The sequence below is a fragment of the Saimiri boliviensis genome, chromosome X (genome assembly GCF_048565385.1).
Source record: "Saimiri boliviensis isolate mSaiBol1 chromosome X, mSaiBol1.pri, whole genome shotgun sequence".
In the NCBI taxonomy this organism is placed as follows: domain Eukaryota; kingdom Metazoa; phylum Chordata; class Mammalia; order Primates; family Cebidae; genus Saimiri; species Saimiri boliviensis.
The window spans coordinates 27,410,565-27,482,653 of NC_133470.1; the positions used below are offsets into that span (position 1 = coordinate 27,410,565).

The 72,089-nt window shown below is 38.8% G+C and overlaps 1 protein-coding gene across 1 annotated transcript; it reads right to left on the minus strand.

Annotated features, from left to right (window-relative positions):
- Positions 1–30,410: 30,410 nt before the first annotated feature.
- TASL (TLR adaptor interacting with endolysosomal SLC15A4) lies at positions 30,411–59,376 on the minus strand. The gene is made up of 3 exons (XM_003924070.3): positions 59,106–59,376; positions 58,207–58,318; positions 30,411–40,528 (listed from the first exon to the last, which is right to left on the minus strand). The coding sequence occupies exon 3, from the start codon at positions 40,525–40,527 to the stop codon at positions 39,631–39,633; it is 897 nt and encodes a 298-aa protein (XP_003924119.1). The 5' UTR covers position 40,528; positions 58,207–58,318; positions 59,106–59,376; the 3' UTR covers positions 30,411–39,630.
- Between the last annotated feature and the right edge of the window lie 12,713 nt (positions 59,377–72,089).

Here is a 72,089-nt window from a genome sequence, read left to right on the forward strand (position 1 = left end):
GTTCTAGCAGTTCCCTGGCTGTGCCTTAGCCCAGGTAATTTGATATATAAAATTAATCATCATGTGTCCCTTGAAGGTTTTGCCCTCTACTCCAAAGTTTCATTAAAAATACAATGTCCATGGTTCGGGCACAGTGCTCACACTTGTAATCCCAGCACTTTGGGAGGCTGAGGCAGGCAGATACCTGAGGTCAGGAGTTCGAGACGAGCCTGACCAACAAAAACTAGCTGGGTGTGGTGGCACATGCCTGTAATCCCAGCTACTGAGGAGGCTGAGGCGGGGGAATCGTTTGAACCTGGGAGGCAGAGGTTGCAGTGAACCAAGACTGCACCATTGCACTCCAGCCTGGGCAAAAAGAGCAAAACTTCGTCTCAAAAAAAAAAAAAAAAAATTACAATGTCCAATAATCATATGGAAAAGTGCCTTATATCTTTAATCATCAGGGTATCACAAATTAAAACTTCAATCACATATTGCTACACACCCACTAGAATGACTAAAATAAAGAAGAATGGCAACCCCAAGTGTTAGCAAGCACATTGCTGGTGGGAATGTAAAATTCTACACACTTTGAAAAAATGGCAGTTTTTGAAATAGTTATCTATGCATATCTACCCATTAACTCAGCAATTACACCCCAAAACAAATGAGAACAAGAGGCCCACATAAAGACTTCTACATACATGTCACAGCACCTTTATTGATAATAGCCCAATACTGGAAACATCGCAGGTGTTTATCAACAGGAAAATAGATGAACAAACTGTGGTATATTCATGTCATGGAATAGCAGTCAGCAATAAAAAAGGAATGAACATGCAACAACACAAATGCACATCAGAAATATTATCCTAGGTGTAAGGAGCTGAATGCAAAAATAAGTACACACAATATAATCCATTTGTGTGAAATTCTATGTGGACAAAATTAATCTATGGTAATACAAATCGGATTAGTGGTTGCTTCTTAGTTGGGATACAGAGACTGACTAAGAGTCAATCACACAATATTTCCATCATTCCAGTAATGAGAGGTCTTTCTGGGATGAAGGAAATTTTGTGGGTCTTAATACATATTTGTCAAAACTAATTGAACAGTATATTTAGGATCTCAATATGTCACTGTATGTAAATTTTACCTCAATACAAAATTTTTGCAACAGTGTATTTACTTGACATTTTAAAAGACCCAAAATGACTGCCAAAGCTCCAGCCATCACATCTGCATTCCAAGTAGTAAAGAGAAGAACTAATGGAAAGATGAAAGGACAAAGACGTATACCTGCTGTCTGATCCTTCTTATGGAGATCCCAAGTCCCACCAATAAGGTACACTTAAGTTTTACTGAACAAGCCTAGATAGAAAATAAGTGGGAAAATAAGCACATGCACTATTTGGTCAGGTATCCTTCCAGGGAGAATAAAATTCATGTATGTAGTAACAAGAAGAACGGATATTGGCTATCCATTGGTAGGTTAAACCACACCATAAAAAAGTTGGCATGCACACAATTTCTTACACAATTTCAGGAGACTCATGTACCCTCACTAGATCCCATTTTAGCTGAATTATATATTTAAAACCACTGCTCTAATAAGCTTAAGCAATTGATTATTCCTAAACACGGTTAATTAAAAGTGTGTGAATGGGAAACTCACAAGGCAATGGATACTAGAGCAATCTACAAGGCTGGGTAGAATATACCATACTCATCCACCTGGCAGGCCTTCCAATGGCTACGATCCATTAAGTAGAATTGTATGCTACTCATCCACTGGGTAGAATATGCCATATTCATCCACCTGACAGGTCTTCCAAAGGCTGCAATTCATTAGACTGTTCTTAATTGGACAGCATTTAATTCTGCTGCCATCTTAAATTTGCAGTATGTGAATGGAAAAAGATAGGCCACTTTGCTTAAGTGTACATTCTACTTACACACTTGAGTTGATCACATTATTTTGCAGGTGTCTCTACTTCAATTAATTGCATATTGGTGAAATGCATCATTTAAACTCAGTACAAAAGTTAAGTATTCAAACGATAGTCTCTTCAATATAATTATTCCTCATAAGTTGGAGTTGTCCTTTTTTTAAAATAATAGCTTCAAGTATATTCAAGATTAAATAACAGAAAATGTCAACAAGATATGACAACATAAAATGAAAATGAGATTAAAACTTGTCTTTAATTTTTCTCTGTAGATTTACTAGTTTTTCTTATGAAATCAGGTTACAAACTCCCAATGTCATATACAGTTTTTTTTAGGCTGATTTGAAGAACAAAAAGTACCTTAAGGGCCGGGCGCGGTGGCTCCTGCCTGTAATCCCAGCATTTTGGGAGGCCAAGGCCGGCGGATCACAAGGTCAAGAGATCGAGACCATCCTGGCCAACATGGTGAAACCCTGTCTCTACTAAAAAATTCCAAAATTAGCTGGGTGTGGTGGTCGTACGCCTGTAGTCCCAGCTATTCGGGAGACTGAGGCAGGAGAATTGCTTGAACCCAATAGGTGGAGATTGCAGTTAGCTGAGATTGTGCCACTGCACTACAGCCTGGCTCCTGGCGACAGAGCAAGACTCTGTCTCAAAAAAAAAAAAAAAAAAAAAAAAGTACCTTAAGAAAAGCCCCATAAAAACACGATATTTTTGCTGACCGGTAAGCTAGATGTTGATCGTTAAAAAAAACACTGACTTTCTTTTATTGTTAAAGCAAATAGAAAATGAAAGTTATTCGATTGAACAAAGAAAATGCACAACTTATTCTACATACTGTATTTGAAGACTAACTTGACTTTTTTTTTCTTATAAATTGACCTCTTACCTGAATAGATATTGAAAATTGAATATCAGTGTCCTTTCAGTAAGCTCAAAATATGAAGAATCCCATCTTACTATTGGGTCACTCACTGACAGAGCATCACATTGCTAAATTAACATTTCATATGGTATCATAATCAGCAGTACTATTTATTAAGCATTTACTCAGTGATGAGGACTTTACATATAACATTGCTGTGATAGACTGGATAATGGCTTTCCCATGTCCTGAACTTGTGAATGTTACTTTATGGCAGATTTGATTAAATAAAGGTTCTTGAGGTGGGGAGATTATCCTGGATTATCTGGGCAGGCCCAATGCCATCAAAAGTGTCTTTATAAGAGAAAAGGTGGGCCAGGTGTGGTGGCTCACGCCTGTAATCCCAGCACTTTGGGAGGCCAAGGCGGGTGGATCACGAGGTCAAGAGATCGAGACCATCCTGGTCAACATGGTGAAACCCCATCTCTACTAAAAATACAAAACATTAGCTGGGCATGGTGGTGTGTGCCTGTAATCCCAGCTACTCAGGAGGCTGAGGCAGGAGAATCATTTGAAGCCAGGAGGCGGAGGTTGCGGTGAGCCGAGATCGCACCATTGCACTCCAGCCTGGGTAACAAGAGCGAAACTCTGTCTCAAAAAAAAAAAAAAAAAAAAAAAGAGAGAGAGAGAGAAGAGGTGATGCGAAGATGGAACTGGAGAAAGTTGAAGATGTCATGCTGCTAGCTTTCAAGATGGGAGAAGAGTCCATGAGCCAGAGAAGGCAATAAATTCTCATAGGTTTTAGAAGCTGAAAGAGGAAAAGAATGGACTGTCCCTTAGATAAGACTGCAGAAGGAACCAGCCCTGCCAGCATCTTGATTTTAGCCCATTGAAACTGATTTTGGACTTCTGGCTTCCATGACTGTAAGAGAATGTATTTGTGTCGTTTTAAGCAACGAAATTTGTGGGAATTTGTTACAGCAGCAATGGGACACCAACAGAGTTTCTAATTTCACAACTACTCTGGAAGGATGGTATCATTACTACACACCTACACCCACACACACGCACACACACATGTTTATCAGATGAAGAAAATAAGACAGGAAGAGAGGTAGAAAATAAACAACTAGGCAATGTACACAGCTACAGAATGATAGAGACCATCTATCATTGGCATCTACGTGTGACCTGAAGCCCACAGATCATTGTCCTCTATCACACTGGCTAACATGAACTGTCAAGGCACATTTTACTGTGTATTGTCCTAAAAGTATCTTCTTCTGTTAATAAATCAAAAGAAGCAAATCAAAGTGTCCCATGTTACATGAATTTGTTCCAAAGGTAAAGTATTTGTTCAAAACAATGGGCTGATTGAACCATATACTTGCAGGTTTCTAGTGTTTTCATAAGAAGGCTTTCAAATTCCAAATGAAACTCTTTTATCCCTATAGGTATGGGAAATACAGTTATAATGCAGCTATCAGTGACGGATTCTGGGCTGGGCACGATGGCTCACGTCTGTAATCCCAGCACTTTGGGAGGCCAAGGTGGGAGGATCACTTGAAGTCAGAAGTTCGAGACCAGCCTGGTCAACACGTTGAAACCCCATCTCTACTAAAAACACAAAAATTAGCCAGGGGTGGTGGCGGATGGCTGTGGTCCCAGCTACTCAGAAGGTTGAGGCCGAAGAATCACTTCAGCCCAGGAGGCTGAGGTTACAGTGAGCTGAGATCACACCACTGCGCTCCAGCCTGTGCAATTGTATGAGACTCTGTCTCAAAAAAAAAAAAAAAAAAAAAAAAAAAAACCCACAAAAACCAAAAAAAAAAAAAAAAAAGGAAAGAAAGAAAGAAAATTGGATTCTGCATGAAAACTCCATGGAGGAGAATTATAAACCCAACAGTGGCTACTCCTAATGAGAGCATTGCACAATTGGTAAGGAGTTTGGCCTCTGCCTGAGGGTTTAATATTTCTATGTAGGTGCTTTATAGTGGACATGTGATATGCTCCTCATTCACGCTTCACAGGAGTTTTTCCCTTGTCAGCCAAATTAAAATTCAAAAGGAATTTTCCAGAAACATATCATTTGGGGTTGTATTTTGTAATGTTTGAGAAGTGCTGAATTAAAAGATGCATTAGTAAATTTTAAAAGCATAGAATGAAGCAAATAGTGAAAAAGTAAAATATTTTATTTAATTATGATACATTTATCCAATGTGTATGAGTCCCTTTCAAAGTCCATGAAAGGTCCTGGATTCTGTGGGAGATTACTAGATATTTTGTGATTTGATCTTTATTCAAATGAAGTCTTATAACTTCTTCTACCAGAAAGACTTTGACAATTTTAATGGATGCATTTCAATAAGTTATTGAAACATCAGCAAAGGAGGTAATTTTAAACATTTGCAGAAAAGCATTTAGATATTAGTCTGGTAAAATAGTGACATCTTGTGGCAAGAATAGGTAACAAAATCCCTACCGTTAGGAAAAAAAAAAATCAAGATGAGGATACTAAGTAAAATGGAAGGGGAAAAAAACATTAAATTTTTGTTCTTGTAGATAATTTCTCTCTTATAGCCTTTGGTTGTGAAGGAAAAATTCTGGGTTTTTTACTTACATGTTTCATACTAACAAGGACAAAAGAGTTTAATTTGGAAAAGAAAAGTTCTCTTATGGAAATAGATCAGGGTGCTGCAAATATTTTATTCCATCAACTCACTGTTTAGAACAAAAATATTCTACCTTTGAAATTCATGTAACAAGGGAAACTTTGATTCATTTCTATTAAAAAAAAAATGGACGAAACATGTTTTTCCCTTTAGTGCCTATAGCAGATGCTCTTGGAGATTTTCCCCATGTTTCCTCTGCTGACCCCTTGTGGCTTGGGTGGACAAAAACACATTGCATGTATTATCTCTGCCTGGGGTCTATCTCTGGCTGCAGAAATGAGTCCTGCTTGTGCCGGGCAGTTAGGAAATACCTGGAAGTTAACAACCCCATGAACCACTCAGAAGCAAAGGCGGAAAGGGATAAATAAATATCTCAGTTTCTTCCTTATTTAGTGGGACAAGTCTGAGTTGTTGTCTACATGCTGTCTCAGGAGGACCTCAGTGGAATTAAACTCCAGCTGCCTATAACAGTAATTTGCACCTTTTATTGTCTTTCCTCTATTCTTAACTCCCTCTCTATGCTTCCTGGAGTCACTACCAAATAAATTATATGCACTCAAGTCACTGTCTCAGGGTCAGCTTTTGGAGAATTCCAAACCAAAAAACAGCAACAAAAAACAAACAAACGAACCCAGTGATGTACCCATGCACACATGTAAATGTGTTTCAAAGAAAAAAAAATGAGTTCTAAGCATTTTTACTAGTTTAATTAGCAACACATCAAAATGAAAAGAACAAAGACAAGTCTAGCATATTTTGGTTTTACTGCAACAGTAAAGCCTTTTACAGCTGCTGGCAGCCCTGCTGCTATTCCTCTGGGGTCCTTCTCTTTATGGAAATGGAAGTTCAACATAGGAGAATTGCCTCAGTAAGAAAAGAGGACATTTATGCTCCAGGGATTTTGTATCCATTCTAAAATCCCTGAAAGAAAACTTGAACTGGGTGCTGACAGCTGGTTGAACCAATTAATTTACTAATTGGCTCAGAAATAATATATTAAGATTGCATACTCGAAGACCCAAGAATTAGAAATATACCTTAGAACACCTATTCATTCATTAGGAGTTGTCTTTTTTTTTTCTTTAGCAGCCAATTTAAGCCAATTTAGTCAACTATTTTTCTTCACATTCAAGGGTATGTGAGGGGCAGAGAGACCAGTGAGTATCTCAATATTTTACACAAAACAAATCCCAACCCAGGAGGAAATATAAAAAAAAGATGGGGATGCAGCTAGTAAGCACTTTGGCCATCAATCACATGTAAATTTCAACCTCTGGCCACAACTTTGCATCAAAAGTCAATTTATTCCGACCTGATGGCAATGGAGGGACCCAAAAAAAGCTGTTTTATATTGGCATGTGGAAAATTACAAAATAAATCTCAAATGTATTCACCTGAACTCTTGGTCACAAACAAGTCAAACATGGTAACTACAGAATGTGACTAATAGCACTTTATATACCAAGTGATGTTGGTAAAGTCATGTTTTTATTTTCCTTTAAAGGAAAAAGATTTCCAAGACAATTATTCATCTTCTCAAGTAGTAAATTTATGAATTTTAGTGATCATTAAACTAAAAAAAAAAAAGAATTTATGTGCCCCGAGTTCCAGAACAATACTGCCTCTTTTAAAACTACCATATATTCTAAAACCGAATCCCTATCTGGAAATCCATGAGTGCATCATGTTTTATTAGATTTTGGAATCCCAAAATATTTTTCTCTCTGAAAGTATAATATTAATAGTGAGACATTGTGCCTAATATTTTACATGTATGATTTCATTTAATGCCTGTGACACTGTGGTACAGTTATTTTGATTACATACATTTTACAGACAAGAATTCTGAATATTTAGGGAAGTTGCCCGAATTCAAGTCTGTCTAACTGCAAACTCAAGCTCAACCAGGTAGCACTACATAATATACACAAAATCTCAATGGCATCACTCGAAACATTTATTTCTTAGATGTCTGCACATCGGCTGAACTGCTTCAGTTCAGTTGATCTTGGTTGGGCTCCGTTGAGTGGCTTCAAGCTACAGGTTGAATCCAGCTCTGCTCCACATGTCCCTCAACCCCTTGGGATCAGCAGACTTGCTGGACCATGGTATTCTCACGGTGATGACAGAAATGCAGAGGGTAAATGAAACACACAAGGTCTCATAAGGCTTAAGCTCAGATCTGACACAGTGATACTTCCATCCACATCCCATTGGCCATAACAAGTCAGGTAACCAAGGCCAAAGTTTAGGGATAAGGAATTATATTTCTCTTTTAATGAAAGAACTTGCAAAGGTAAATAGCAAAGAGTGTGGATATAGGAAAGGATAAAATGTTGGAAACAAAAATTCAACATAACCCACTCCCTATGTCAGTGGGCTCCCATAGTGACATAATCTTTCATAAATCATTTGAGATGTATGTGCCCACAGTGAGGAAAAGGATGGCCTAATATTCTAATACACTCTGGAATGCTGAAAGAATATTAAATCTGACCAAATATGCAAGGCAGAGGTGACAGATCTCTAAGTTCTGAAAATCCATCTCACCTCTAATCATCCCTGGTTTCATGCCTCTGTCTTACCTATCTCTCCTGTCCCCCCTAATAAAATATCCCTGTAAGCCCGCTTCTCCTAAACCCAACCCTCTGCACTTCAAGGCTTCTCTATCTCATAGCTAACCTCATCTTTGATAGTGACAGCTGAATCAGTGCATGCGTTTTTTGCTTAAAGACATCTACATTTTAACTAGGGATTCCGGGACATAGAGCATGTGAGCTTAAATAGCAGTTGTTTAAAAAAAAAATTGGAAAGAAAACTTTTATCTTCCAACAAACCTAATTATAAATCCAATGTATTAAAAGATAAATGACCATATTATTATTCTACTATTGGTCAAATAATATTAATGTAATTATTGATAATAGTCTATTATTAGTTGACGGGGGGTGGCTAAAAGAGACAAAACCTATTTGTTCTCTTGGCCTCTTTTATTGTCCTTGGTGACCTGTGAAGTTCTTCCACAGCATTCTGTGGTACTGAGAAACACAATTTGCAAACCCAAAACTTAAAGTCTCATGTTAGGAAAGTATGGTAGAACCTCTCTTCTTTCAAATCACAGTGAGCCACTTACAACCTCTGCTACAAATTCGTAAGATATGAAAGGAATTTAGTGTTTCTCATAAAATTCTTCAGATCTTCACCAGAAACTTCCAGTGTATTTGTTTAATTCAATTCAGCAAATATTTAGCGGCTATTTCATGCCAGGCTCTGTGCTAGGGTGTTCTCTCTGCCCTCAACATGCTCAAAATGGAAGTGAAGAAGACAGAAATATAAATGACCAGCTAGATTACAGTGTAATAACAGCTACATTACAGGTACAAAAAGAGTGGTATGGGAATCAGCATAGGAAGGAATGATCTAGTCTCTGGCCATCAGAGAGAGAGAAAATGGCAGGTCAGGAGGGCCACCCTATATGGGAGCCTCTGTAGCTCAGATAGGCCTTGAAAAGCCATCAGGGACTTAGAGATTGAGAGAGTCATTATTAGATTGGCTGCCTTGAGAAAGCATTTAGGCAGGAAAGAAATGGAAGTCAAACTGGTTGAGAGGCTCCTGAAATCAGTCAATCAACATCTATTAAAATCGACTAAATAAAATGTGGAGTGAGGAGACAGAGATTTCTTCCAGGTGACCTGAGGAGAGAGATAAAATGAAAGCTCTCCAGTACTCAAACGAGAGATATATAAAAGACAATCACTTGTTTACATGTGTGAGAAAACTAAAATTCTCTAATTCCTATAATGCAATGTAGAAGTTGTGGTGCTGACCCCTGTTCCCTTCTAAATAAGGACGAAACCAAGAACTCCCATTTCAGGATAAAGCAAGCAGCCACTAGCAGTAAGACATGAGACCTGTCATAGGGAAACTCACATCTTCAAATGAAACAGAACTGCAGTATCCCCCTTGATAGAAATCGTTATATGAAATAGCTACCCTCCTGGCATGGTTATGAGAAAGTTCCATTTGCATTAGACTTAAATGTCTTGACATCATGATAAATTTCTGAGGATTACTTTGTCACACATATACTATGCAAAACACAGTGAAAATTAGTGGAAAATAACATTTTAAAGCTCCATGATCAATGCTGAACAGCATGTACTGGGTAGAGATGTTAATGGGATTGCAGATGTCACCCCATCAATTGAGAACCCACTATTGAATGCCAGCACCTGAAACTCTACCTAGCATAGAGTAGGTACTGAAAGAATATTTGATGGATGAATGAATAAAAAAGAATTACAGATATCAAGAAAACATAATTGAGTTTTCGTGATATTTGTCTCTGAAATGGTAAGAAAATACTAATGAACTCCTGCATAGGGTTGGAATAAAAAAGCATAATAAGTATTTTGTCAGATTTTCTTGTTATTTTTTTCATTTTCATTGTCTGCAGTTCAAAGTTCCATCAGAAGTGGGAACATATTTCAATTCTTAGACAAGCATATGAATTATTTTCCCTTCTTGTACCTTAGTGTGGGAAAAAGATTTTTTATGAATAAACAAAATATAAAATTTGATTCATAAACTCAGAATAAAATAAGTGAGAAAACTGTCTGGGGAATTATAACAAATTGTGGTATGTGTGAGTGGTCATTAATTCCCTTACTGTTAAGTAGTGGGGCACAATCTCCTTCCCAAAAAGAGAGCTGAATTTCAAAATTCTCCCAAAAGAAAATTAAAATGTGACCCAGTATGTCAAAACTTGGTGAACATTTTTATGATCCATCAATTGTATCATTGCAAGTCATTAGAGAGAAGATTCTGATGAACATCAATTTCTACATCAAGAAAAATAAATGAGTCTCCATTTCTTTCCTTCCCTTTGTTCTCACCTTCAAGTTGTTAAGGTCTTCAAGAAGAATAAAAGATGACACTTCCGTAGCTCACAAATCAGACTTAACTGTTCCCATGTCAGTTTGAGTTTAGAAAAGATTACTTTCATCTAACAGCCCTCTCAGATACAGTACTACGGTGGGGTACTGTGTCACCTCCAGAAATGATTTATACTACATCTATCTAAATTTTAAAATATTATAGAAATCTGCCCTCTATCTATCTCTATGATTTTAAAACAGCTCCAAACAGTGCCTTAATAACACAAAGAACAAAGAAAGGCATTTTCCTATTCCTTAACTACTTAGAATCCTAAATTAAGTTCATTTTTAAAAAGAGGTTCAGAACAGATGCAACTCTTCTTGTTCTCAGTCGACATAAAAGAAACAATCCAAACTTAAGGTTTAATCACTTTCATCCAAAAGTGTAAATAAAATGTAAAGCAACCTTGTGAGGATTGCAAACATGAGTAATATCTTTTCTCAGTGAGCTCCCAATCTAGCTGGGACAACAAGCGATTACACAAATATTTAAAATGTACGGAATAATGAGATGATTGTTTTAGAAATGTGTCAAAAGTGTCAACAACGCTAAGAGAAAGAAAGGATAACTTCAAAGCTATCCAGAACTGAAAATGTAAGGACATTCTTGTCCAAAGACCTGGGATAATCATAGTACCAGGGGTTGTCAAGATGTGAAGTGTCCCCTCGGAGTCAAGAGAGCAGTGGGGAAAAAGTCTGAAAAACTGAGTCTGGAATAAATAAGGAGTGAACTTGCGTGCCAGGCCAAGAATTTGGAATTTATAAGATGATCAATGAGAATGCTTCAAAGTGAGAAAATACGATTTCAGCTACAGTTTAATTTGGAAGCGATGTGAGGCTGGGATAAGGAGAGAGAGAGAGACCCATTCAAGCAGATATTAACAAGATATCTATTATAACAATGGCCCAGTAATGAGATCTGAAACCAAGGCTGCCGCAGAGGGAGTGAAAGGAAAGCTTCAAATTCAAGAGATGTAAAGAGACATAATCTCCAGGGTTTTAAAAGTGCTGGGATATAAAGACTAAATAGGTAGAGAAAAACCTGAATTAGCAGTGAAGTCTGTGAGACTATGAAAATGGTGTGGCATTAATACAAATTAGAAAACCAAAAACAGTGGGGGATACATATGGAAAAGGAAGACATTATTTGTTCAGGTCTAAAATATGTTGAATTTGAGCAATCAAGTAGGAATTCCCTCTTTGGCTCAATGACCATGACCTTCCATGGATCCATTCAATTTTGTGATTTCAACTATGTGTGAGAAGAAGGTAGAGTTTATCATAGGCTGGGTATTGCCAAGGTCCACCTGCAAGGAGGTCAAGGAGAATGAGTATTTCAAATTACTAGCAGAAGTGGTATTTAGATGGCTGCTCTTGGAGTCCAGGTTGGACAGGTTAAAAGAACAGCCCTGTGATTTATTTCCCTGTGTCAAATGTCCTTACTTTTCCTGATTTCTGTATTTTTAAAAATTTGTTACCTAGAATCACTCCATCTTTTTCTTCAAGCCTATCAGGTCTACACTGCTTTTCCACCTTGCCACCAGCCCTTGTAGATCAGTGTGCTCATAGATTGGTAAAACTGAATCATTTCCAAAATATTGTGTCTCAAGTGGATTTCAGAAAATGTCACTTGTGTCAGATTAAGGAAGGAAGTAAAAAATTGGCACATTAGCAAAGCAAGATTTTCCCTCAACCATATCACCATCACAGAAAGAGAAGAAACGGTGGGGGAACAGGAGGAGGAAGAGTGGAAGGAGAAAAAAAAAAAACAAGAAGAAGAAGGGAAGGAAGGAAGAAAGGAAGAGAGGAAGGGTTTTAGATTGATTTTTACTGAGGTGCACTAGAATCACGTAAATAAGATTGTTTTCAATAATCCAAGTCAACATGGAGGCAAGAAATTCAGATATACCAGTCCTCAACATCCATTAATCTGACAAAGCAAATCTTCACTCACTAATTATGTTTCACCCATGTGGACCCTACTTAGGACTACTAGAAGTAGCAAATGGAGAGGATCTTGAATTCAATAATTTTAGTATTAATTTGAACTTCTGTGAACTAAAACAACTTATTTACCTTTGAGCCTTAATTCTCTTGTATATAAAATAGTTATAATAACAGTCACCTTATAATGTTACTTTAAGTTAAAATACATGTATCTGTGCTTATGTGTTCCCCACCATGGAATTCAACATAGTCTCAATAACTTCTAGTTCACTTCCTTACATTTAATTACTGTTACAATTAAATAAAATAATGTGTTTGGAGGCACCTGGAAAACAGTAGATTAGCTCAACAAACTTACGAAGTAATAAAATGATGCTTGAAAAATAGCTTTAGCTATGTACATATCCTCATGATTCATTTTAAGTCGACATTGAGACTCGACTTGTTTTACTGAATAATACCTTGAAGACTTATTGAAGTTCTAAATATTCTACATGCTAAAATAAAATGTACTGCATTCCCTAGAGTATTTTCAAGCATGATAAAACACCATCTAACTGCAATGCATATTTTTTAGATGCAAGCCATATTTGACTTTGAAACTATGCTGACACAGAGAGAAAATACAGTGTTGATTAGCTTTCTAAGCCCCACTAGACTTTCAAGATAATCACAGTCTTCTCCACATTTTAGTCTTACAAACGTGGCCTTTATTTGTGTCAATGTGACCTCCAAAACTTAAATTAAAACAGTTTCAAACCCATGGACCTCTGAACTCTGGTGGCAGTTAATTGTAAAAGGTCTTCATGTTCACATAAACACAGAGTGTTACTTTCATATTAACTAAATAATGTGTCTCATGAATATTTGTGCTGTTTCAAATAATTTCTAGCTATTGGGATCCATACAATAAAATATCATTGCAGAGCATTTGTGTTAGAAAAAACCTTGCTTTCAAATGACAGAAGCCCAATTCAAACTAAAAATGAAATTTGGGGACTCCTATGTCTAAAACGAATATGGATAAATCTGAGCATGCATGAATAGATCTAGTGGTACAAACCATGAATATAGGACTCCATCTCTTTAAATATCTCAGCTTTATTTCCTGCCTTTGAGCTTTATTCTCATGCATACTTTAACACTGTGTAGGTGGTTGCCAGCAGGTACAAGCTTATATAGGCAAATCCCAACAGATAAAAAGGACTGCCTCACTCTCAGCAGTCTCAGCAAATGTTCTGAGACTATCTCTAATTGGGTATCCCATGTCCATCAGAGATGTAATTACTGTGATCTGGGATATGGAATACTTTGATAGGCCAAGCCTAAGATACATACTCACTGCTACAGCCAAGAATAGAGTCTAAATCACCCAATGTGAATGGACCAAGAGTAAAAAAGGGAGGGATGGTTTATAATAGGAAAATTGGGGTACTGATACTGCAATAAGGGGAAGGGATGCTGACCAGCAAAAATATACTGGCCATTATAGCATTGTAGAATATATAGTGGTCACTTACAATAACACATGTTCTCAGGTCTTAAAATGTTTTGCTGTTTGAAAAGGAATTCTCACATTTGAAAAGCTTGAGAATCACTAAATCAATTCTTTTTTCTATAGAAGTATATAGATTGATATAGATCAGATACTTGGATGAGTAACTGAAGTTTCTCTCTCTCAGTTTAGTTGATCAGTGTGGTGAGTATGATGCCTGAGATGTCTGCTTTGGAATTTCTTTTGCCTATGAGTCACTAGCTCAGTGAGTTTTCTTGGTCCATTAGGTAACTTCACAAAGCATTGTCTTCTCTAGGGAGCAGAAAATAGCATGAAAGGAAAATGTCACAAAGCACATTTTCAGCAAGAATTTTTGAATTGAAGTGTTTATTCCTGAATCATCTGAAGTATTCAGGTTAGGTGCTTACAGAATGAATTTCCTTAGTGCTAATTTGGAATTAGTTATGCAATCTACATATAAAGGCCTTTATACTTACTTCCATGAGATAGGTTAACACGAAGTAATTTTATGAGGTTAATTATTATAGTGCACTCTAAATGAGCACAATTGTTAGAAACATTATGTACTCATGAGTGGCAAGTGCCCTCTTCCACTCCTATACTTTTCCAGCTACTTGGAAGTTCATTCTTCTATGGAAGGAAAATCTGTAGTGTCATAAGAAATCACTTCACAATTACTTTATGCATACTTTCTTTATGAAAGTACTTACATGAGAAATCCTATTTTCATCACTCATTCTTTCAGCAATATGGAACCTTTTGGTTTAAATCTCATATAATGCTACATAAATGACAGACTCCTATCTATTCACAAAATCATACTATCCTTCAATTTCACCATAATGCTTAGACTTCCAAATCTTCTTACTTCACAAATTGAAACTAAGTAGCTTAATCTTAATAAACTACTTGGTTTATTAAGCAGTTTTTATACTTCCTAGGTTCTTCCATATTTCCTTTTCAAAAACAGTTTTTTAAAGTATAATTGGCATTTTTCCTTTTCCTTTCAGTTGATATATTAAAATTGCACATATGTATGGGATACAAAGTGAACCTTCAATACATGTATACAATGTGCAATGACCAAATCAGGGTAATTAGCATCTCCATTGCCTCAAATATTTACCATCTCTTTTGTGCTGGGAACACTCAAAATCCTCTCTTCTAGATCTTTGAAAATGTACAATAAATTATTGTTAACTACATTCACCCCACAGTGCTATATAGTGCTGGAACTTATTCCTCCTATCTAGCCCTAATTTTACATCCATTAACAAACCTCTCCATATCCTCCCTCCCACCCTTCCCAGCCTCTAATAACCGTAATTTACTATCTACTTCTATGAGCTTAACTTTTCTTACCTCCCACATATGAATGAGAATATGCATTATTTGACTTTCTGTGCCTGGCTTATTTCACTTAACATAATGTCCTCCAAGCTCATCCATGTTACCACAAATGACAGTATTTCATTCGTTTATGGCTGAACAGTATTCTATTGTATATATATGACACATTTCCTTTATCTATTCATCTGTTGATGGACATTTAGGTTGATTCCATATCTTGGCTATTGTAAATAATATTGTAATAAACATGAGGCTGTAGCTATCTGTTCAACATACTGATTTCCTTTTCTTTGGATAAATATCCAGTAGTGGGATTACTGGATCATATAGTAATTTTATTTCTAGTTTTTTGAGAAACATCCACACTGTTTTCCTTAATGTCTTTACTAATTTTAATTTACAGCCATTTCCTCTGTGTCCTCAGCAGAATTTGTTATTTTCTGTCTTTTTGATAAAAGCTATTCTAATGAAACTAAAATGATAACTCATTGTGGTTTTAATTTAAATTGTCCTGGTAGTTAGTGATGTTGAGTATTTTTTCATACTTGTTCACCATTTGTTTGCCTGTTTCTGAAAAATTTCCATTCATATCCTTTGTCCATTTTAAAATGATATTATTGCTTTTTACTGTTGACTTGCTTGAATTCCCTGTATATTCTTGATATTAGTCTCTTGAATAATTGACATTTTATGAATTGTGCATGCTTTGAATATATAATGTGATAAGGTTGTTTTTTTTTTAAGTTTGGCTTCATTTATTAAGCACGATCCTCTTGAGATTCATCCGTGTTGTTGTGTCAAAGCTTCTATTGTGACAGTAGAACACTTGGCACCAATTTGGTAAGTTTTAAACACATTAGTCAGGTGTGGCATCCCACACCTGCAACCCCAGATTGAATCGGGCAGATTGCTTGAGCCCAAAAGTTTCAGACCAGCCTGGGCAACAGGGCAAAACCCCATCTCTACAAAATACATAAAAATTAGCCAGGCATTGTGATGTGTGCCTGTGGCCCCAGCCACTCAGGAGGCTGATGCAGGGAAATCACCTGAGTCCAGAAGGTCAAGCCTTCAGTGGGCTGTGATTACACCACTGCACTTCAGCCTGGGTGAGAGACCAAGACTCTGTCTCAAAACAACAACAAAAACATGACTACAGGGGGAGAGATCCAAGATGGCTGAATAGGAAGGCTCTGGAGTGCAGTTCCCAGCGAGAACACAGAGGGTGAGTGATCAGCGCATTTCCAAAAATGTTTTTACTGTCCACAGACCAGGAGATTCCTTGGCAGAAAAGTGCCACAAGTATGGCTGTTTCAGCCAGCACAGTGGGTCTCCACACAAAAACTCACGCAAATCTGGGTGGCCATTTCAAATGGAACCTGGAATGCCCAGGAGACAGAGCCACTCATTTAACTGAAAAAATGGGGGCTGCAACAGGAAGCCAGGTTATCTGGCTCAGTGGGTCCCACCCCCACAAAGGCCAGCAATCTGACACACTCTGGACTGAGAGTTTCACAGCAAGCACAGCTGGACCCGGGACAGTCCAGCTGTGTGGGGGGAAGGGCATCTGCCATTACCAAGGTAGTCTGCTACTACCGAGGCAGTCTGCCATTACAAAGACAATCTGCCATTACTGAGGCAGTTACTGAGGTAACCACCATTACCGAGGCAGTTCTAACTATACCTCTATAAACAAAACTATGAGGAAGTTCACACAGCAGCTGGGCAGAGCCCACGATAGCTCAGCAATGCCTCTGTAACTAGGCAACCTCCTCACTGGTCAGGGCATCCCTGAAAAAAGGCAGCAGCACATCAGGAACTTATAAATAAAGTCTCAGCTTCCTAGGACAGAGTACCTGGGGAAAAAAGGTTATGAGTTCCACTGCAGCAGACTTAAACATACCTGCCCAGCAGCTCTGAACAGAATAATGGAGCTCACAGCTCAGCACTTGAGCTTCTATAAGGGACAGACTGTCTCCCCAAGCAGCTCCCCGACCCCCATATATCCAAAGAGACACCTCATAAAGGAGAGCTCAGGCTGACATCTGGTGGGTATCCTTGTGGGACAAAGATAACAGAAGAAGAAACTGGCAGCAACCCTTACTGTTCTGCAGCTGCCTCAGGTGATCCCCAGGCAAGCAGGGTCTGGAGTGGACCTCCAGCAGTCTTACAGCAGAGGTGCCTGACTGTTAGAAGGAAAACTGAAAAACAGAAAGAAATAACTTCATCATCAACAAAAACGACATCCACTCAGAGACCCCATCCGAAAGTCACCAACTACAAAGACCACAGGTAGATAAATCCACAAAAATGGGAAGAAACCAGTGCAAAAAGGATGAAAACACCCAAAACCAGAACACCTCTCCTCCTCCAAGGAATCACAACTCCTCACCAGCTAGGGATCAAAGACAGATGGAGAATGAGTCTGATGAATTGACAGAAACAGGCTTCAGAAGGTGGGTAATAACAAACTTCTCAGAGCTAAAGAACATGTGTTAACCCAATGTGAAGAAACTAAGAACCTAGAAAAAAGGTTAGATGAGATGCTAACTAGAAAAAACAGCTTAAAGAAGAAATAAATGACTTGATGGAGCTGAAAAACACAGCATGAGAACTTCGTGAATTATTCTGCAGGTATTTTATTTTCTGTGGCAGCACTAACAGTGGTCTCGGGACCCACTCATGATGTTGAGAGACAGGACTCAGGGCATTCACTTTGCTTGCATGGATCATAGCAGGAATGGCACACCTCTGGAGCTGACAGCAGTGGTTTCCTGATCATGGTGGTTTCCTGACGATGGCAATAACAACACAATTCTGGAGACAGGAGCCCCGGATCATGTAAGAGGCAGCAGCTACCCCAGTGTTAAGGTTCTATGATGAGTCTGTGGAGGGGAATATGCTCCCCATATGATGGGGAGCCCCATATTTAATCACTCCTCACTCTAACAACCTAGTTCTTTACATCAAGGCTCTTCCTTCAATAATTCCACCCAGAGGACCATTTTGAAAAGGCACCAGGCCTGGAGTTTGGGAGTGCAATGGGGAAGTGACTGCTGGAAATTAGTCAATCTCCAACCATTTTCCTCAGATCTTCAGCACTGTTTATTCACTACCCTGATTTTACTTCTGCAAACACTCATACCAGGGATTGAACCTCTGAGGAGTTTCTCAGCTTTCTCCATGCATTTATGGTATCTCTCAGAGATCAATTTTGGCTAAGGGAGCTAGTTGTCTTAGTTCAACATCTTTGTTGATACTTAACCTGGAACCCAAAGAATTACTTTGTAGAGTAAGTTTTGCAATCACTATGTTTATTCATGTTGTCTTTGCTGTTGAAGGTGTTTGAAATATTTACATTGCTGATAACTTGTCCGATGTCTTAAAAAAAAAAACAGTTACATTAAATTTGTTATTGAAGCTTAAATTGTTTAAGGAAATTTAATTAAGACAGCATTTAATCTCTATGCATTTAAGAAAAAAATGACTTTGCCAGATTTGTTCACTAGTCATATAAATACAGGTATTGATTGACTTATGACCTATGCAACTTATGACCATTCGACTTTACGACCACAATCGCTAGCCACGACTGCTCCACGTCTGGCAGTGCAAACGTTGCCCAGCTGGGCATATGACAGTGCGGACCAGCTTCCGGCAGCACTACCATCTCTGCGTGCACCATTTCAACTCTTGTCCCAGACTCGGTACAGCAATTTGTGTTTTGTGTCTTGGATATTTTTCATCAAACCCCTCCCAAGATGTCTACCAAGAGGAAATTGTCTTTGTCTACGCCTCACCATGCCAAGAAGGAAAGAAAGGCCAACGATCTTGACATGAAAATGAAGGTAATTAAGCAGTACGAAGGAGGAAAGAAAGTGAATGTGATCGCACGTGATACGAAGTTATCACACTCAACTGTGTCCACGATTTTGAAAGATAAAGAAAGAATTTGTGAAGCTGTGAAAGGTTCTGCACCCAAGCGATCAACAGTTATTAACAAAGCAATGAAGCGGGCCCATCCACGAAATGGAGAAATTGCTACATATTTAGATGGAAGATCAAATTCAAAAACGGACATCATTAAGCCTACTCAACTTATGACCAAATCGTGTTACGACCGGTCTGTCTGAACAAATCGTGGTCATAAGTCGAGCACTAGCTGTAAAGCAAAATCCAAGTGATCTTTTCACTCTACACACAAAATCTCTCTGAGATTAAAGACTCCATCAACAAATGGAAATACATTTAGTCAAATAAATATTGTAAAATTTTCAAGTATCCCAGTAATCAAAAATGCACATCGAGGGAACAATAAAAGACCATCATTCATTTCCCAGATCTGCAAATGATACTTTATCAGAATTCCTATTTTGGGTAATTGTGCAATGAATAAATGCTAGGAAAAAATCCTACATTGTGGACAGAAAATACAGTAGTAAAACACTTTAGGAAATACATGAAATAAGTATCCAGAATGAAAAATGTTTGTGATGCAATTTAATTTCTGGGAATTCATCTTTAAAAAGTAGTTATAAATATTTACAACAGAGAATGCTACTTTAAAATATGTTAGTATGATTTAATATATGACTGTTTTAGGTGGTCTGATGCATCCATATATGTAGTGTGAGGGATGTGGAGGTTGAGATGTTACAGCAAAAAAAGCGAAGATTAAAAGTAGCCTGTTTTCTTTTTATTTCTCAACTTTTATTTTAGGTCAGGGGATACACACATGGCTTTGCTTTATGGGTAAATTGTGTGTCTCAGGAGTTTGGGATACAAATGATCCCATAATCCAGGTAGCTAACATAGCACCCAATGGGTATTTTTTCAACATTTGCCCCCACCTCATACCTTCCTTCCTCTAATAGTATCCACTGTCTATTATTCCCATCATTTTTAAAAAAATCATCCTTAGGCCAGGTGCTGTGTCTCACGCCTGTAATCCCAGCACTTTGGGAGGCAGAGGCAGGTGGATCACGAGGTCAAGAGATCAAGACCATCCTGCTCAACATGGTGAAACCCCGTATCTACTAAAAATACAAAAAAATAGCTGGGCATGGTGGCGCGTGCCTGTAATCCCAGCTACCCAGGAGGCTGAGGCAGGAGAATTGCCTGAACCCAGGAGATGGAGGTTGCAGTGAGCCAAGATAGCGCCATTGCACTCCAGCCTGAGTAACAAGAGTGAAACTCCGTCTCAAAAAAAAAAAAAAAAATCATTGTTAATTTTTGTGAGTACATAGTATGTGTATATATTTACAGGTTACATGAGATATTTTGATAAAGGCATGCAATGAATAATAATCACAACAGAGTAAATGAGATATCCATCACCTCAAGCATTTATTCTTTGTAGTACAGACAATCCAATTATACTTTTTGTTATTTTAAAATGTACAATTAAGTGATTATTGGCTACAGTCAGCATGCTGTGCTATCAAATAGTAAACCTTATTCATTTTTTCTAACTCTATTGTTCCCACCTTTATGTCCTTGTGTTCTCAATGTTTAGCTTCACTTATAAAACTGAGAACATGCAGTATTTGGTTTTCTGTTTCTGTGTCAATTCTCTTAGGATAATGGCCTGCAGCTGCATCCATGTTGCTGCAAAAAACCATGACTCTGTATTTTCTTTTCTTTTTTTTTTTTAAGACGGAGTTTCACTTTTGTTACCCAGGCTGGAGTGCAATGGTGCGATCTCAGCTCACCGCAACCTCCGCCTCCTGGGTTCAAGCAATTCTCCTGCCTCAGCCTCCTGAGTATCTGGGATTACAGGCACACACCACCATGCCCAGCTAATTTTTTGTATTTTTATTAGAGACGGGTTTCACCATGTTGACCAGGATGGTCTCGATCTCTTGACCTCATGATCCACCCGCCCCGGCCTCCCAAAGTGCTGGGGTTACAGGCGTGAGCCACCGTGCCCGGCCCCAACTCTGCATTTTCTATGACTGCATAGTACTCCATGGTATATATGTACCACCACATTTTGTTTATCCAGTTCACCATTGACGGGCATTTAGGCTCATTCCATGTCATTGCTATTGTAAATACTACAAGCAGCCCATTTTGAAGTTTTAACTATTAACAGAATTTGTAAGTTGAGAAAATTTTTCAATTTGTCTGATTACCAGCACAACTAAAACAAAAGTTATGTAATGCAAATGCAAAAGACAAAAGCACATTGATATAGATTTTGAGGGGATAAGATTATTAAAATTCTTATAATTCCCTTTAGCATGTTGTTTTTAAATTATTTAATTGACAAATAAAATTTTATATATTAGACATTTATGAGGTACTGTGATAACCTGCTTTTTGCCAGCTAAAACTAACTCTCTCTTTCTCAGACTAAAAGCTGTTCGGGCTTTATGTTAGCTTCTTGAGCCGGACAGACTCCATCTTAGCTTCTTCATTTTAGTTATTTTCCCACCATTAAGTATGTGACTATAGTATGTAGCTGGGGCAGGCTGACACTGGGCACCTCCAGGAATGCCTTTGTTGATAAGAGGTACCAGCAGGGCCTGGGAATGCAGGTGCTGTCGAGTGCCCAGAGCCCCTGTTATCTATAAGTTGTCTGTCTTTCATGACAGCTTTACCCCTCGCACCCCTCACTGTTTTATTTCTCATGTACTAGTTTATCTTTTAACTTTTTGCTTACTCTGCTTTTGTGAAAAATTTGCTTCAGCTAAGTTCCTCTTCCCTTTTAAATCTAAGGTATAAAAGACCACCTAACTTTTTCTTAGGGGTAGAGAGAATTTTGAGCATTAGCCACCTCTCAGTCACTGGCATAATAAAGGACTTATAATTCAATCTTAGAGTGTGGTGCATTCCTTGACTCGCTCAGATACAACAGTACAATGTGATGTTTAGATATGTATTTACAATATGAAATGATTAAATCATTTGCTAATTAACAAATACATAACTTCACATACTTATTTTTTGTTGTGAAAACATTTTAAATCTTCTCTTTTAGTAATTTTTAAATATATCTATTTTTAAAAATCTTTAGTAATTTTTAAATTGTTTATTATAGTCACCATTCCCTGCAATAGATTACTAAAGCTTATTCCTCCTATTTAAAATTGTCACGCTTTGAGCAACATCTCCCCTTTCCCCCTTTACCCCTCTTACTCGGCCTCTGGTAACACCACCACTCAATTCTTTACTTTAATGAGTTCAACTTTCTTAGATCCTTTAGCATATTGTCTAGGTCCAGGTTCAGTTGTACAGACTGCACTTTAGCTAGTTCAAGCAGGAAAGAATTTGTGTTAGTCCACACTCATGCTACTATGAAGAAATACCTGAGACCGAGTAATTTTTTTGTTGTTTGAGACAAAGTTTTGTTCCGTCACGCAGGCTGGAGTGCAATGGCATGGTCTCGGCTCATTGCAACCTCCACCTCCCAGGTTCAAGCAATTCTCCTGCCTCAGCCTCCTAAGTAGCTGGTATTACAGGCACCTGCCACCACACTTGGCTAATTTTTGTATTTTTAGTAGAGACAGGGTTCACCGTGTTGGCCAGGCTGGCCCCAAACTCCTGACCTCATGATCCACCTGCCTCAGCCTCCCAAAGTCCTGGGATTACAGGTGTGAGACACCGCACCCAGTGAGACTGAGTAATTTATAAATAAAAGAGATTTAATTGACTCACAGTTTCACATGATTGGGGTGGCCTCAGGAAACTTCCATTCATGACAAAGGGGAAGCAAGTACCTTCTTCACAAGGCAAGCAGAAATGCCCAGAAGCAAAGTGGGAAGAGCCCTTATAAAAACAACAGATCTCGTGAGAACTCATTCAGTATCACGAGAACAGCATGGGGAAACTACCCCCATGATTCAATTATCTCCACCTGATCCCACCCTTGACATGTGAAGATTATTACAATTCAAGGTGAGATTTGGGTGGAAACACAGAACCAAACCATATTAGAACTCATTATAGAATTGTGGGAGGAGCTGAAGAAAAAACTCTAGTTTGAGTTTTCAGAAACAACTTCTACACACTCACTATGGAACCTGGCTATCAGGGCAGCTGCTGCCTCTTATATGATCAGGGGGCTCGTGGTTCCAGAACTGCGCTGTTATTGCCATCATCAAGAAACCACCACAATCTGGAAACTGCTGCTATGAGTTCCAGAGGTGTATCATTCCTGCTATGATTCATACAAGCAAAATGAATGCCCTGAGTCCTGTCTCTCAACATCATGAGTAGGTCCTGAGACCTCTGTTAATGCTGCTACAGAGGAGGGATTAAATGTGGGGATCCCCAGCATAAGGGGCATATTCCCTCCACAGTGACTTCTTGAAACTCATTTGAGGGAATGCAGATTGAGATCTGACCTCTGACCCTTTCACCATAGCCATTGATGAAAAAAAGTAGCTGGTATTCCAACAAATATGTCAGCAGGCCAATAAATCAAGATGTCTGAAAAACAGGATTCTTTCAAGAGAAAACTATTTGAAAAGATTTCATCTAAAGCAGAAATATTACAACACAGAAACACTCCTTTTAAAAAATAAGAATAATAAACATAATACAATATATCTTTTTATGAAAGACACACCTAAATTATCAAGGACATGCAAAGGTTGAAAGTGAAAGGTTAAAGAAGTCATATAAGGCAAATACTTAACAAGAGAAGCCTAGGATTTGCATTAGTATCAGACAAAATAGTTTTTGATTTTTTTTCAAACAAAGCATTATTAGAGTGAGAGCAGGTCAGTACAAATGACATTCATTTTGCCAAAAAAGTATAGCAATTTTTAACTATGGATGAACCTAACAAAATAGCTTCAAAACATGTAGAGTTAAAATTGATAGAACAGCAAAAGCAAAAAGGAGAAATTAATGCCCTCATGGTAGGAGATTCTGATACACCTCTCCCAATTATCAATAGATTAAGGAGATAAAATTCCGAAAGGATATAGAAAGTCTGAATAATACAATTAAAAATCTTGATCTAGCCGGGCGCGGTGGCTCAAGCCTGTAATCCCAGCACTTTGGGAGGCTGAGGCGGGTGGATCACGAGGTCGAGAGATCGAGACCATCCTGGTCAACATGGTGAAACCCCGTCTCTACTAAAAATACAAAAAATTAGCTGGGCATGGTGGCACGTGCCTGTAATCCCAGCTACTCAGGAGGCTGAGGCAGGAGAATTGCCTGAACCCAGGAGGCGGAGGTTGCAGTGAGCCGAGATCGCGCCATTGCACTCCAGCCTGGATAACAAGAGTGAAACTCCGTCTAAAAAAAAAAAAAATCTTGATCTAATAGACCTACATAGAACTTTGCATCCAGAAATTTGAGAACTTGCATTCTTTTAAGAAATATATTTTGTAAATGATACAGCAAAAAAACTGGACAACGTACTGAGCCACAAAATGAAGCTTAATAAATTTTAAAGCATAGGTATTATGTGGACTATTTTCTCTGACAACTCCATTAAATTAGAAAGATAACAAAAATAATTAACCAATATATTTACTATTGAGAGACAATTTTCTGTGGGTTTTGTATTTCTGCAAGTCTTATGAGCAGAGATGCTGACTGGCTTTTTCTCAGGCTATCTTTTCAAGGATGTTTGTACAGCACACAACTTTGGAAGATAAAGATAGTATCTCCCTCTAGAGCAAAGGGCAAGCATGCTTATTGTACAGTATAAAAGATCTGAGTTTCTTAAGCTCTGAATTATTTCCTGTAACGCAACTCACTGTAATGCACATGTCACCTGGCTCTCTTCATCACCCTGGTGAAATTGAGGTTTGGGGACCCAGCACATGAAAATGCTGATACACTGACCACTGCTTATGCTGTGTTTTATAAGGTCCTTTCTTGCTGTCTTAGGAATCTCAAATCTATCATCATCTGTGAACTAGATGTTAACAAGGATGTTAACTTCTTAGCTTGTAAGTAGGGTAAAATTTCAGATCCTTCATGATGGGTTGATATCCATGTTTTCAGAAATTTTAAAAACACATTGATAAGTAACTTGTAATGAACATTGCAATATGTTTAAAAGAAAATTATAATAAAAATACTGTATATCAAAACTTAAGACATATAGGAAAAGCAGTACTTTGAAGGAAATGTTATAGCCTTAAATGCTTATTTTGGGGGGAAAAGTTATGAATTAATTATAACTGAAAGAGAGTATTAGACTGAACCTAAAGAAAGCAGAAGAACAATAAAAAACAGAACGTAAACCAATGAAATAGGAGTGACATATGCTAAAGTGCAACAAAGACAAAAATAGGGATTTTGGGAAAAAATTGCAAAATAAGTATACTTTCAGCAAGATTCATAAAGAAAAAATGACAGAGAATGAGAGAGGAGGCACCAAAGTAAAAATGATAAATGAAAAAGAAGAACCTAACTTAAAGCAGAAAATATAAAAATAAGCACACAATAATTTTAATGAATTATGCAAAATGGACAAATTTCTAGAAAAATATAACTTAGCAGAATTGATTTGAGAAATACATTATAAGCTTGAATGATCCTGTTAATATGATAAAATTAAAACAATAATTTCAAATCTGTTTTAAAATAAATACCAATTGCAAAACAGATCATCTTAATCTCATTCAAATGCTTTCAGAGAATATAAAAAGGAAAAAAGGATTTCTTCCCTAACTCATCTATTAGTCCTGCATATATCTGAGATCAAAAATGCATAAAACAGTACAAAAAAGGAGCATAACAAACCTATTTTGCTCACTAATATAGGCTTAAAAATTCCAAGCATTTGCAAAAATCCTCAACAAAATACTAGCAAGCCAAATTCAGCTGCACATCAAAAAGCTAATCCACCACGATCAAGTAGGCTTCATCCCTGAGGCATAAGGTTGATTCAAAAAACACAAATCAATAAATGTGATTCATCACATAAACAGAACTAAAAAATCACATGATTATCTCAATAGATGCAGAAAAGGCTTTTGATGAAAATTCAACATCTCTTTATATTAAAAACCCTAACAAACCAGGCATTGAAGGAACATACTTCAAAATAATAAGAGCCATCTATGACAAATGCACAGCCAACATCATACTGAATTGGGAAACGCTGGAAGCATTCCCCTTGGGCCCCGGAATAAGGCAAGGATGACCTTTTTAAACACTGCTATTCAACACAGTTTGGAAGTCCTAGCCAGAGCAATCAGGTGAGAGAAAGAAATAAAAGGCATTCAAATAGGAAGAGAGAAAATCAAACTATACTTGTTTGTGGATGACATAATTCTGTACCTAGAAAACCCCATAGTCTCTGCCCAAAAGCTCCTTGATCTAATAAACAATTTCAGTGAAGCTTCAGGATACAAAATCAATGTACAAAAATCAGTAGCATTCAAATCTGAGAGCCAAATCAGAAGTATAATCCTATTCACAATAGCCATGAAAAGAATAAAATACCTAGGAATACAGATAACCAGAGAGATGAAAGATATCAACAATGAGAATCACAAAACACCGCTCAAAGAAATCATGGCTAGGAGCAGTGGCTCAAACCTGTAATCCCAGAACTTTGGAAGGCCCAGGCAGGTGGATCGCCTGAGGTCAGGAGTTGAAGACCAGCCTGACTAACATGGTGAAAGCCTGACTCCACTAAAAATACAAAAATTAGCTGGGCATGGTGGTGGGTGCCTGTAATCCCAGCTACTAGAGAGGCTGAGGCAGTAGAATCACTTGAACTCAGGAGCTTAGGAGGTTGCAGTGAGCCAAGGTCACACCATTGCACTCCAGCCTGGGTGACAAGAGTGAAATTCCATCTCAAAAAAAAAAAAAAGAAAAAAGAAAAAAAAGAAAACAGAGATGACACAAGCAAATGGAAAAACATTCTATGCTCATGGATAGGAAGAATCAGTATCATTAAAATGGCCGCACTGCCGAAGGTAATTTACAGATTCAATGCTATTCCTATCAAACTGCCAATGACATTCTTCACAGAATTAGAAAAATCTATTTTAAAATTTATATGGAACCAAAATAGAGCCTTAATAGCCAAGGCAATCCTAAGCAAAAAGAACAAAGCTGGTGGCATCATGTTAGCTAACTTCAAACCCTACTACAAGGCTACAGTAATCAAAACAGCATGGTGCTGGTACAAAAACAGACACATCGGCCAATGGAACAGAATAGAGAGATCAGAAGTAATGCCATATACCTACAACCATCTGATCTTCAACAAAGTCAACAAAAACAAACAACGGGGAATGGACTCCCTATTCAGTAAAGGGTTCAGGGATAGCTGGCTAGCCATAAAGCCTAAGATTGAAACTGGACTCCTTCCTTATGCCATATACAGAAATTAACTCAAGATGGATTAATGACTTAAATGTAAAACCTAAAATTTTTTAAACCCTGGGAGAAAATCTAGGAAATACCATTCTGGACATAGTAATGGGGAAAGATTTCATGGTTAAGATGCTAAAAGCAATTACAAAAAAAAAAAAATGACAAATGGACATAATTAAATGAATGAGCTTCTGCACAGCAAAATAAACTATTAACAACGTAAACAGACAACCTACAGAATGGGAGAAAATATTTGCAAACTATGCACCTGATAAAAGTTTAATATCCAGAATCTATAAAGAACTTAAGCAAATTTGTAAGTAAAAAACAACCCCATTACAAAGTAGACAAAGGACATGAACACTTTTCAAAAGAAGACACACATATGACCAAAAAACATATATTAAAAAAAAAAGCTCAACATCACTGATCACCAGAGAAATGCAAATCAAAATCACCATGAGATACCATCTTACACCAGTCAGAATGGCCATTACTAGAAACTCAAAAAATAACAGATACTGGTGAGTTGCAGAGAAAAGAGAACACTTATACACTGCTGGTGGGCATGTAAATTAGTTCAGCCATTGTTGACAGCAGTGTGGTGATTCCTCAAAGATCTAAATACAGAATTATCATTCAACTCAGCAATCCCATTATGGGGTATATACTCAATGGAATATAAACCACTCTACCTTAGTGACACAGGCTGAGCATGGTGGCTTGGCCAGGCACAGTGGCTCATGCCCGTAATCCCAGCACTTTAGGAGGCTGAGGCAAGTGGATCACCTGAGGTCAGAAGCTCAAGATCAGCCTGGCCAACATGGAGAAATCCCATCTCTACTAAAAATACAAAAATTAGCTGGGCGTGGTGGTGCGCTCCTGTAGTTCCAGCTACTGTGGAGACTGAGGAAGGAGAATTGCTTGAACTTGGGAGGCAGAGGTTGCAGTGAGCCGAGATTGCACCACTGCACTCCAAACTGGATGACAGAGTGAGACTCTGCAAAAACAAAAAAACTAAAAAAATGCATGCACATGTACAGAAAAGCAAATATTGCATGTTCTCACTTATAAGTGAGAGCCAAACAACGAGAACACGTGGACACAAAGAGGGGAACAACAGACACTCAGGCCTGCTTGAGGGTAGAGGGTGGCAGGAGGGAAATAATAAAAAGAAAAACCTATCAGGTACTATGCTTATTACCCAGTTGACTAAATAATTTGTACAGCAAGCCCCCTGGCACACAGTTTACCTACATCCTGCACATGTATCCCTTGACATTCATCTTAGAAAAAATTTTTTTGATATGACACCAAAAGTACAGGCACCAAAAGCAAACACAGATAACTGCGATTCCGTCAAACTAAAAAACTTCTGCACAGCAAAGGAAACAATCAAAGAAATAAAATACAACCTAAAGAATGGGAGAAAATATTTGCAAACTATATATCTGATAAGGGGTTGCTATCCAAAATATGTAAATAACTCATACAACTCAATAGCAAAAATAATAGGCCGGGCACAGTGGTTCACGCCTGTAATCCCAGCACTTTGGGAAGCTGAGATGGACGGATCACCTGAGGTCAGGAGTTCGAGACCAGCCTGACCAACATGGAGAAACCCCATCTCTACTAAATATACAAAATTAGCTGGGCATGGTAGCGGTTGCCTGTAATCCCAGCTACTTGGGAAGCTGAGACAAGAGAATCGCTTGAACCTGGGAGGCAGAGGTTGCAGTGAGCCAAGATCACTCAATTGCACTCCAGCTTGGGGAACGAGAGCTTAACTCCATCTCAAATAATAGTAATAATATTAAAATCTTAACTATTTTAATATTTAAATATTAAAAAACAAATAACCCAATTTAAAAATGGTAAAGTACTTGAATAGACATTTCTCACAAGAGGACATACAAATGGTGAACAGGAGGTATATCAAAACGGGCTCAATATCACTAATCATCAGGGAAATGCAAATTGAGACTATAGTTAACAATACTGTGTTGTATGCTTGAAATTTGTGAAAAGAGCAGATCTTAAGTATTCTCAGCACACACAAAAAATGGTAACTATGTGAGGTGATTGAATGTGTTGCTTGAATGTGTTGCTTAACTTTTTTTTTTTTTTTTTTTTTTTTTGAGACAGAGTCTTGCTTTGTCACCCAGGCTGGTGTGCAGTGGTGCTATCGCGGCTCAATGCAACCTCCGCCTCCTGGTTTCAAGCGATTCTCCTGCCTCAGCCTCCCAAGTAGCTGGGATTACAGGTGTGTGCCACTGTGCCTGGCTAATTTTTGTATTTTCAATAGAGATAGGGTTTTGCCATGTTGGCCAGGCTGGTCTTGAACTCCTGACGTCAGGTGATCTGCCCGCCTTGCCCTCTCAAAATACTGGGATTACAGGCATGAGCCATCGTGCCCAGCAATATTGCTTAACTTAATTGCAGTACAATGCATATACATATTGAATCCATCACTTTGTACATCTTAAATATATTAGGTTGGTACAAACGTAGTTGCAGTTTTTGAATTGTTGGAATTTGCCATTTAATATTGGAATAAATTCTTAAATAATACAGTTATGGGCCGGGTGCGGTGGCTCAAGCCTGTAATCCCAGCACTTTGGGAGGCCGAGGCGGGTGGATCACGAGGTCGGGAGATCGAGACCATCCTGGTCAACATGGTGAAACCCCGTCTCTACTAAAAATACAAAAAAATCAGCTGGGCATGGTGACGCGTGCCTGTAATCCCAGCTACTCAGGAGGCTGAGGCAGGAGAATTGCCTGAACCGAAGAGGCGGAGTTTGCGGTGAGCCGAGATCGCGCCATTGCACTCCAGCCCGGGTAACAAGAGCGAAACTCCATCTCAAAAAAAAAAAAAAAAAAAAAAAGTTATGTTATTTAACACTTTAATGGGCATTTCTCGCTTTATGGGGGTTTTCTTTTGGCTGATTACTTATTACTTGCTGTTTATTTTCTCTTTATTTTAGACTATGGAAATTATGTTAGACAAAAAGCAAATTTAAGTGATTTTCTTATTCCAGTTCAAAACGGGTCATAAAGCTGTGGAGACAACTCGCCACATCAACAGCACATTGGCCCCGGAACTGCTAACAAATGTACAGGGCAGTGGTGGTTCAAGAAGTTTTGCAAAGGAGACGAGAGCGTTGAAGACGAGGAGCATAGTGGTCGGCCATTGGAAGTTGACAATGATCAATTGAGAGCAATTATCGAAGCTGATCCTCTTAAAATACACAAGAAGTTGCCGAAGAGCTCAAGGTGGACCATTCTATGGTCCTTTGGTATTTGAAGCAAATTGGAAAGGTGAAAAAGCTCGATAAGTGGGTGCCTCTGAGCTGAGCAAAAATAACTTTTAAAAAATCATTGTTTGAAGTGCCGTCTATACAACAACAAGAAACCATTTCTCAATCGGATTGTGACCTGCAACAAAAAGTGGATTTTATATGACAACTGACAATGCCCAGCTCAGTGTTTGGACCAAGAAGAAGCTGCAAAGCACTTCCCCAAGGCAAACTTGAGCCAGAAAAAAAAAAGGCCACGGTCCCTGTTTGATGGTCTGCTGCCAATGCGACTCACTACGATTTTCTGAATCCTGGTGAAACCATTACATTAGATGCATATGCTCAGTAAATCAATGAGAAGCACCAAAAACTGTAACATATGCAGCCAGCATTAGTCAATAGAATGGGCCCAATTCTTCGCAACACCAGACTGCACATTGCACAATCGATGCTTCGAGAGCTGAAGGAATTGGCCTATGAAGTTTTGCCTCATCTCCCATATTCACCTGACGGTTTGCCAACCGACTACCATTTCTTGAGGCATCTCGACAACTTTTTGCACTGAAAATGCTTCCACAACCACCAGGATGCAGAAAATGCTTTCCAAGAGTTCGTCGAATACCAAAGCACGGAGTTTGACGCTACAGGGAAAAACAAACATTTCTACATTTCTCGTTGGCGAAAATGTATTGATTGTAATGGTTCCTATTTTGATTAATAAAGATGCGTCTGAGCCTAGTTATGATGATTTAAACTTCACATTCCAAAACCAAACTTACTTTTGTATCAACACAATGCACAATTTTCTTTGTCCATAATACCCACATGAATATAATTGATGATGTTTGACAAAGGAGAAAAAGCAATACAATGGTGAAAACATAGTCTTTTCAACAAATGGTATTGGAGCAACCAGACATGAAAAAATATGAATCTAGACAGAGACTTTACACCCTACACAAAAATTAACCCAAAATGGATCATAGACCTAAATGTAAAACACAAAACTATAAAACTTCTAGAAGATAACATAAGAGAAAATCTAGATAGTCTTGGGTATGATTACGATATTTTAGATTCAACACCAAAGGCAGGAACCATGAAAAAAATACTGATAAGGGTTGCACTTTGTTAAAATTATGAAAGCTTCTGCTCTGAGAATGATACTGTCAGGAGAATGAGAAAATAAGCCACAGATAGGAAGAAAATATTTGCAGAAGACATGATTAAAGACTGTTAAAGTACATGAAAGAGCTGAAACGTCAACATTATGAAAAAGAAAATTTAAAAATGGGCAAAAGATCGGAACGTGCTCCTGAGCAAAGAATATATACAGATGGCAAATAAGCACATGAAAAGATGTTCCACATCATATGTCATTAGGACATTTACAAATCAAAACAATAGTGAACTACCACTACATACCTATCAGAATGGCCAAAATCAAAAACTTTGACAACACCAAATGCTGATGAGGCTATGGAGCTGTAGAAACTCTCATTCATTGCTGGTAGGTATGCAAAATGATATTAAATACAGCCATTTTGGAAGATAGTTAGAAGTTTCTTACAAAACTAAACATACTCCTACCATGTGATCCAGCAATCACACTCCTTGGTATTTATCCAAAGAAGTTTAAAACTTATGTCCACATAAAAACCTTCACATTAATGCTTATAGCAGCTTTATTCATAATTGCCAAAACTTTAAAGCAACCAAGATGTTCTTCAGTAGTTACATGGATAAACTGTGATTTCTCTTTAGCTCTGAATATTTCATTGTCCAGATGTACCAGTTTATAACATTTCATTTTCTAGATGCACCAGCAATCAAGACATGAAAAGAAATGGAAGAACTTTAAATGCATATTACTAAGTGAAGGAAGCCAATCTGAAAAGACTACATACTGCATGATTTCATCTATGTGACATTCTGGAAAAGGCAAAGCTATAGAAGTATAAAAAAAATTCATGGTTGCCAAGGATCGAGGGAAGAAAGGGATAAGCAGGCAGAACACAGAAGATTTTAGGGCAACAAAACTATTTTGTATGATTCTATAATGGTGGATACATGTCATTACATATTTGTCAATACCTATAGAATGAACAACACCAAGGGTGAGCTCTCATGTAAACTACAGATTGGATGAAGCTGTGTCAGTGTAGTTTATCAATAGTAACAAAGTACTATGGAGTATATGGGAACTTTCTGTATCTTCCACTCAATTTTGCTGTGAACATACACTTTCTCTAAAAAATAAAGTTTATTTTTTTAAAGGAGGAAAAAATGAGTTAAAGGCATGTATAAGTATTTTACAGAAGGGAAGATACCTATAGCCATTAAACATATGAACAGATTTTCAGCTTTGTTGGTGGTCTGGAAAATATGAATTAAAGCCAAATGAAATATCATTTTGTATATACTCCATTGGCCATAAATTTAAAGTTTGACCATGTCAAGATTTGGCAAAGATGTTGCTTGACAAGACATCTTATATATTGCTGTTGATAATGGATTTATCTCTCATTTTAAGTTGAAAATTCATGTAACCTATGACCCAGCAGTTCAACTCCTAGGTGTACACCCAAGAGAAACTCAGTCTCTCTCTCCTTCTGTCTGTCTCTGTCTCTGCCTCTGTCTCTCTCTCTCTCTCTCTCTCTCTCTCTCTCTCTCTCTCTCTCACACACACACACACACACACACACACACACACACACACTGCCACACCTGGCCAACAGTTAGTCAGTGGGAAACCTAAAAAATGATAAATAAGGTGTACATGTATGGGATAAAAATGCTCAGAAAAATATTAGCATTCTTACTACAAAGTTTTGGCATTTGTTGAATACTGTGAATCTACTTTAATGTATCTATTTTGTTGTTTGGTAATGCTTTCTATTTTGTACTAAACTTTTGTATGAGAAAGGAATTGCATTAAGTGTAATTAAGAACTGGATTCTCATTTCTGAAGAAAATATGGTGAATGAGCAACTTTTGAGAAAATATGTATCAATATTTGTCATCAACTATGGGGATTACAATGTTATTAGTGAGTACATGAAAACAAAAATCTGCTTAAGAAGCATCAATAACTACCACAAAACGTCATACTTTTTAAAAAAGACTATACCTGAAAAAGATCAAAGATATATGACACATAACTTTTCATTGAGATCAAATACCTATGTGAAATTAATTGTGCTAATTTTCAGTTCTTTCTTGTCATGTACCAAAAAAGAGATAATGCAATACTTATAAATATGCTTTTACTGTGAATAAAAGAGGAATTCCTCGTGAAGTTAAATAACCCCGGATGCTTCAAGTAGAAAATAGGTTAATTTCAATAGTGGTTTGTTTCTTTCCATTCAATTTATGTAATTAAAGTAAAGCTTTTATGTTCATTCTGTTGAAGATAAAACATCTGACATTAATGTCCATATTATTGCAAATTCAATTTAAAAAGTTAAACTTTGAAGAAAAAGATTTTCCTTTGAGAGGATGAAATGATTACTAATTTTGGTAAGGCACGGCATCATAGTAAAAGCAATGTTCTTAGTAAATTAAGGAACTTTGAAAGCAAGAAGATGCAATAGACCATAGTGAACACAAAATTCTTAATTGCATCCAAACAAGAAGTAATACTCTACCAGTCGATATTTGAGCTATTAATATTAAAAGTATTTTAAAAGTATTTTTATAAATACACAGAATTAGTAAACTACAAAATGTTCATGATGAAACTAATATTGAAAACTAAAAGTACTTTAACATGGCAGAATGAGTCTTCCCAGCTTCCCATCATCAGATTTTAGAAATGTTTGCACCTTTGAAAAACGCCTATGTAGATCAACCTACGTACCTTTCAATAATACACTTTTACGTAAATACGCACTCTCAAATTTGGTCATTGGAACTCTTTGAAGCTTCTAGAAAGTTATCATTACTGAAAATAGAACTTGCAAAAGGAAAGACTGGAAATTTATCTTTGCAAAAAAGAAAGGAGGAACTAAACAAATGGAATGATGACAGCACAAATAGTATGCAAGATTTAATTTTGAAATTCTATTATTGGGCTTTGAATATCTCCACTTGTGGAAGGAATATTCTGGTGGAGCTCTGAATTTTAATTGGATAAATGTATTATCATTACCAGGAGAAGACCGAGAAGGTTATAATTTTGCAACATTTAAATCTGGCAAAACATTCCAAAGTATTATAATAGAGACAATGTAATGGACCCATTTTGTCTTGTAAAAATATTTGTTGTGGCCGGGCCCGGTGGCTCACGCCTGTAATCCCAGCACTTTGGAAGGCCAAGGCGGGTGGATCACGAGGTCGAGAGATCGAGACCATCCTGGTCAACATGGTGAAACCCCGTCTCTACTAAAAATACAAAACATTAGCTGGGCATGGTGGCACATGCCTGTAATCCCAGCTACTCAGGAGACTGAGGCAGGAGAATTGCTTGAACCCAGGAGGCGGAGGTTGTGGTGAGCTGAGATCGCGCCATTGCACTCCAGCCTGGGTAACAAGAGCGAAACTCTGTCTCAAAAAAAAAAAAAAAAAAATTTGTTGAAAAATGGAGCTGGGCATGGTAGTGTGCACCTATAGTCCCAGCTACTTGGAAGGTTGAGCTGGGAGGATTTCAATATTTTTTACAAATATAAAACTTGCGATTTAGCAGTTGGAATAATATTTTCTCAAATAAAAATATCATGCAACCAGCCATTGTGCTTTCTCGTGGTAGGACACAATGCTACCCATGAATTCTCGTTGGAGGGAAAAAAAAGCAAAACCCGTATCTGATCAAGCCTGCAGAGCTAACTACTAATTTAAAAGAAAGACAGTGTATAGAAAAATATGTTAAATAATGCCCTGGGAATACCATCGGCAAAATCTGGAAAACTGTAGGACAGTTTCTTCACAAATAAACCGTAGGACCAAGTTTCTTCACAAATAAACTGTAAGGAAAACAAAGAAATCAGGATGAAGTTTTAACGTGTAGGTTAAAAGATAGAGAAACATGTTAACCAATGGCAATATATGAACTTTATTGGATCCTGATTCAAATTTTAAAAAAACAGAAATTTGCCAGACACTGCAGAATCACTCCATGTGTCCCATCCTAACCACAGTCCCCTCTTCCCATCAAAAGTAACCATTATGACTTATAAAGTAATCATGTCCTTGTCTTTCTTGATGGTATTTCACCCAAATGTGCATCCCTAGACATTCTAATTCAGTCTTGCTCGTTTAGAAATAAGCTGATATGCCTTTTAAGTCTTTTTAAATCTACAACTATCCCCTTCGTCTCTTTCTTTTACTTACAATTTACCTGTTGAAAAAATTGATACTAGTTTCCTGTAATCTGAATTTTGTAGACTGCATATTCATGGGACATTTATATTGTTTTAAGCCACTGAAGTCGATTCATTTGTTACAATAGCAATTTAAAAAATGATTATCCTGCCTATTCATGCATTCATTCAGCTCCAGTTACAGCCATCGATTTGCAGTTTCCAGTTGCACTAAACCCTCTCATACTTCTGCCCGAACACTTCTATCCATTTGCTTAGATCCTATCTTGTTCTTCAAGAGTTATTTAAACTATCACTTCCCCCTTGGAAGCTTTTCCTACATTGGGCTCTCCCACTGTCTAGAACTCCCTACCTTGTCTCCTTCTCAGCACTCACTAAAGCTGTAATACTCGATCATCTTATTCCTGTTTGTATCACTTTGCCACGTTCTTACCCAATAAATGGCTTTGTTACTTGTTCCTTAGTTATCTTTCAGGTCTCCCTGACAATATGGTAAGTTTTCAGAGAGCAGAGGCCTACTCCTGTGTGTGTACACACATATATGTCTTCCCTCCATATGCTTAATACACAGTGCTCCAACCCAAAAATCAAAACAAAACAAAATAAAAACACAACTTCAAATAAATATTCATCGAAAAAACATGAACCAGTCTACTTTGTAACAATTATTTCTTGGGAAGCAAAGGAAAATAACCATACATTCTATTATACCATTTACTAACCTGCTATAATAAATTAAGCTCATTTATTCCATTAGTTTATGCCTTGAGAAAACCTCAATACCACTTTTTTTCTAGTCGGAATTATCTGATTTTGATATTGATAGTCTTTTACTTCAACCACCAAATGCAACAGCCAACATGACCAAAATGTATTCGTACGTTTAACAAATATGAAATCGTTGCCTACTATATGCAAGTGACATTTGGGATGTGGAAAAGCGTGTGGATAAATCAAAGCTCACGTTCTGGGCAGGGGGATATACAAATAAATAGTATTATCAAGCAAAACGCTAAAAAGAAAAGATGAGATAATATAAGAGATTAATGAGTTGACTCCACTTGGAGCAGAAAAAATCTTTAATGAGACAAATAGAGTGATGAACAGAAAGAGCAGGTGATAGTGGTTAAGAACCAGCACTTTCAAGTTAAATGGAACTGAACTCAAATCCAGTTCCACCATCTACTGTGTGCCCTTGGACAAATTATTTAATTTTCCTGAGCCCAGCTGACTTATCCATACAATGGGGATAATAATAGACATTCCCCCTCATAAGGTTACTATAAGAATCATATAAGACAATTCATGTAAAATTCTTAACATGGTGCTAGACACAGAGCAAGCAATTAATACATTGCAGTTATTATTGTGATAGGTTTAAAACAGTGAAACACATTTCCAAATAATTATTTCAAAACCATATTTCCTTACACAACAGTATAAATTGTGAAAAAACGTATATCCAAAAAAATATATATTCATTCACTCTACAAATACTGTGAAATGTAGGGGATTGCTCAATCCAGATTGCTCTTTTGGGGTGAGGAGCTCATTACCTCAGTAGCTGCTTGGAATCTGGCTGCCAAAGACACAGTTGATTCCTACTCTGGGGATTGCCCTCCACTGAACTGTCTTGGCTAAGGTTACACCCCGCTCCTGCTAGATGCTGGAGTATAAAACCTGACCCTCTTGTTTCCATTTGTATCCATTTTGAAGGGTCACCCTAGCTCCAGGGCTCCCTGTGAAACGGACGAAGGCCTCTGTGGAAATCTCTTCTGCTTCCTTCACTCCATCACAGACGTTGTTCCCAAGACCACTCCTCAAGAAACTTACCAATTTCCGTCTCAGAGTCCACCTCTCTAGCCAACCTGAATTAAGCCAAGCAACCACTACATGGACAACACATTTCTGTTAGGTAGGGTTGGCAAACTTCTGTCAAGGGCCAGGCAGTAAGGGTTTTAGGCTTTGGTGAGCCATATTCTCTATCACTTCTACTCAACTCTACCATTCTAGTGTGAAAGCAGCCAGAGACAGCACATAAATAAATGGACACTGCTGTGTTCCAATAAATCTTTATTTTACGAACACTGAATTCGAATTTTATATAATTTTCACACATTACAAAATACCGTAGTTATTTTGCTTTTGTGGTTTTTTTCCCAACCATCTGAAAATTGGAAAAACCATTCTTTGTTTGCGGGAGTTCAAAAACAGGCAGCAGGCTAGATCTGGCCAATGGGCCATAGTTTGCAACCCCTGAGCCAGAGGAAAGACGTGATGCAGAGCAGTGAAGCCCTCGGGAAGCTACTATTCTAGTGAATGCGTTTACAGAATTTGAAAACATGGGATCCTACGGCTTGTAACCTTGTTCCAAGGATATGGAACACCCCCTCCTGGCTCCAGGTCAGGAGGGCATGTAGAAAAGGAAGCGGAACAAAAGGGAAACAATAAGATTCGTAATTTCTTTTCTTTCTTTCCTTTGAGACGAAGATTCACTCTTGTCACCTAGACTGGAGTACAATGACATCATCTCGGCTCACTGCAACCTCTGCCTCACAGGTTCAAGCGATCCTCCTGCCTCAGCCTCCCAGGTAGCTGGGATTACAGGTGCCTGCCACCACACCTGGCTGATTTTTGTATTTTTAGTAGAGACGGGGTTTTAGCAAGTTGGCCAGGCTGGTCTTGAACTCCTGACCTCAGGTGATCCACCTGCCTGAGCCTCCCAAAGTGCTGGGATTACAGGCATGAGCCTGGCCTCATAATTTCTTTTGAAGCTTAATACCAAGAAAATCATATCCAGCAAAATAATACTAAATGGTTTAGTGCTGTGTGGTGTTTTTCATTTAGACAAGTTCATCTCTACCAGGAAACAGAAGTAGGAGATTTGAGGGGCTGTTTTGTGGCTGTGTCTGTAACTAAGTAACCATTCAAAAATAAAAACACAATTATAATTTCTTACAGTTTTAATATTTACAAAGAATATACCTTTAAAGGATCTGATACAGAATAGACAATGGAGATATAAACATATATTTTGAAAACTGTTTGGTACTGTCTTTCTACCCAAATATAGCAGCTTTCTACAGTCCATTTCCCTCAAGAAGAAACAAGGTGGAGGAATTTACTTGGGTAACAAACGTGTTCTTAGCTCTTTACCCTGAAACCTTTTGGCTTTTTGGTTTCATCTCATTTGGCTGTCTTCTTTTTCAATTCCTATGTTTCTTCAAATGAACTCACCTTTTCTTTCTTGACCATTTTTATTTTTGCTTCCTTGCTGTACACACCTCTCTTTGAAATCATTCCTTATGGCTCCTCTTACCGTATTCCTTTATCAAGTGTAATATTATGAGATTCCCCCGTGATTCACACATGACTTCCAGCTGACCTTTACTTCTCTAGCCCTTAACTCCCCTTCATCACTCTCTCCTGCACATCCTCAGAATAAATGAGTAAAGTGTTGCTTCCTGTTTAAGTAAATGAGACACAGTAATGGAAGCATCCTCTCTATGGATTTACATTGCTATACTGAGAAATACGGAGACTAGGAGTGCTGATTTCAGTTGACATCATTTGCAATAGACGGCCAAACACTATATCTCTGGCTTTTGAGGTCTCCAGATTCTTCTCTCTAGACACTTGAAGACTGATTTGGTCTACACTTGTCATGATGAGTTCAGACGCCAGAATCTGGGTAGGAGAACTGTCATGAAACACGGTGTCCATAATGTATTGTTTATATAACTCCTCAACCTTCTCCTCCAGGTACTCATTCAGCACTGCATTAGACATAGGCTTCTGCATTTGCAAGCTGCTTTTCTCTTTGATGCTTGTTATTCTCCAGTAGGATGAGTACCGCTGGATAGGTTTTTGGGGAAAGTCACTGGGCTGCGTAGAAATGGAATCCTCCATGGGTAAAAGAATCTCAGAGGACTTCAGCAAAGGGCCATATTCGAAACTGCTCTCAGAGGGAAAATCTGTTGTCACTGAATTAATGGCCATCACTTGGCCCCCTGCAATATGTAAGTCATTGTAATTCTTGCAAATACTTTTGCAAGAAGATGGAACCAAGTAGGTCTCTCTGCTGGCATCTCTACATATTTCTACTGCAGCCAAGTTTGGGCTTTCAAACACAGGATTGGGGTTTGTCTGCAGCACTGTGACTCTCTGACTTCTGCTATGTTGGCTCTCTCTTGAATGCACTGAAGAGATAAACTTGCCAGATGATTTGCAGCTCACGTAGAGACTTCTGACTTGTGTTTCATCCACAGAGGAATAGGAAACAGTAGCAACAGCATTTGATTCCTCTTCCTTTTCCTCAGCCACCTGCTCATTATAAGAGGCACAACTCCAGTGGATGTCATTCCAGTACTCAAGTCCACTGAGATACCCTTCTGACAGCATTCTGGAAAGAGAATCGATGAGTAAGAATGGAGAAAAAGAACACTGAAATTTTAGAAGTTGGCACTTGATATATCAAAAATAAGAACAATGAATAAATTTACTTCATTTATTCACCAAGCTCTTACTAATTCTGTGCCTACTGTGTACCAGGAGTATGGCATGTGCTAAGGATATAAAAATGAAAAGGACACAGTTTCATCCTTCAGGAAGTTTCCCACTGTAGGAAAAAAAAATAAAATAAAGATACAAACAATTCCAATATTATATCACTGAGGAATATAATAGTGATAGGTGCAAATGAAGTATGGGAGGCGGATCCCTAAGTTGGCCTGGGGCAAAGGGGAAGAAGTCACAGGATGTGTCATAGGGAAGGTGACATTTCAGCTGAATGCTAAGGAGTAACTTAGGAGTTCCAGCCATAGGAACAGAATTATAAAAGAATATGGTGGCATGACCTATTCACCACATACAAAGAAGCTGAGCACAAGCAGACGGCATTGGGAAAATCAGCTGAAATTGGATCGTGAAGAGCCTTGGCTGTCAGGCAAAAGCATTTACATTCTGCCCCATAGGAAATGAACAGTGATCTAAAAGTTGCAAATCGGAGAGAATCATAGCTGGTGACTTATGAGCAAACCAATGAGAAAATTTGTGGCAAATTCTACTGAAAACAAGTGCTGTGTCTTACTTGATTTGTATTGGATCCCTGGGAGCTAACACAGTTATTGGCATTTCTACTGAAATTCAAAAGACATTTGTTAATTTGAGCTGAAGAATTTTCAACAATAGCATGGTATGAAATTAATTCATGCTCAACACATCATGAAGAACCACAAAGCCTACCCTGCCTTTGTATCCCAGAATGAATTTCTTTCTCTATCCCTCCCCCTTCTCAGAATACATCCTGAAAATGTCTCTGTATCTAACTGATGTGTTTACCTCCTAGTTACCAAGGAGTTTTCCTGACCATGGACTTTCCCTACATCTGCCTCCCCATCCCCACCCCCAGCAATTGTTACTGGTCTGGAGTGGCTAGAACAGGCTAGAAACCAGCAGCTGCAGTTTCTAAAAACAGAACACACTAGCATTCCTGGCACTGGGGCAAGAGGCAATAGCAAGGAAAACTGGTCCTCTTGGGCCTCAGGAGCTAGGCTTCTGAAACAGACCTGTCAACTTGAGCCTGAAACTCAAACGTCAAGTAAGAAAAGGAAGATTATTTAAAAGGACCATATGTAAAGGTCCTTTTAAATTTTTTTAACATCTCTTTTACATTCATTTAATTATTGTTTCCCAGGTAAAGAAAATGTTTCCCTTTTAAAAAAAAATTGTGGTCGGGCGCGGTGGCTCAAGCCTGTAATCCCAGCACTTTGGGAGGCCGAGGCGGGTGGATCACGAGGTCAAGAGATCGAGACCATCCTGGTCAACATGGTGAAAGCCTGTCTCTACTAAAAATGCAAAAAAATTAGCTGGGCATGGTGGCACGTGCCTGTAGTCCCAGCTACTCAGGAGGCTGAGGCAGGAGAATTGCCTGAACCCAGGAGGCGGAGGTTGCGGTGAGCCGAGATCGTGCCATTGCACTCCAGCCTGGGTAACAAGAGCGACACTCTGTCTCAAAAAAAAAAAAAAAAATTGTATAAGGGTAAGATTGTAAATGTTTATTTTCACTTTGGGAACTATTCCTGGTTTATTTAGCAAATTTCAATTTTTTTAATGTTTACTACATTCCAGGCACAGTTATGTACCATGAAGATACTAAGCTAAAGGTCTTCAACAAGAAGTAATTACTGTATGCTGAACACACTTATAAAAATAAAATTTTTAAAAGTTGCCCTGCTGGGCGCGGTGGCTCACACCTGTAATCCCAGTGCTTTGGGAGGCCGAGGCAAGTGGATCACGACGTCAAGAGATCGAGACCATCCTGGTCAACATGGTGAAACCCCGTCTCTACTAAATATACAAAAAATTGGCTGGACATGGTGGCATGTGCCTGTAATCCCAGCTACTCAGGAGGCTGAGGCAGGAGAATTGCCTGAACCCAGGAAGCAGAGGTTGCTGGTGAGCCGAGATCGCGCCATTGCACTCCAGCCTGGGTAACAAGAGCGAAACTCCATCTCCAAAAAAAAAAAAAGTTGCCCTTTCCTTAAAAATCTATGTGAAGTTCTGCCCTCAAACCTAATATCCAGGTGAAAAGGCCAAACTTACCGACATGGAAAGACAAGAAACAGAGAAAGAGTCTATCATAAAGACCGAATAGGGATGCAGTTACTTCCTCTCCCTCAACACCCTACGCCCACCCAAGCTGTAGCTAGAGCATTCCACCTTCAAGGCTTCAGAATATCATTGCAGAAAATCAGAGCAAAAATGATCGGTTGACTTTTGAGTATCTAAATGGGCTTTAGAAATTCCTGGCAGAAATAATCGTTTGGGAGAAATGATTTTTGAGAAACCATAACCTGAGCTTTTATACCTCAGAATCTAAAACCCTGAAGGACATAAGGCATAATATTTATGCACTAATAATAAACTTAAGTAGACTGAATCCTCCTTGGAGAGAAAAAGTATGTCTCCAGAGAGATTTGGGAGCCAAGAGTAGACAAGTTTGCAAAATTATCTCATGCTTGGCATGGGGCAGGAGCAGAAGGAGAGACAGCCACATGGATCACCTGGGCAGGCCAGCATGAGGCCGCCTCATTAAGTCTGCTCATCAGCATGCTGCTGAGAGCCTGAAATCCTGGAGAAGACCTAGAGTTGAGATGGAAAGATTGCACACATGATCTCCATAGACTACAAACCAGGGACCAGATGAATGATGAGTTGCCATGGATACCATTATGGCTGCATGATGACAACCAAAGATATCATCATGGCACCCACTCCCATCCTCAGCTGACCCTATGGTTTTATATAAACAATCTATAACTTAGAGGCACATCCAAGGAGGAGGGAGCCCTGAAGTGACTGAGGAAATCCTGATTGACAGTGAGTACTTTCCCACCACTCTGGAGAACGAACGTGAGCTCAAAAGAGATATCCAACTGAGGTTGAAGAAAGCAAGGATCCCTAGGAAAGATAGCAGAATAGGCATATGCATGTATTTTTTCTTCCTTTCCAAACTTCACCAAAACAATAAATGGTTTTTTAAAAGATTGAATACACACACACACACACACACACACACACAAAGAACAGGAGAAGAAACCAGCACAATAACAGGGAAGCAGGAGATTGAGGATTTAATGACTTAGGAGACCTGAGAAAACTGACTCTAACAAGAGCCATGGTGATATGGTTTGGCTGTGTCCCCACCTAAAGCTCATCTTGAATTGTAGTTCCCACGTGTCATTGGAGGGGCCAGGTGGAGATAATTGAATCATGATATGGTTCCCTGGTCCTGTTCTCGTGATAGTGAGTGAGTTCTCATGAGATCCAATGGTTTTATAAGGGATTTTCCCCTTCTCTGGGCACTCATTCTCTTTCATGCTGTCCTGTGAGGAGTTGCCTTACCACCGTGATCGTGTTTCCTGAGGCCTCCTCAGCCCTGTGGAACTGAGTCAATTAAATCCCTTTCCTTTATAAATCACCCAGTCCCAAGCAGCTCTTCACAGCAACATGAGCACGAACTAATACACATGGGAAAAGACAAGAGCCAATCTAATTTAAATTCCTCTATATGTTGAGGAATTGGTCCACATACCTTTTTGGACTGAGAGTAAAAGGGATATATCTGAAGTAAGAAAGACTGAAAGTCTATTTAAAAGGCAGTCAGAAACCCAGATCATCTTTCATACCTGGTCATGCAGCCAGGTGACATTCCTCATCCTTAACTCCAAAGAAAAACTTGAAATGTAGTCTCTGAAGAGTGAAACAGAGGGTCTCTGGAGTAGGGAATACCAGCTGAGGGTAGAATTACTGAACTGATAATAGATCAATTAATTAAACATATGCATATTTTTGCTGAGATCCATGACCTCTTTCCCCTTACTCAGCTCCAAGAATGCGGGCAAGAAGAGTATTCGCCTTCCAGGCAGGATATTGGGAAGAATGTTTTGGTGAATCTGACTTGTCTGAGAAGAAAAGAAACTGACATTAGAGGTTCCCCAATTCAACAGGCAATCAGATCATCCTTTATTTAAGCCCACAATTAACAGAGCTTATTGAGATTTTTAAAGGATATTTGTCCTTAAATATGAGTAGAATTCTTAAACATCTCAGGAAAGGTTTGATATAAGAAAGCCCAAAATAGTCATTTGGAGGAAACAAACTTAGAGCAGGGTGAAGGAGGTGGCAGATTCTATCATCAATATTCTTAAAAAGTTAAGGCAAATCATTATTTTGAAAGCAGAACAAAATTACAAGATGGAAAAAAAAATTAGAGAGGACCAGTCCAGGAGATCTATTATCTGAATAATAGGATGTTCAGAAAGAGAGACCAGAGAAAATAGGGGAAAAGTTCAAAGACACAATTTAAGAATATTTCCCAGAATGGAAGGACATAAGTTATCAAATTAGTGAGTGAAAATAGACCTATACCTCCTTTCATGAAGTGAAGTGATAGAACACTTTGAACAAAAAGAAGTTCCTATAAGCTTCTAGAATGAAAAAAAAAAAGTCACAAAAAAAGACTAAGAACCAGAATCTTCATACTTCTCAACAGCAACATAAGAAACCATAAGACGGCCGGGTGCGGTGGCTCACGCCTGTAATCCCAGCACTTTGGGAGGCCGAGGCGGGTGGATCACAAGGTCAAGAGATCGAGACCATCCTGGTCAACATGGTGAAACCCCGTCTCTACTAAAAATACAAAAAATCAGCTAGGCATGGTGGTGCGTGCTTGTAATCCCAGCTACTCAGGAGGCTGAGGCAGGAGAATTGCCTGAACCCAGGAGGCAGAAGTTGCGGTGAGCCCAGATCACACCATTGCACTCCAACCTGGGTAACAAGAGCGAAACTCAGTCTCAAAAAAAAAAAAAAAAAAAAAAGAAAAAAGAAAAAAAACACGAAAAGAAAAGAAACCGTAAGACAATGAAAAAATGTCTACAAATTCAAAATGTTCATTCTACTAGTTATTTTCAACCTAGAATTTTATGACCAAGTTATCACTTATGGGGATAGAATAAAGATATTTTTAGGTTATAAGTCTCAAATAACTGATTTTCCAAGCACCTTTCTCAGAAAGTCAATAGAATGTGTGCTCCACTGAAAGGAGTAAGTAAAACAATAAAATGGAGACAAAGAATACAGGAAACAGGAAATCCAGCACAATAGAGAAACAAACAGCCCTTAAACTAGGATAGCCTGAGCCCTTGTTCTGAACTCTGCAATTGTAAAGGGTCCCGGTATGGCCTTCCTTCAGTTGCACCTCTTCCAACAGGGAAAGGAGTTCTAGAGTCCAACATGATGGAAGGCCACCCAGCCTCTATACTGCTGCCTTCTAACTCACACTCCTGGTATTCAGGACCTCACAATTCCCCGCTCAGATTGCAGACCCAGTTACAGAGCCTGCACAGGCTATTCCACAGATCCATCATGATTAGGGCAGACTTAGGGGGACTGAACATGCACTCACCCCTAGACCCAAAAGATGATGAGGATGTGGTTTTTAGCTAGGGCTGTAGACAGAGCTTAGGTGTATGGGCTGAATGTAAAGGGTAGCCAGGACTTGGAAAAGAAGACAGAAGGGCTGAGACTGAGGCTTCCTATTTTTTGTTTTAGGCCCGGGAGTTGTGAATAGGAGACCTACCCAAGATGACAGTATAAAGACGTTCCAGGATGAAAGCTGCGTGTGTAACAGGCTTAAAAAGCAACCAGGCTGATTAGAACAGATCAGGAGGCTCCTGAAGCTAAAGATAAAATTGAAGACAACTGAAAAGTTCTGACCATCAGGAAATACAATTTATATAATTGGCTATGAACTTTGGGGATAAATTAGAAAAGCTAAGCGCATGAAAAATCTAGACCAGCACTGTCCAACAGAGCTTTCTGGGATGATGTAATGATCTAGATCTGTGTTGTCCAAAATGGCAGCCAATAGCCACATGTAGTTACTGGGCACTTGTAATATGGCTAAGGCAACTCAATTTTTAATTTAATTTAATTTTAATTAATTTTAATTGCCACATGACTACTCTATGGGACAGCAAAGACTTAGAAAATAGTGAAGGTGACATTGTAAAATGTTAAAATACTAAAGACTGCTAATTATAATTGCAGTTTTGTTTTTCTTTTTTTTGTTTGTTTGTTTGTTTGAGACAGTCTCACTCTTTTGCCCAGGCTAGAATGAAGTGGTGTGATCTTGGCTCACTGCAACCTCCACCTCACAGGTTCAAGTGATTCTCATGCCTCAGCCTCCCAAGCAGCTGGGACCACAGATGCACACCACCACTCCCAGCTAATTTTTGCATTTTTAGTAGAGACGAGGTTTCACCATGTTGGTCAGGATGGTCTTGAACTCCTGACCTCAAGCGATCTGCCTGCCTTGGTCTCCCAAAGTCCTGGGATTACAGGTGTGAGCCACTGCACCCGGCCTATAATTGCAATTTAAAGTTCACTGGTTGATTGCTGTCATATCATACTGTGACAGTTATTTTTTGCATACTAAAGTAACATCTGAGTAATTTGTTTCTGTGTTCCTTTCAAGGGATGTGAGACAGGAGCTATCAAAAGATTGTAAACCAGGTCAGGCGCAATGGCTTAAGCCTGTAATCCCAGCACTCTGGGAAACCGAGGTAGGCAGATCACCTGAGGTCAGGAGTTCGAGACCAGCCTGGCCAACATAGTGAAACCCCATCTCTATTAAAAATACAATGAGCTGGGCGTGATGGCACATGCCTGTAATCCCAGCTACTCAGAAGGCTGAGGGAGTAGAATCGTTTGAACCCGGGAGGTGGAGGTTGCAGTGAGCGGAGATCTCCTCACTGCACTCCATCCTGGGTGGCAGAGTGAGACTCTGTCTCAAAAAAAAAAGGTAAAGCGGCCGGGCACGGTGGCTCAAGCCTGTAATCCCAGCACTTTGGGAGGCCGAGGCAGGTGGATCATGAGGTCGAGAGATCGAGACCATCCTGGTCAACATGGTGAAACCCCGTCTCTACTCAAAATACAAAAAATTAGCTGGGCATGGTGGCACGTGCCTGTAGTCCCAGCTACTCAGGAGACTGAGGCAGAAGAATTGCCTGAACCCAGGAGGCGGAGGTTGCGGTGAGCCCAGATCACACCATTGCACTCCAGCCTGGGTAACAAGAGCGAAACTCCGCTTCAAAAAAAAAAAAGTAAAGCCAGAGCATAAACTGTTAGATGTTTGGTAATGAAATAGGGCTAAAATACTTATTTGAGACTTTTTGTTTGATTCATTATTTTGAAACAAGGATGATACAGAATAACCACATTTGGCTAATAGCTGCCATATAGACAACACAGATCTAGATAATTATAACCTCAAATCATGATTTTTAAAGTTGTGTAGCAGTAAAGCCAGGGACAGTTGCTCATGCCTGCAATCCAAGCACTTTGGGAGGCTGAAGTAAGAGGATCGCTTGACCCAAGGAGTTTGAGACCAGCCTGGGCAATATAGGGAGATCCTATCTCTACAACAAATTTAAAAATTATCCAGGCATAGTGGTCCCAGCTACTTGGGAGGCTGAGGTGGGAGGATGGCTTAAGCCCAGAAGTTCGAGGCAGCAGTGCCACTGTATTCCAACCTGGGCAACAGACGGAGACCCTGCCTCAAAAAAACAAACAAACAAAAAAAAAGTTGGGTGTTGCACAAAAACATCATGGTCTACTACGTAGCTGAGTTATAAATAGCTTTCATATAATCATGATAATACAGCACATGATAATATAAAGCACTGAAAATGGAGCTAACTCAACTTAAAATATAACCACAGGGTGACCATAAAGTCAGTAAACAAAGATAAAATATTTTTATCATATATAGCAGAATATTATGTATGCATAACATACTATTTTATCACATGTAATACAGTGATACCAATAAAAATCATCCTAGGCATTTGCCTGTGAGTCCAGACTAGGTAGCCACTCCATATAGTGAGAGGAAAGGGACAGAGCTGTAGATACTTGGTGGAGCCAGGGGAGGAAGGAGAGCTAAATCCTCCTCCTCATGATGACAAGTCAAGAAATAATGCCCCAAACTGAAAAATCCAAAAGTTGCAACACAAGCATGCTATTTAAAGAAATGATGGTAAATACCAAGTAATTAGGTAAGGGAGATGAAAGTAGTTGCTTCTGGAAAAGATGGCAAGGATGGCAGTTTTTCGTAACAAACTTCTCAGAATTATTTGACCCAAATTATGTGCAAGTATAACTGTGATTAAATTTTTAATTAAAATAAAAACTAAAGATAAATATTTTAAAGTAATTAAGGGCCATGCCTGTAATCCCAGCACTTTGGGAGTCCAAGGTGGGCAGATCACTTGAGGTCAAGAGTTCAAGACCAGCCTCGCCAACATGGTGAAACCCCATCTCTACTAAAGAACACGAAAATTAACCAGGCGTGGTGGCAGGCGCCTGTAATACCAACTACTCAGGAGGATGAGGCAGGAGAATCACCTGAACTGGGGAGGCAGAGGTTGCAGTGAGTCAAGATCGTGCACTCCAGCCTGGGTGACAGAGCGAGACTCTGTCTTAAATAAATAAATAAATAGTAACTAAGCGGGTGGGGGGAAAGCAGATGGCATTTCCTGCGCAGCTGTTTGTGGTTAAAGATAATGTATATTCTAAGGGTGAAGAAGAGAGAGAGATGACTGTGTGAAAGGTTAACATTTATTTGGCCCTACAGACAGAAAGGATTCAGATGGCCAATGAGAAGAGGGAAAACGCAGACAGAGAGAGAAGGGCAACACAGGTGAAGAGGTTTGTGTTGTCAATTTCATATGGATCTGTAACAGACACCAATGTAGGTGGGGTATAAGCATTGTTTGTCAGTGTCATGCTAACCTAAGAGCCTTTCTTGAAATGCCCCAGTTTAGGACCCCATATCCCTGCTTTAGGACCCCGTATCCCAATTCAGACATACCCCAAGTCTCTCACTATTTATCTTATTTCTCTTCATATTAAACAATCAGCCCTATCGAAGTCTTTCATTGTATGCAGATGAGGTTTATAAGTACTCCAGATAATCTCCACACTCCATCATAACAATGAAGGAAAAGGGCCTAGAATTTTATTTTGAGTACAGTAATGGGGCCCTTTTCCTATTTGTTGTCGACTGAGAGGTTTGTTGGTATCTTAATTCCAGCAGAGTAAGAACCCTATCATTCTGATGTGTAGGGCCCAAGATAGACCTGTAAAGTGGTGGATCCAATGATGGAAAAGCAGAAAGTACATCCTGGTTTCTAAGGATGGACACATCCCCAGCAAAAGGAAAAGATTCCTGGGAGGGAGGAGTGGGAGATAAGTTCAGGTCAGGGAGGTAAGTTGGGACATGCAAGACTGAGCATATTTGATTTATCCTACAAGCAATACAACATTCTGGCAGGTAAGGAAGTTGATTCAACGCATTATGTAATATAGCAGTAAAGTGCAAAATTTATTTCAGCAGAGTAAGATTGCTGTTAAGGACCCAAGTTAGGAGGCTGCTGGATTCATCCCAGCCTGAGATGACGGGGACAGGAGCCAGGAAGGAGGTAGGAGAAACGAAAGAGAAGGAATGAATTTGAGAGAGCAAGACTCCCAGACATGGAACTGAAGGAGAGAGAGGAGCCAAAAGTAACTCTGAGTGTGGGAAATGATGGTACAGGGGAAATGGCAGCATCATTGACCAAAATGGGAAGATCAGGAGGAGGAGTTTGGAAGGAAGCAATGGGTTTAGCTTAGCTCTTCTCGGGCCTGACAAGAGACAGACTGTCTGGGTGCAAGTGTGTAACTGTCCATTGGAGATTCAGGTAGGCAGCCCATTAGAGAAGTTATTTAAAGTCCCAGTGAAGTCACCTTCCACTTGCAGGCAGTAGGAACTTATAATGGGGGCTTGAGGAGCTTTCTAGTGTTTGGAACTACATCTGTGGGGAGCCCACCTGGAACAGTACAGGGACGTAAGAGCAGCAGCAAGGCTTTGTAAAGACTACAAGAGCTTTGAATGCATTAAACAAGTCACATTTTAGCCGGGCGCGGTGGCTCAAGCCTGTAATCCCAGTACTTTGAGAGGCCGAGGCGGGTGGATCACGAGGTCGAGAGATCGAGACCATCCTGGTCAACATGGTGAAACCCCGTCTCTACTAAAAATACAAAAAATTAGCTGGGCATGGTGGCACGTGCCTGTAATCCCAGCTACTCAGGAGGCTGAGGCAGGAGAATTGCCTGAACCCAGGAGGCGGAGGTTGCGGTGAGCCGAGATCGCGCCATTGCACTCCAGCCTGGGTAACAAGAGTGAAACTCCGTCTCAAAAAAAAAAAAAAAAAAAAAAAACAGAAAAAAACAAGTCACATTTTAAAAATCTACATTCAATGGTAAAATTTAATTATATACTCATTCAGGCTATATATATATATATATATATATATATTACCTAGAACATCTCATCTGCAAATGTCTTCTGGTGTCTTTTCCTTCACACTTAACAAATCATGGAGAATTGTATATATTTTATAAAATATATATGTGTGTGTACGTAAACACACACATACATATATATGTATGAAGAGAGAGAGAAGGAGAAAAAGAGAGAGAGAGAGAGAGAGCATGCACTAGTATTTAAGAGACCAGAGTTCTAGCTCTGATCTTGTCACTAGCGGTGGTGTTAGTTTAGTTATTGCCAAACCTGTAAAGTCGCTAACATAGTACTAGCCACAACCCAGATAATATTCTAAGTGCTTTTTGTGTACTAAATTAATTGATCATCACAAAAACTCATTATTATGCTCGTTTTACAGATGACAGAATTGAGTAATGGGTCCAAAATCACCAGCAGTCAGGAAACAGAGCCCAAGTTCATGTTCTTAACCTCTCAGAGACTCAACTTCTCATCTGTAAATTGAGAATGTGGGATTAAATTACATCTAGAGTACCATCAAACTTTAAATTTGAATGAGATTATGAAGAGTTAAGTAAGCATTAATCGGAATCGAAATTAATTTCTGAAAATTAGCAGCAGAGGGCAGCAGAGAGAACATTAAGGAGGCTTTTAAAAGACCTTTCTAAAGCTATGCAGAGTAATAATACATAAAACTTACAAATAAAAACACATACATTAACACACTTAATATTCATAGTTACTTTAATTTCCTAGTTTGGGCCCTTTGTTTCAATTCATCTTCCACTTTAATGCACTTAAAAGGGCCCATTCAAGGCCGGGGGCAGTAGCTGACGCCTGTAATCCCAGCACTTTCAGAGGCCGAGGCGGGTAGATCACCTGAGGTAGGGAGTTTGAGACCAGCCTGACCATCATGGAGAAACCCTGTTTTTACTAAAAATTCAAAATTAGTTGGGCCTGGTGGCGCATGCCTATAGTCCCAGCTACTTGGGAGGCTGAGGCAGGAGAATTGCTTGAACCCGGGAGGCTGAGATTGTGGTGAGCCGAGATTGCACCACTGCACTCCAGCATGGGCACCAAGAGCCAAACTCCATCTCAAAAAAAAAAAAAAAAAAAAAAAAAAAAAAAAAAAAAAAAAAAAGGGAGGCAGGGGCATTAAGCAGGATGTGGTGGCTCATGCCAGTAATCTCAACACTTTGGGAGGCCAAGGCAGGCAGATCACCTGAGGTCAGGAGTTCGAGACCAGCCTGGCCAACAGGGTGAAACCCCATCTTTACTAAAAATACAAAAAATTATCTAGGCGTGGTGGCAAGTGCTTGTAATCCCAGCTACTCGGTAGGCTGAAGCAGGAGAATCACTGGAACATGGGCAGCAGAGGCTGCAGTGAGCAGAGATTGGGCCACTGCCCTCCAGCCAGGGAGACAGAGCAAGAGTCTGTCTCAAAAAAAAGAGAGGGGCCCATTACTGCATCCCTTAATGCACCGCTAGAATAAAGACAGCATTGCACATCACAATATACTAAAATTTTAGACTAGAGAAATCAAGAAAAGTTAATTGGGTTTATTTTGACTGCTTGTTGGCATTTTTCTTAATAATTTTCATTATTTTTGAAATTCTAATATCACTGGATCTCTTCAAAGGTATATAAAAGTTACACTTCAAACAAATGTTAACATATTTGTTAGACTTGATTTCATCTGAGACACCAAAATTTTACCCAATGGATGACTTCAATTGTTCAATGATATTTTTTGCCACTTGAATTCTTGTTTCTCATCTTAGAGAAGCTAACTAAATAAAGCTATGTATACGTAAAGCTATATATATATTATATATATTATAAAATGTATAAAATTCTGTCTGATTGGCTAAGTGTAAAGGAAAAGACACCTGAGAACATTTGCAGAGGAGATGTTCTAGGCAAATTTAGCCCACATTAATCATTACCAGATAGGGGAATGCCAAAATTAACCTTCTGTGCAAATTCGCAACTTAGAAATATGTGCTAAAGTGCAGTGCCTTGTTAAATCATTTACTTGCTTTTCAGAAGAAACTGCGATGTAAGTTCTTCTTTCTAGACAAGCATTTACACAGTTTTCCAGAAAGCTGTTGTCATCACTTCCTCACACACATTTTTTCCGATGTATTTTTTAAAAATTGACAGATAAAACTACATGAATTTCTCATGTGTAATATGATATTTTGAAGTGTATATATTGTGAAATGGCAAAATCTAATTAACATATATATTACTTCACAGTTATTTTTGTGGTGAGAATACTTATATATTCAGTTTCTCATCATTTCTCAAGAATATGATATGGGCCGGGCGCGGTGGCTCAAGCCTGTAATCCCAGCACTTTGGGAGGCCGAGGCGGGTGGATCACGAGGTCAAGAGATCGAGACCATCCTGATCAACATGGTGAAACCCCGTCTCTACTAAAAATACAAAAAACAGCTGGGCATGGTGGCGCGTGCCTGTAATCCCAGCTACTTAGGAGGCTGAGGCAGGAGAATTGCCTGAGCCCAGGAGGCGGAGGTTGCGGTGAGCCGAGATCGCGCCATTGCACTCCAGCCTGGGCAACAAGAGCGAAACTCCGTCTCAAAAAAAAAAAAAAAAAAAAAAAGAATATGATATGTCATCAACTATGGTCACCATGCTGTACAAGAGATCTTTTGAACTTATCCCTTCTATATAACTGTAATTTTGTATCCTTTGAATATGCTGATCAAAGGACATTCTTTTACTTTACATCTAAACAACACAAGCATGGAGTCAAAGAGAAAACCTAAAAAGAGAAGAACTTTATAAGGGGAAACATTTTAAAAACCTAAGTTAGGGATCAGCAAACTTTTTGTACACAGGGCCAGAGAGTTAATATTTGAGACTTTGCAAGTCATAGAAACTCTGTTGCAACCCTGCTAGCGTAGCAGGAAAGTAATCATAGACAATATGTAAACAAATGACTGTGTCTGTTCTCCTACTAAAGTTTACAAAAACAGGCAGGGGGCCAATATGGTCCTGGGCTGTAGTTTGCCTACCCTTGACCTAAGTCAAAAAGCAGATGCAATAGATGGAATAGGCATCATAATAATGACAACTGTATGCCACGTGCTTTCCAGACATAGCCTCTAACCTCCCAACAACACCGCACATTAAGTAATATCATCATCTAGATATGATAATATCTTTTTAAAATCTTTTAATTTTTTTGTTCTTTATCATAATCTACATTTTCCAAATAAGAAAACTGAGTTTTAGATATGATAAATACCCTTCCAAGGTCACACAGCTACTAAGTACTTAAAAGCAAGATTCAAGCCCAAGTTTAGAAACTCCAAAATGTGTGTTCTGTTCTTAGAACATATCACAATATTGTACAGTGAGCAGTTAATATCACGCAGTCATAATAACAAGCAATTAGTCCTTCCAGGAAAAGGGCATCAGCCCTGATTCCGTGTAGTAACAACAGCACTTGCCAAATAAAATAAGGAAGGTGCAATGAAGAGCAGAAAGAAAGGCTCCAGGGGAAAGCCAGCACTCACCCCAATTTGTCCCAATTATGTATCAATGCTCATATATCTTTGAGGAATACAATTGATTTATCCTCTGGGTTTTTTTTTGTTTTGTGTGTGTATGTGTGTGTGTGTGTGTGTGTGTGTGTGTGTGTGTGTTTGTGTTTTGAGATGGAGTCTCACTCTGTCGCCAGGCTGGAGTGCAGTGGCACAATCTCAGCTTACTGCAACCTTGGCCTCCCTACTTTAAGCAATTCTCCTGCCTCAGCCTCCCCAGTAGCTGGGACTACAGGCATGCACCACCACACCCAGCTAATTTTTGTATTTTTAGTAGAGACAGGGTTTCACCATGTTGGCCAGGCTGGTCTCGATTTCCTGAACTCGTGATCCGCTCCCCTCGGCCTCCCAAAGTTCTGGGATTATAGGTGTGAGCCACTGTGCCCCGCCTTCTCTGGTTTTTTATTCTAACCATATGAACATTTTCCTAAACCATGCCTCTGCTATAGCCTGGCATCACCTCATCTTTAATATTACAACCATCTTCTACAGGGTTATTTAATATTACAGGCTGAACATGGTAGCTCATGCCTGTAATCCCAGCACTTCGGGACACGGAGGTGGGTGGATCACCTGAGGTTAGAAGTTTGAGACCAGCCTGACCAATATGGTGAAACCTCGTCTCTACTAAAAATACAAAAGTTAGCCGGGTGTGGTGGCATGAACCTGTAATCCCAGCTACTCGGGAGGCTGAGACAGGAGAATTGCTTGAACCCAGGAGGCAGAGGTTCAGTGAGCCATGATCACAACACTGCACTCCAGCCTGGGCAACGGAACAGGACTCCATCTCAAAAATTAATAATAATAATAATACAGATCCTTTGTTTAAATACAAACCACTTCTGATCACCTCAGGGATAAAGTCCATACAGTGTAGGCCTGTGATTTGTGCTCCTTGTCTGTCTTCCTAATCTCATCTCTGCCTGTTCCCCACAGGACCCAGGACCCCAGCCATGCTGATCCCTTCACCTGAGCCCATGCCTAGCCCAGGGATTTGTGCATTTTTTTGTCTTCTGTCCTGACAGTTCTGGTTCCCTATCCATCCTCCGGTTTACCACCCATAACCTTCAAGTCTCATCTCATACGTTAACATTTCAGAACCCTTGGCCATCTATTCAGAATCCTTGCATCTGAATTAGAAAAAGATTCTAGGTTCTTCTCTCCCCTACCTCAAGGTGTTCATCAGGATTGCGTGAAACTTTAATAAAACAGAAAAGATAAATCACTGGAATAGTCTTTGGAAAGAAGGAAAAATTGACACGAGCAAAAGGAAAACAAGATTGAGGCTTGGTGGAGAGTGTGGGAATTTTGGATGATGAGGCAAAACAGATCCTGCCTGTTGAAGAACGTTTTGGAGGTGTGCGAACTAAGACACCCAAAGAGGCTGGATTGAGATGGACGCAAAAATTTCTGGTGGCCACACACACAAATGATGGCAATGGGATTGGACTGCTTTCCACCATCATGGGCTATAACATCTTGGAATTATAGACAAGAAAACTTCCGTTAATCTGCTGTTTGATGGAAGATCTTGAAACCAGCTAGCGGGGGTGCAGTTTGATTTCTACCTGTCAACATATCTGATTCTATAGATATATCTTTTAAAAGTTTTGAAACAGTACATCTAAAGACACATCTTAGTTTAGTAAATCATTTCTCTTGACGGGCACTGAGGTTTGTCTTGCTTTTCCACTATGTGTAATTATTGCTGCCTCTGTGAGTATTACCACAGGCAAGATTTGGAGCAGCGGAATTACCAGATCAAAGCTATTGCCAAATTTCCTTTCAAGTAGCTTGGATCAATTTATTCTCTCACCAGCAATGCTTGAGATTGTTTTCATTGAAATTTGTTAGCACATTATTATTTTTTTAATTTTCCAGTTAAATGAGCCAATTTATGTTTGTCCACAAATTAGAAAGTGAGCTATCTTGTTAAGATTATATGTAGGTCACTTGTTATTTTTTAATACCTTCAAAGCTCAAAAACCTGTATTTTGTTTCTTCACCTCTATATTATATTACCCTATAATATAAATTATAAATCCCATAATTCCAATCTAAACTTTTTAAGACCTTATTGATTTGGGGGACTTGCAGATAAATTGCTGAAAAATGATCACTGAAAAACTTGAATAGTGTTTTGTTCATGATTTAATTATGATAATGTAACCAAATCTGTATTACATGTTCAATTTTTTTTTCAGTGAATCATGCAAGAACTTTATGTAAAATGAAAGGCCTCCCTGTATAAAACAGCATCTGCAGTTTCCTTACTCTTATCTTTAAAAATACCTGTTCTTTAGAGCTGGAAATAATCACTTAATCACATACCTTAGATTATCTCCCTATTATTTCAACTTGTATTGAATTGATTGATGAATGCTCTAAAATATTGCTCAATAATATTTCAATTTCTGTTACAAATCATATAATTTGGGATTATCCTTCTATCAAATATGAAGTGATTCTTACTTAACAAATTAATTTCTGAAAGTGGAAGTTGATGGCTAAGATAACACAATCATAAATTAAAATCCTCTTTTCTTCATATTATATTACCAAGTAAATAAATAATTTTGTGTTGGTTTTGCTTAGACTTTATGACCAAAGTTAATGGCTACTTCCAAAGACTATCTGATGTGTGAATTTTCTTACTTCAGAAGATGTGAACTTCCATGCAGAAATATTAGTAAATATATTTTTGTCATAGTTTGGATTTTTCTTCATACTCCTTGATATATCACAAATTGAAAAATTGAAACTTATGCATATTTTTTAATTACTTTCAATGTATTTTGATGCAAAATGAGAGGACTGAAAAAATAAGAAATCTATCACAATAGTATTATATTGATATTAAATTTCCTTGGTGTTATAATTGTAAATTATGTTAATTTTGCCAGTTATCATTACCATTTACTTAATTGTAGGCATGACAACTACAAATTCAATGCAAGATTCTTGATTGGATTCTGGATTTTAAAAAATTAAAAAGCTCTAACGGACGTGTGGATAATTGGGACAATTTGCATGTGTGTCTCATATTAGATAATAGTATTGTGTCAATGTTATGTTTCTGTGGTGGTGTAATTGTGTTACAGAAGACTGCCCTTATTTTTAGGAGATACATGCTCAAGAATTTAGGGGTGACGTGTGTCCTAAAGTTAGCAACATACTTTCAACCCATTCAGGGAAAGAAACTGTGCATAAAACTGTGCATATGTGTATGTGTGCGTGTGTGTGTGTGTGTGTGTGTGTGTGTGTATATATATATATACATATATATGTATATGGAAAAAGACAGGCAGAGAAAGACAAAGCAAGAGAGAAAGTATGTGCGGCAGAATAATACCACTGATTAACATACATGATGGAAATATGCGTGTTTGTTGTACTATTCTTATATAGATTTGAAACGTTTCTAAATAAAAATAGGGAGGGGAAATAACCATATTTAGTTAATGAAGGCATATTTACATTGTATAATATTTATTAAGAGCCTAGACGACATCTTCTGTATCTGAAATAATCATTACATATGTGATGGGAAATGTTTAAGTGACTTGATATAAATACTTCAACCATCACTTTACTCTGAGATAACAGAATGAGTGTATTACCTTTCAATATCTCCAAAATTCCCCTTAGGATACGGATGTTTGACACAGACTTCAAACACTCTTCAATCCTCCAGAAGCTTCTCAAGCTCAAAAACAATCTTTTCACACTGACCTATGGAAGAAAAGTTATAAAAATATCAACATAAGTATTCTGTCCCAACCAGGTCTATATTTAAGCACAGATTCATATGCACAAGACAAGGAATATTTGAGTGAGTCTAAAGATAATTCAAACAAAAGTCCACCCGTACATGTGCTATCTTTAATACCAAAAGGGAGGCTTTCCCCAAATCACCCAGATGAAAGTCAAAAAGCATCCTCACTATAGATCGCATTCATTTTGAATACATCCTGACACACAGAAAAACGCTATCACGAGCTTGCTGAACTGAATAATTGAGAGTCAAACCCAATTGGAAATGACTGTGGTTGTGTTTGTCTCTAAAACTGCGTCATTGTAATTGAATTCAAGAGCTGTGTTGTCCCGGCAAAATCCTATGTAGGTTTTTAGGCCTTCTTTTAAAAATGCGGAAGCTAAACCAGTGTAGCAATTAGTGAAAGAGGACTGCAAAAATCATATGATAAGTATTTGAACAGGCCAGTTAAAAATTGTAGGTAAAAAATATACATATTTTAGAAATGTTAAAATGTGGACATAAGGAGGTAAGAAAAGAAAGTATTGGGCTTGATTTTTTTTTTTTTTTTTCGACTCCATGAATGATTGCTTGCCACTGATACAGTAAGCTTCCCACTTGCCACTGATACAGTAAGCTAGAAAAGCATTTTAGATGTCGTAAGAATGAATCTGCACTCTGGTGATAAAGGGCTAAGAAAGTGTGGAAGACAAATGACAAGAAATAATAGCAGAGTTGTAGGGCCCTTTGCCTTCTTTTTCTTACCTTCACTAACCAATCTGCTCATTCGATCCGGCAGAAACCCAGCAATTGACCAGAGAGATGAACAAGCCAGCCAGTGCTCTTTCCGGAAATTTTCACAGGCCTTTCACAGATGAGACCAGGAGACTAAGCTGCTCATTGCAAAGCCATTCTTTTTATAACTGATCCCATGGAAAAAGAGTTGTTTTCGCTCAAGTTTGATTTGTGCTCAAGAGGCAGTGGGAAGTCCCGGGAAGTGGAGAGGCAATAACTGACAAAGCCACATCAAGCCACAGAATGGTGTTCCTTCCCCTTTTTTTGAAAAATGAAACCTATCTATGAAACTGTCTCTTATTAAAATAGTTTATGGTTACATATTTTGTAAGAACCCTAGCAACAGAATTAAATTTTCTTTCTAGAACAGTAAATTATCTGGGATCCTTTGCCCCAAAGAGAGCCAATGTCAGATATTACTTTAGAAAAATCTGTTTCATGACTAATTTATAATTTTTAAGAAGTATTATTTCTCAGGCCAGGTGCAGTGGCTCAAGCCTGTAATCCCAGCACTTTGGGAGGCCGAGGCGGGTGGATCACGAGGTCAGGAGATCGAGACCATCCTGCTCAACATGGTGAAACCCCGTCTCTACTAAAAATACAAAAAATTAGCTGGGCATGGTAGCGTGCCACCATGCCCATAATTTTTTGTATTTTTAGTAGAGACGGGGTTTCACCATGTTGACCAGGATGGTCTCGATCTCTCGACCTCGTGATCCACCCGCCTCGGCCTCCCAAAGTGCTGGGATTACAGGCTTGAGCCACCGCACCCGGCTACTTAAAATTTTGAAAAATATAAATGAAAAAAAATTTTCTCTCTCCAATTACCAAAGGTCAAAACAATAATACACTGGGTGGGCAAAGTTGTGAAGAAACAAGCACTCTCAAACACCATTGATGAGATTGGAAACATACTTAGAGAGCAATTTTCCATTATCTATAAAATACAAATACTCATACCCTTTGACCCAGCAATGCTAGTTTTATAAATATATCCAAGCTCTATATTTGTACTTGTGCACAAAGACTTATGTGAAAAGAAATTTGTTGCAGCATTGCTTGAGAAAGTAAATGACTAGAAAAATTTGTATACATAAATAAGATATTGGCCAAATAAATGAGAATGTATGCATACTTAAAATCCTATGCAGGCTGGGCACGGTGGCTCACACCTGTAATCCCAGCACTTTGGGAGGCTGAAGCAAGTGGATCACTTGAGGTCAGGAGTTCGAGATCAGCCTGGCTAACATGGTGAAATACTGTCTCTACTAAAAATACAAGAATTAGCTGGTTGTGGTCGCAGGCACCTGTAATCCCAGCTACTCAGAGGCTGAGGCATGAGAATCGCTTGAACCCAGGAGGTGGAGGTCGCAGTGAGCCGAGGTCAAAGTGAGCAGAGATTGTGCCGCTGCACTCTAGCCTAGGCAACAGAACAAGACTCTGTCAAAAAAAAAAAAAAAAAAAAAAAAAATCCTATGTAGTTGTTAGAGGTGGTTTTATATGTAACAATAAGAAAAGATCTCTAACATATATTGTTTAGCAAGAACTCATATTCCAGTTTGTATTTTTAAGGAATACACACACACACACACACACACACACACATGCTTATGCTTATGTAATAGAATAGTTCCTTTTAAATATTTTTATTTTCATGTTTGTGGGTATACAGTAGGTGTATATATTTATGGGGTACATAAGATATTTTGATACATTCATACAATGCATAATAATTACATCATCAAAAATGAGGTATCTATCCTCTCAAGCATTTATCTTTTGTGTTACAATCCAATTATACTTTTAGTTATACTAAAATGTAAAATAAAGTTTTATTCACTACAGTCCTCCTGTTGTGCTATTAAATACTCAGTCTTATTCATTCTTTCTATTTTTTGTACCCATTAACCATCCCTACCTCACCCCAGCCCCCCACTACCTTTCCCAGCCTCCAGAAACCATCCTTCTACTCCCTATGTCCATAAGTGCAATTGTTTTGATTTTTAGATCCCACAAATAAGTGAGAACATGTGATGCTTGTCTTTCTGTGCCTTGCTTATTTCACTTTAAGTAATGACCTTCAGACCAGGTGCAGTGGCTCATGCCTGTAATCCCAGCACTTTGAGAGGCTGAGGTGGGTGAATCACCTGAGGTCAGGATTTCAAGACCAGCCTGACCAACATGGAGAAACCCCGTCTTCACTAAAAATACAAAATTATCTAGGCATGGGTAATCCCAGCTACTCGGGAGGCTGAGACAGGAAAATTGCTTGAACCTGGGAGGTGGAGGCTGCAGTGAGCTGAGATCGTGCCATTGTACTCCAGCCTGGGCAACAAGAGCAAAACTCAGTCTCAAATAATAATAATAATATTAACAATCTCCAGTTCCATTCATGTTGTTGCAAATGAGAGGATCTTATTCTTTTTTGTGGCTGAATAGTACTCTATTGTGTATAAGTACTGCATTTTCTTTATCCATTAATCTGTTGATGAACACTTTAGGTTGCTTCTAAATCTTAGCTATTGTGTACTGTGCTGCAACAAACATTAGAGTGCAGATATCTCTTCAATATATTTATGTCCTTTCTTTTAGGTATATACCCAGCAATAGGATTGCTGGATGATAGGGTTGCTCAATTTTTAGTTTTTTGAGGAACCTCCAAAGTGTTCTCCGTAGTGGTTGTACTAATTTACATTCCCACCAACAGCGTATGAGAGTTCCCTTTTCTTCGTATCCTCACCAGCATTTGTTATTCCCTGTCTAGAATATTTCTTTTTCTATACAATACACAAGAAATCAGAAACAAGAAATTGTGTTTCAAGGACAAGACTCATTTTTCATTCAACACCTTTTTGAAATTTCTATGAGTATGTATTACTTTTTCATTTTAAAAACTAGTATTTTTAAGTCATATTTAACTTCATTCGTACAGCCCAAATGTATTATAATCTATGTCTTTTCTGGAGGACAGACAAGTCTATCTGCAAATGACTCAGTTCTTCTTGTCCAAAAGCAGAAAAATTGAGGGTTTCAAAATCATTTAACTGGTTTGCCAGTTTCTTTTTTTACTGCTTCAAGTTAACCAACAAAGAATAACACTAATCAAATATTAACTACTTCATTGTCTTTTTCAACCTAACTCCAATCAAAGATAAGTTCTATGGATACTAGAAAAAACAAAGCTATGTTCTAAACCCTTAAGAGGTGAACATTGCCACTTAATGAGTTTGATTTTGTTTACTTTTGTTAAATGACTTATCTTAAAATGCCATATATTTAAAAGCATACTAGCATTTTTATTTTTGTTAGTCTTAATGATTTTCTGCTTTTCTTTTTCAGGAAACATAACTTAAATCCAGTTTAGAAGGCATGCTCTCATATATGAGCCATAATAAGGACAGTTTCTCAACTAGTCCCGAATCTGGCTTGACCTACCATCAAAAGAAACACCAGACTCATTGCCCCATGGGCAGGTTCAGTTACAATGTAATCTTACAAAATCAGGTTCAAGGATAACCTCAGACATTTGTAGCTCATCAGGGATTTAGCTGTGATCAAGAGACCATAGCATCTTTAGGGCCAAACATTGATTTATTTCACTTTAGTGTAGCTTCAACCACATGATATAACACATGATATACTTCAACCATGAGATACCATGGAGTAGGTCTTAACTACCTCCAGAAACGTTTTATGGTGGGTTACCAAGAACTCATCCGGAAGTACAATGAAATAACCATTGTGGGGTGATTCCATCTTCCTCAGGTTGGAATCCTTCCTTAAGTCTTAAGTCACACTTACTGTTTTATTCAAATACAATATGCAGAATTTTAATTAGGCCCACTCTTGATTTTGTGTCTTAAGTTACTCCTTTGATGGAAAAACCTCCTCTGCAGAAAAACAAAATTCTATAATAAAAAAGTGGGCACTATGTCAAGCTAGCCTACTATTTCTACTATTTCTCATTTGGTAAAACCTAATCATATAAAATCGGCTTTAAACAGCTTTTGCTCTACTGGCTACAATAAAGTAGAATTACATCCCTTGAGCTGAAATCTTGTAATTTTCTATTAATCTGCTAAATAGTAGGCAAAAGTTATTGCCTCGATATCAGTGCCTCTAAAATGGCCATTATTCCTATTATTCGATTACTTTTCCCGCAGTACAAAACATCCTCCAAGTTATTTCCATTATAATGGCATCCCTCCTAGCTCACCCTCAATCCTCACCAGGTTTCCTCCACCCTGGCTACCCTCTATTCGCCTCTTAAGTGCTCCTAGTAGCACTCTAAATTCCTAAACAGTATGTTTTTCTGTCACATCCTACTTGCCAATTTCCAGTCCCATATAAAACCCATTATTGCCTTTCCATAACTAGAGAAAGGTATATATAAGTATATATTAAATATATATGTATATACAGACACACACAACAGACCAATTACAAATTTATTCCAACAAACCTCAACTATCTCGGGATAAATTCTTTGTCTTCCTGAAGTATCCTCTCTGACCACTCTCAATACTCAAATGACTCAACTGAACCTATTTTCTCAAAGTTGCCAAAGTCCCTTAATCATTAAGTCTAATAGCCTTTATCTTTTTCAATAGTTTGTTTTATTAAAAAAATTATATGCATGTTTTACAAACTGTAAATGGTATAAAAATACAGTTTTGCATCAATTAACAGCAGGGATCCATCCTGAGAAATGCAGCATTTGGTGATTTAATTGTCTGAATATCACAGAGTGTACTTAGCAAGTCTAGATGGTACAGACTAGTGCACACTTAGGCTGTATAGTATAGCCTATTGCTCCTAGGCTACAAACCTATATTGCATGTGACTGTACTGCATACTGTAGGCAAATGTAACACAGTGGTAAGTATTTGTGTATCTAAACATACCTAAACATAGAAAAGAGGCTGGGCATGGTGGCTCACACCTGTAATCCCAGCACTTTGGGAGGCTGAGGTGGGCAGATCACAAGGTCAGGAGATCGAAACCATCCTGGCCAACATAGCGAAACCCTGTCTCTACTAAAAAATACAAAAACATGAGCTGGGAGTGGTGGTGCACACCTGTAATCTCAGCTACTCCAGAGGCTGAGGCAGGAGAATCACTTGAACCAGGGAGTCGGAGGTTGCAGTGAGCCGAGATTGCGCCACTGCACTCCAACCTGCAGACAGAGCAAGACTTCGTCCAAAAAAAAAAAAAAAAACATAGAAAAGCTACGGTACAAATATGGTATAAAAGATGAAAAGTGGTATAGCCGCATAGGGCAATTGCCATGAATAGAGCATGCAGGACTTGAAGTTGCTCTGGGTGAGTCAGTGAGTGGTGAGTGAATGTGAAGGCCTCAGGCATTACTAGGCACTACTGTAGACTTTATAAATACTGTGAAGTTAGGCTACACATGATTTATTTTTAAAATAAAGTAATTGTGCTACGACATTATGACAGCTGTGATGTCATTAGGCAATAGGAATTTTTCAGCTCCATTATAACCTTATAGGACCACTGTCATGTACCCGGTCCATTGTTGACTGAAAGGTCATTATGCAGCACATGACTGTCCGTTGAAAATTCAACCTCTCTTCCTATCTGATCTTTATCTCTCAGATCTCCTTCCCAGAGGCAATTGCTATTAGCAGTTTCTTGTGCATCAATCCAAAAATTATATATATATATATAGATAGATAGATAGATAGATAGATATCCTTCTCTGTATACAAATGGTAGGATACTACACGTGCTATTCTATCTCTTCCCTTTTTCGTACAATTTTTCACCATTAGTACTTGCAGACTGACCTCATCCTTTTAAACAACTACGTAGACTTCCAGGGTAAGGATGTTCCAATAGTAATGTATTTAACAAGTTGTTTATTGATGTAGCCCCTCCTTTTGGAAGGTCACCATACCACGCCCAGTCGATACTGTGTCATTGTGCACTACTAATTGTAATTTTTGGATTGATGCACAAGAAGCTGACAATAGTGATTGCCTCTGGGGAGGAGATCTGAGAGACAAATATCAGATAGGAAGAAAGATTTAATTTTCACTGGACCGGGCCAGGTGTGGTGGCTTACACCTGTAATCCCAGCACTTTGGGAGGCCGAGGTGGGTGGACTGCCTGAGGTCAGGAGTTCAAGACGAGCCTGGTCAACATGGTGAAACCTCGTCTCTACTAAAAATACAAAAATTAGCCAGACATGGTGGCAGGTGCCTATAATCCCAGCTACTTGAGAGGCTGAGGCAGGAGAATTGCTTGAACCCAGGAGGTGGAGGTTGCAGTGAGCCCGTATTGTGCCATCACACTCCAGCCTAGGCAACAAGAGCAAAACTCCATCTCAAAATAATAATAATAATAAATTTCACTGTACAATCATGTGCCGCATAATGATGTTTTAGTCAACAATGGACCATGTACACAACAGTGGTCCTGTAAGATTTTAATGGAGTTGAAAAATTCCTATTGCCTAGTGACATCATAGCTGTCATAATGTCAGAAATGCCTCTAAAAAAAGTGAACAAGGCCAGGCGCGGTGGCTCACGTCTGTAATCCCAGGACTTTTGGAGGCCAAGGTGGGCAGATCATAAGGTCAGGAGCTCGAGACCAGCCTGGCCAATGTGGTGAAACTTCATCTCTACTAAAAATACAAAAATTATCTGGGCGTGGTGGTGCATGCCTGTAGTCCCAGCTACTCAGGAGGCTGAGGCAGGAGAATCGCTTGAACCCAGGAGGCAGAGGTTGCATTAAGCTGAGATCACACCACTGCACTCCAGCCTGGGAGATTCTATCTCAAAAAAAAAGTGAACAAAACAAAAAGTGCTGGTGGCCTTATGAGAGTGCATAATGATATAAAAATAAATTTTTATAATAATGTTTAACATTACATCTTTAAAAACACAATCCTATTATCTCATATTCACCTTCATAGTTTACCATAGTAATTGTTATAATCACTATTGCCTGCAGACACAATTACAATATTACATATAAAGTATTAATGCACTTCCTCTGCAGAAGATTAATTTTAATTGACATTCTATAAAAATTAACATGAACATATTAGAATTTAGGAACATGTTACATATCCCACAGGGTAAAATTAATATGACATTTAAAAATTCTTAGTTATACTTCAGTAGGTCTAATTTATACCAAAGAAATCCATAAGGTAAGCTCTGGAGCAATACTGCTTATCTTGAGGATGGGATGACAGATTATAATTGCCTTATTAAGTACAACATTCTGAATTTCTATGAAGCTGTAATGGCTTGTGCACTACAGATTTTGTTATTTGGGATATAATTGATCGTAATGTATACTGTTTGCTCTTGAATAACTCCCATTTTCTAACTCAGAGAGATTTTCATTTCAGCATTAAATAATATGATTATTGCATCTGTAAAGTTTCTGAAGCATTTTGTAACTTTTTTCAGTTGAAAAATGATTTATAACAAAATATGATATAAAATAAAGAGGAAAACTGAATTTAATCCCTGTATGTTTTATCTTAAGGCCACGTACAGTACATAAAATAGCTCCTCTTTTTCAGCCATTACCCTTTAGTTGGCATTATTCAGAGTCAGTAAGACAAATACCTGAATACTGATGGAACTGGCAATCTCATGAAATGTTTTGATTTCTGCTAATTGTCACCGTTTGCTCTTACCAAACATTATCTGCTTTAACAATCTCACAAAAATCTCTAACACCAAACTCAAATCTCTGTTATTAACTCTAAAGTAAATCACCCCCGGAAATACTTGACAGTGTTTTACTACAGTGCTTGTTTCTTTTAAGACCATTTTGACAAACTTCTGCCCCACTTCCCTAGCTTTTATATTTTCCTTTGTTAACCTCTTATCACTCCTCCAGTCTGATTTTCAGGTTTTAGGACACAGAGACAATTCTTCCCCAAGCCAAGATAATGCTTTATTCCTTCTATCATAAATTGATCTTAAAGAGAAAACACTTGTTCTGTTTCATAGTTGAACAACTGAGATTTTTCATTATAATTATACTGTATATTTACCTATTCTTTGAAGCTCATACAAATCAATATTTGTATGAACTCTGCTTTGGCCTCATAATAATTTACAGCTGTTAAGACCAGGAGGCCAAAGACTCAGCCAAATTTGTGGAGAATCTCAATTTTCATGCACTTATTTTTATCCTAAACCCAAGTGTATCTTACCCTTTCTGCTGTGTGCCTCTTAGAGTTTCAAAAGAAGAAAGAAAAAGGGAAAGTTGAATCTGTTGGTATCCCTTCTTATAGGTGCTTCTGTGTCTTAGACGGTTTGTGTTGTTATAAAGGAATGCCTGGGGCTTGGGAATTTATAAACAAAAAAGGCTTATTTGGCTCACAATTCTGATGACTGGAAAGTTCAAGATTGTCCTCTGCGTCTGGTGAGGGCCTCAGGCTGCTTCCACTCAAGGCAAAGGCCAAGGGTAGCCGGCTGTGTAGAGATCACATGGCAAGAGAGGAAGCAAGAGAAGGGACGGAAGTTTCAGGCTCTTTTTAATCACCAGCTCTCATAGAACTAACACAGTGAGAACACGCTCATTACTGCAAAGATGGCACCAAGTCATTCATGAGGGATCTGCCCCCATGACCCAAATATCTTCCACAAGTCTCCATCTCCAACATTAGGGATCAAATTTCAACATAAGATTTGGGGTAACAAACATGCAAACCATGCCATTCTGCTTCTGCCCCCAAATAGCATCTCCTTCTCATTGCAAAATACAACCATTCCATAGCAATAGTCCTAGTTTGTTTCAGCAACAATTTAAAAGTTCAAAGTCCAAAGTCTTGTCTGAGATTTAAAGTAAGTTCCTTATAGCTGTGAGCCTGCAAATTCAAAAATGAATTCTTTACTTCTAAAATACAATGGTTATACAGTAATTGGGTAAACATTTTCATTCTAAAAGGAAGAAATCAGCCCCCGTCTCTACTAAAAATACAAAACATTAGCTGGGCATGGTGGCGCGTGCCTGTAATCCCAGCTACTCAGGAGGCTGAGGCAGGAGAATTGCCTGAACCCAGGAGGCGGAGGTTGCAGTGAGCCGAGATCGCGCCATTGCACTCCAGCCTGGGTAACAAGAGCGAAACTCCGTCTCAAAAAAAAAAAAAAAAAAAAAAAAAGGTAACAGACTCTATAGCAAGTCTGAAACCCGGCAGGGCAGATATTACATTTTAAAGATCCAAAATAATCTCCCTTAACTCCATTTCCTACATACTGGGCACATTGGCCAGAGGGTTTGGGCTTCCCAAGCCTTGAAAAGCCCCACTCCCACGGTTATTTTGGGTATAGCCCAGGTGGCTGCTCTGATGGGTTGGAATCTGGGCTTGTGGCTTTTCCAGGCTGGAGTTGCACACTGCTAGTGGTCCTACAATTCTGAGGTCTGGAGGGTGGTCTGGGCACCCAGGTTTTCTGACACATCTTATAAAATTTAGGTGCAAGCTGCCAAGCCTCCACAACACTTGCATTTTGCATTCCTGCAGACTTAGCACCACATGGATGTCACCAAAGTGTACAGCTTGCATTCTCTAGAGTGTTAGCTGGAGATGTATCTGGGGCCATTTGAGTCATGGTTGCTCCACCCAAAGTGGTCAGCATTTGGGGAGCAGCATCCTCAGATGGCACAGGGTAGCAATACCCTGGCATCTCCTGCAAAACTTTTCTGTCTTTCTGGGCCTCTGAGCCAGTGGATGGAAGGAGCAGCCTCAAAAATTGCTGAAATGCCTTCAGGCCCTATTTCCTATTGTATTAAATAGTAGCACGTAGCTCCCTTTTAGCCATACTAATCTCTTTAGCAAGTGGTTGCTCCACAGTACCCTTAGATTTGTCTCCTGAAAACATTCTTTCCTTCTCTACTACATTCAGCCTGTGAATTTCCCCAAGTTTTTTTTTTTTTTTGAGACGGAGTTTCGCTCTTGTTGCCCAGGCTGGAGTGCAATGGCGCGATCTTGGCTCACTGCCACCTCCGCCTCCGGGGTTCAGGCAATTCTCCTGCCTCAGCCTCCTGAGTAGCTGGGATTACAGGCACACGCCACCATGCCCAGCTAATTTTTTGTATTTTGAGTAGAGACGGGGTTTCACCATGTTGACCAGGATGGTCTCGATCTCTTGACCTCGTGATCCACCCGCCTCGGCCTCCCAAAGTGCTGGGATTACAGGCGTGAGCCACTGCGCCTGGCCTGAATTTCCCCAATTTTTATGTTCTGCTTCTTTTTTCTTTTCTTTTTTTTTTTTTCTACTTTAAGGAAATATTTTGTATTGTTATTGTTTTTAATTTTTAATTTTTGTGGGTAGTTAGTAGGGTATATGTTTATGGGGTCCATGAGATAATTTGATACAGATAATAATACAATGTGTAATCACATCAGAGTAAATGGGGTGTTCATTCCCTCAAACATTTATCACTTGTGTTACAATCTAATTATGCTCTTTTAGTTATTTTTAAATGCACAGTTAAATTATTATTGATGATAGTCACCCTGTTGTACTAGCAAACACTAGATCTTGTTCATTCATTCATTCTTTTTTCTTTTTCTTTTTTTTTTTTTTTTTGCCCAGGCTGGAGTGCAGAGGTGTGATCTTAGCTCACTGCAACCTCTGACTCCTAGGTTCAAGCAATTCTTCCAGCCTTAGCCTCCTCAGTAGTTGGTATTACAGGTGCCTGCCACCACACCTGGCTAATTTTTATATTTTTTAGTAGAGACAGGGTTTCGGCATGTTGGCCGGCTAGTCTTGAACTCCTGACCTCAGGTGATCTGCCCACCTCGACCTCCCAAAGTGCTGGGATTACAGGCATGAGCCACCATGCCCAGCCCATTCTTTCCATTTTTTGTACCCGTTAACTATCCCTACCTCCCTGAACCTCCCCCTCTTAACCTTCCCAGCCTCTGTTAATCATCCTTCTACTCTCTATGTCCATGAATTCAATTGTTTTAATGTTTAGCTCCCACAGCTAAGTGAGAACATGTGATGTTTGTCTTTCTGTGCTTGGCTTATTTCACTTAACATAATGATCTCCAGTTCCGTCCATGCTTTTGCAAGTAAAGAGATCTCGTTCTTTTTTATGGCTGAATAGTTCTCCATTGTGTATATGTACCTCATTTTCTTTATCCACTCATCTGTTGATGGACATTTAGGTTGCTTCCAAACCTTAGCTATTGTGAACAGTGCTGCAACAAACATAGGAGTGTAGATATTGCTTAGACATACTGATTCCTTTTCTTTGGGGTATATATCTAGCAGTGGGATTGCTGGATCATATGGTAGCTCTATTTTCAGTTTTTTGAGGAACCTCTAAACTGCTCTTCATAATGCTTATACTAATTTGCATTCCCACCAACAGTGTATGAGGGTTCCCTTTTCTCCACATCCTTGCCAGCACTTGTTATTTTATCCAACGGTTTTGGGTAAAAATCATTTTAACTGGGGTGAGTTGACATCTCACTGTAGTTTTGATTTTTGCTTCTTTTTAAATTATAAATTCCAACTTTAGATCATTCTCTTGCTGTCGCATCTGATCATAACCTGTTCAAAGCAACGATGCCACTCCTTGAAGGCTTTGCTGCTTAGCAATTTTTTCTTGCAGATACCCCAGGTCATTATTCTTAAATTTGGCCTCCCATAAAGCCATAGAGCACAGGACATAATGCAGTCAAGTTCTTTGCTATGCAACAATGGTGACCTTTGCTCCAGTTCCCAATAAGTTCCTCATTTTCATCTGAGACTTCTACCCATTACCTAGTTCCACAACTGCTTCCACATTTTCAGGTATCTTTATAGCCACAGTCCCCTCCTTGGTACCAATTTTCTGTCTTCGTCCATTGTGTTGCTATAAAGGAATATCTGAGGCCAAGCAATTTATTTAAAAAAAGGTTTTTTGGCTCATGATTCTGACATCTAGAAAAGTTCAAGATGTCTTGAACATCTGCATCTGGTGTGGGCTTTGGGCTGCTTCTACTCATGACAGAAATGACAGAAGGTGAAGATGAGCTGGTGTGTGCAGAAATCACATGGCAGGAGAGAAAGCAAGAGGTGGAAGGTGCCAGGCTCTTTTTAACAACCAGCTGCCACAGAACCCATAGAGGGAGCACTCACTCATTACTTCAAGGATAACACCAAGTCATTCATAAGGGATCTGCCCCCACAACCCAAACTCCTACTAGACCCCATCTCCAACATTGAGAATCAGATTTCAACATGAGATTTGGAAGGGAAAAAACATCCAAAATACTGTATTCTGTAAATAACTGAATTAAATGAAAAAGACACATTAAATAGGCTAAAACTGTATTTTGAGGTAAGATATGGACTCTGTTTTCTTTAGCATCCTTTTCTCTGCATGTTTAGTTTTTTTTTCCCCTTGATTCTGTTAGATAATTTGAACTGTAACAGAAAGAATGAGCTTGGTAAACCTTCAACTCCAAAGATGATAGTGGGCTTCTCACACCATCTCTCTTCCAACTTGACTGTTTTAGGACAGTGGCTCTGGAGAGCAAAGGTTCCAAGCAGTTTAAACATTGCTTTTTATCCAGGCTTTAATGAAACTTGTAGTTTCTGTCATCAAGTAGTTGTTAGAAGTTCAGAAGTTCCTTCTCGAGAGCCAACTGAACAGTTCTCAGAGTTACATTCAGAGGTAAAAGAGCCTGAAAAAATGAAACCTCCATAATCTTGGTGTCCTCCAATCCCACCTGATTGTGCAATTTTGGTATATTTTTTAAGAAAGAAGGACTAAGCCGGGCGTGGTGGCTCAAGCCTGTAATCCCAGCACTTTGATCACGAGGTCAAGAGATCGAGACCAGCCTGGTCAACATGGTGAAACCCTGTCTCTACTAAAAATACTAAAAATTAGCTGGGCATGGTGGCGCGTGCCTGTAATCCCAGCTACTCAGGAGGCTGAGGCAGGAGAATTGCCTGAACCCAGGAG

What these genes read in the sequence shown, in the direction of transcription:
- TASL (XM_003924070.3), bottom strand. Translation starts at nt 40,527, where the DNA reads ATGCTGTCAGAAGGGTATCTCAGTGGACTTGAGTACTGGAATGACATC.